The following is a 71914-nucleotide window of genomic DNA, read 5'->3' as shown; positions in this document are numbered from 1 at the left end:
ATCATGTGAAGGATTTGAATAGTTTAAAAGGCTTCCAGATGATGTCTCCTTATGTAAAGTCATTCTGCAGGAAAACAAAAAAGAAACTGCTAGAACCTTGCAAATATGTGTTACCTATATCATGGGGAGAAGGAAACCTCACTTGTACGTTTTGGTATTGCCTGTCTTCGGAACTATCTTCATAATAACGATGGAGCTGCTGACATGCATTAGAAGTGGGGCCAAATCAACTATTCAGGAGCTCAAAATGGAGGATGGTATGGAAATGGTGGATTCAATCCTCATGGTGGTTCATTTGACTTCAAAAAAATGAGACAATATTTAGAGGGATATACCCCAGACTTACTTCTATTCTGTCCATGCAAAGAGAGATTCTTGCATGTGCCTTGAACAAAATGCCTAACGAGGACTTGGCATGAACTGGTTCAACTAAAATTGGACCCTTGATTTGTAGGCTGATTTAGCTTGGCTTGTGACTAGGTGTATCATATGCATGCGCCTTGACTCCTCATCACCATGTTCTAGTTTTCTGATGGAACCTTATTGCTTCTCCAAAAAAGAAAAAAGAAAAAAAGAACAGAAGTTTAATAAAGAAGGGGTATAATCTATGTCACATGGGTGCGGGTATGGGTACGACACGGGTGCGGAGCAATTTCAAAAATTTTGGACACGGGGACACGGCTATATATATATATATATGTTAAAATATATATATATATAACAATAATAAGATTGTAAATTTTAAAGCAAAAATAAAAAAGTAATTCTATTGAAGTAACAACACAAACTTACCAAAACAAATGGACAAAAATAGACTCAGTCAAAGTTGTCCGAGTCCAAAATGTGGACTGACTCGGCCCTGATGCGTTGACCGAGTCCGACACTTAGTTGACTGTGTCCGCCTCGTGCCCGAAGCCGCACCCAATGTTGGGGTGTATCGACGCAGATGCGTCGACCTTTTAACCGAGTCCGTGTGACTTAGGGTATAATGATCTTCTGTCACCATAAATATCTGTTTGATTTATTGAGAGCAAACAACATTCTGGCGAGCTTACCTGCCCATCCCAGCTGTCCTAAATAGAAGACTGAGATTTGATGAAAGAATTGGGGGCTAAGTGTTGGAATACTGCAATACGTTGAAATTCATAATATACCAGATATTCCATCTTGTCATGCACCAACAGGAGTTGGACTCTTGGAGGCTGCTGAGGGTCAATACTGGAGTCTTTAAAAAAGGGTAATGACCACTTTTTTTTTTTGGTATTTGAGGACATAAGCTTTCTGGAATCATTCTTGGATGCAGTTTCTGTGTTTTTCTACTTTGCTTTCATTAGAGTCTACCACTATAGCATTCTTTACTTGATGTCGGCAGCTCACATATTTCATGTTGATCATGATCTGGTTCTGTATATTGATCAAGTTGCATGACTCATGACCTATAACCTTGAGATGTAAACACATATTTGTGTACATGTATTCTTATCTTTTTTTTTAACCTGAGTTTCAACTTAGTTTGTAATGCGGCAAGTTTGAGTTTTGATTGGACATGTGAGAAACGTACTTAGCTCTTTGTGCATATGGGGTCCTCAAACATTAAGACCAGGTGGCAGATAATGTATATTATTTTTTGCAGAATTCTGTTATGGAGAAGGGATTATTAGAAACTGGATGATTATGGATTTTTGGAATGATTCAAATAGTTTCTGTTCATGATTTAGTGGATCCAAATTTGTGGTTGGGGGTAACAAAGCTTTTACTTTTGTTGATGTTGGAAGGAATTGGTTTTTAAATGAAATGCTGAGAAAATACCACAAATGAGGTGGAGAATTGGGATTGGGAAATAATTAGTTTGAACTCCCCCCCCCCCCCTTTTCTTTTTGTGGTGAGAAAGGTGAGAGAGCATCAATGGAACTTTATCTTAGCCATATTTGTAATAAAACAGCCTCATTAACTCTTAATTGTAACTATTGCCTTCAGCTGCATGAAATGTTTGACCTTGCATTTTACTTGTTTTATTGCTCTTATGCGATGAATTGCTTTAGTTTATGCATAGATATGCTAATATGTTAACATTTTGAGCTACAATATGATAACTCTTTTGTGTGCAGTGAAAACACAAAAAATGCATTGATTTGTCCCATCTACATACATTTGAAGCGCAAGGAATTCGCAAAATTTACTACAGATCTTCCTACTGTTAGTCCAAGAGTTTTGTTATCTGGCCCTTCAGGTACTCGTCCTATACTCGGAAATTTGTGGGGGTTACAAGCGGCAGCCAGTTTCATCCGTAAATGCTGCTGACATATGCCTTCTGTCACCTCCCTACAGGATCTGAGATATATCAGGAAACATTGACAAAGGCACTTGCAGGCCATTTTGGTGCCAAATTACTTATAGTTGATACTAATTCATTGTCTAGCGTAAGTTCTCATTTTATTTTTATGCATGTGTGTACATGTTTATGTTGCACCGTGTACCACTAGAAGCTTTAAGGAGTCTAATGTATGGTCTCACTGCCTTTGTAATGTGTGTTATTCTCAGGGCTTATCTTCAAAAGATACAGATGTCATAAGAGACGGAGTAAGAGCTGAGAAATCATCTAGTGCCATCAAACATCGTTCTTCTCAGTCGGATGCTTTGCAGCAGAAGAAATCAACTGCCAGTGTTGAAGCTGATACTGTATGCTCTTCTGCCTTTAATTCCAAATCCCCATCGAAACAAGTGGGTTCAACTGCACCATCAAGGAATACATTCAGAAAAGGTAAGCTTCACTATTTTTATCTTACTGACTGAATTCTTATTAATCAGAAAAAGCCACCCAACTTTCAGTTGTTACATGCAAGCACCTGCCCAAGGTATTAAATTACCTTTGTGTCTTTTGGTGGTATTTTTTGTTGAAGAATTAATTGAGCACATTGTAGTTAGTTTGTTTGACTAAACAATTGTCAGGTAAGTGATTTGAGGACCAAATGTGTCTCTGATACAACAATAAAAAACACAGGCGCCTAAACACATGCCAATATTTTGAAAATATCATGATAATTTTGAAACAATATTATTTTTATATTATGTATTTTTTTCTGATTCTTTGTTTCTATTTTATTTACAACTTTCTAACTGTTTTTATTTTGTAATAACAATACTACTCAAACTTGTTATTTCTTATTTTGCATTATTCAATATATTTTTATTTTTTTTAAATGACAAGATTTTCCTGAAGCTTTCTTGAGAAAAATAACTTCTAATATCTCTCGTGAAAAGCCCTCACAAAGAAATAGCCGACAGAAATACTGACGACTATGCTTAAATATAATAATTGAGAAGTTGTGTCGATCTCTGTATATAGCTGATAAGCTTGGCATTCTGTTTTGTTATTTTTCGCATTATTATAAATTGTTTAGTTTCTTGAGTTATGATCTGTTAGCTGCTTATATAATTCAAATGGTAAACTTTCAGGTGATCGAGTAAAATATTTGGGTTCACTCCCTGTGTCGGCATATCCATCACTTCATACTCCTCTCAGGTATTCCTCTGCTGTTTTCTGTGTGAAGTTTGAATCCTATTTAGAGTATGAATTTGACACTTTCTTGGTTGCACATTTTCTCATATATTCAATATCACATGTTCACAACCGTGGACATAACTATGGATGTGAGACATATATCTGAGAAATTCTTGGATTTGATCATATCATCCTCAATAATAGTTCTCTAATAATTTAGAAAATCTCTCCTAATCAACAAGTTGCTGCTTGGAAGAGTTCTGCATCATTATAAAAATGACTAGAAACTTGATCCAGAAGCTATTGCTTTGTTAGTGTGTATATTATATGCCGGTGGCACTATTGGAACTTGGAAGCTACCATGGTATATGTAGTTTCAGATATCTGTGGTTTGGAAGGATACCAGACCATAATTCTAGATTATCCTCGAAATCCGTATATTCTTTGATTTCTTGTGTTGCAACCATATGCGTGCGTGTCTGTTTCATGTATTTTCAAGATTCATATCCTTTGGCCAGGCTTAACAAGTTCTTTGTATCTCTCTCTCTCTCTCTCTATATATATATATATATATAATGGTTGTGAACCATGATGGTATTTGATGTTACGTTCCCTTGTGTGGATCTAGCCACCAAATGTTAGATCTGTCTGTACTGATGTGTTTAACATGGTTTATGTACTATATTAGTGGGTTTAGTAATACCTAAAATATACTAAATAATTCAATTTTCAAGATGCTAAAAAATTGATTTGCGGGTCACAGGAAGATAAAGGTGGCTTGAAATGACCTAAAATAGCATGCTGGAATCAACTTTAAGACATGAAAATAGTAAAACTTGCTAAACATGATCAAAAGTTTTTTTTTTTTGGAAGATCAGATCTATGTAAATCAAGAGTGTACCACTATGAGTTAGGGTGGTTCGATACTACAATACACACCTCACATACATATGTACATATATACATATATATGTATGTATGTATGCATGTATGAAAGCCAGTGTGCACCTTTTTGGCCTTTTGGCTAAGATCAAGTATGTATATATGTCATTATTATCATCATCATTGTCATCATCAAACCTTATCCTAGTTGCATGAGGTTGGCTTATGAGTCTTGTTTCTTTGCTCCTCCTTGTGTATAGATACGGCCTCAATTACCTTACAAATTTCCATATCTCCTCTTACTACTTGCCAAGACACACACTTGCTTTTTTTTTCAATTGGGGCAGGGTCGAGAGAAAGGGGTGTGTGTGTAGGTGTTGCCTGTCTTTTTTGGCTTCTGCAGCCTTTAGTGGATGTTAACAAGTTTACTACTGGGTTTCATCAACTTTGACAACTTTTTTATGGACGTTATCTATGTCACACGGACTCGGCTAAGGAGGTGCCGCACCCGAGTCGACACGCCCCGACACGGGTGCGGACTCGGGTGCGGCTTCGGACTCGGCCCGGACTCGGTCAACGCCGAGTCAGACTCGGTCAACGAGTCCAGGCCGAGTCCGTCCACATTTTGGACTCGGTCAACTTTGACCGAGTCCAAAAATGTCCCTAAAAAACCAATTTTTTATATTTTTTATTTAAAAATATATATATAAAAACTGTGACTGTGCTGCAGTCACAGACTGTGATGTGCTGCAGTCACAGACTGTGACTGTGCACAGTCACAGTGCTGTGGCATTTTAAAAATAAAATAAAATTATATATATATATATATATATATATATATATATATATATATATATATATATATATATATATATATATATATATATATATATATATATATATATATATATATATATATATTGCCGAGTCCTCGTGTCCAAAAATTTTAAAATTGTGCCGCACCCGCACCCGCACCCATGTGACATAGGACGTTATCAACTTGACCCCAGTTTTTTTTTCACCCTAACAAATTTAGAAATGCCATTATGGTTTCATAAATTTGTCAATTCAAATTTGTTCAAGTAATGTGTAAAAAGTATGATATATTTACTTGTTATATTTGGGAGTGCACATGTTTTAATGTATTCTCTCTAAATTTGCTACAACTCACTTGGTTGCGACGATTGATAATTGTTGTGGTTGTCTTGAATCCTGGACCTGCTTTGATGATCTATGTGGTGGTTGCGGAGGGCTTGGGCGATTGGCTCAAGCCTGGAGGCCACCACAAACCTCTTCCGAGGGTGCGGGGTCTACTCGCCCAGAGGTATGGAGCCATCTAGTTTTGTAATTTTCCTATGTACTTGCTAGGGTTTTGTGCTCTTCTTCATATGCAATGCCACCTCCTTTTGGAGTTGGGTATGCGAGTTTTCGGGTGTATTGGGGATTAGGGTTGTGAGATCTTTGTATCTCGCCATTTCCTCACATCTTGCTAGTGGATTTTTCGCTTCTTCTTTGCCCATGGACATAGGCCTGAGTGCGGAACGATGTAAATCTTGTGCCCTCTCTTGTTTTCTTCTTCTCTTTATCTTGTGGTTTGCTTCGTTCCCATTGTGGTTTTAGATAACAAAAATTAATGAATGAAACCATTATGGAATTTCTAAAAGTATATAGGGTAGGAAAATGTGGTGAACTTTTAACACATACTAAATGTTGTTGATGTTCAAACACTCACAACACATTTTTCTGCTACACGTCTAACATTATGTGCTGCTTTGTAAATTTTAAGGGGTCCATCCTATGGTAGTAAAGGCAAGGTGCTTCTTGCTTTTGAAGAAAATGGATGCTCAAAGGTAGGTGTTAGATTTGATAAACCAGTTCTGGAGGGAAATGACCTTGGTGGTCGTTGTGAGCAAAATCATGGTTTCTTCTGCAGTGGTGGGTTTCTCTTTTAATGAACATTATTTATCTGGTTATTTTATCATTTTGCTCATCTCTCTCTCTCTCTCTCTCTTCTCAATGTTATATTACGATTGGTGACTAAATTGATTAGAATCACTTCTGTCTTGCAGCTGACTATCTATATCTAGAAAATTCTTGTGGTGAAGAAATCGACAAGATTGCAGTCAACGCTATGTTTGAGGTGTCCTTGCTGTCCTAGATCGAATTGCTCTTTCAAATATCTTTTTTCAGATGCTCATTGCTGTCATCTAATCTAATATTCATTTTACAGGTTGTCTCCAGCGAAAGTAAAAATGGTCCCCTGATATTATTCTTGAAAGACATCGAGAAATCTTTGGTTGTGAATTCAGATTCGTGTGCATGTCTCAAAAGCAGGCTTGAAAAGTTGACTGAAAATGTTGTTGTGATTGGGTCACACATTCAAATGGACAATCGTAAGGAGAAGGTAAGGAGAAGGTCGTGTATTAAAATTTGTATTCTTCATCTTTATTTGCCTACAGCAGCTAAGATAGTGGCATTATGAATGACTAGTAAGAAATTTATTTTAGATACAGATGGTGCTTGTAATATTTTGATTTTTTGTGGCTAGGATGGGTTACGTTGAGCATGAACTGTTGTGTTTTTTGTCATTACCTCATTTCTCTTTTTCTGATTCAGTCACAACCTGGTGGTCTTCTTTTCACAAAATTTGGAGGCAGTCAAACGGCTCTGATTGACCTCGCTTTTCCGGTAGGTAATTCATAATGTCTTCTTTTTAAGTGTCATTATTCTCATATCAGGTATATTTTCTTTTTATATTTGTCTCCTTTTATGTGAACCCTAGCTTTGGTAATTGCCTGGTAGTTCCATAGTCTGTTCGATTGTTGCAGAACAGAGAGGCTGATAAAGTGCTTTTTGTGTGCTTGGTTTTTCCATTTTTAAGATAAGTCATGTTGTATTATTAACTCCATTTATGAGAAACTTTCACATGGGTGCGGGTGCGGGGGTGCGGCACTTTCAAAAAACTTGGGTGCGGGGGTGCGGCAAAAATATAAAAAATTATATATATATATATATATATATATATATATATATATATATATAAAGTCCAAAAGTTGGACATAAATGACCCTGGGCGCATTGACCACACTCAGGGTCAGGTTGACTGCACCGAGTGCCGCACGCGCACCCGCGTCGCGTCGATGCGGGTGCAGCACCTAGTTGGCCGAGTCCCTGTGACATAGATGAGAAACTAAATTGCTATATTTATAGTCTTATTATTAGTTGTTACGTGGATATGCTTGCTGGTTCTCTCTCTCTCTCTCTTGTCTTTTTTTTTCACTAAAAAATGATTGTTGGGAACTATGCTAGTTGTCATGACATTTTTTTTCTTTTTTCCTTTTTGAACAGTCCAAGCTTCTATTGGATAGTTCCTTTTATCATATGCTTTGTAATTATTTTAACTTATTCATATTGAAAAAGTTTATATTGATATCAAGCCAATATGCCCATAAGCTGCCATATTGATTATTTATTTGCTTTGAGTTGTGTAATCTGTTTAAGATTTGGATTGTCGTGTACTCCCATTTTGTTTATCCTTTATGTGCGTCTTCCAGTAGTATCTGTTATTCAATGCTCAACTTGGTACCAGGATAAATGATGTTCCATATCATATGATAATTATGCTCTCCTTGGGAATATGGATATGTTGCTTTCCCAGTTCCACTTGTTTAAACATATAAATGGATGGGGCCTTTTCCGTCATCTATTTTACCTGTTTCCTCTTCTTCAAATGATGGTGCCAGTGGGGAGGAAAAAACTTAATTTTTTTTATCAGAAATTATCCTGGGTTGTTCAAGAATTCTAGGATGCTTTAATATATAAAGGAATCTTGGTGATTTGCTGCCATTCATGAGTTTGTCATCATGTCTTATCTATGTTTATTTGGGATATGGCCTTCCATGGTCATAGGTAAAGGATGTCATTTGTGCTCACTGTGTCATCTGTTGTCAATTCATATAAGTTCTTGTTACTTACATTTATAGTTGTTTTTAATCTAGTTTTGCTTTGTATTCAGGATAGTTTTAGCAGACTACATGAGAGAGGAAAGGAAATTACGAAGGCTATGAAGTTATTATCTAAACTTTTTCCGAATAAAGTGACTATCCAAAGTCCACAGGTATGTGCATGTAAAGCAGTGCTGCCTCTGTGATCTTCACTTTGTGCTTAGCTTTTAGTTGATTAGTTAAGGTTTTGGCAGGATGAAAATCTGCTCTCAGATTGGAAGCAACAGTTGGAGAGGGATGTTGAAACTCTAAAAGCAAAGTCAAATATTTCAAATATTCGTTCCGTAAGTAGATTTTCATATTGGTGTGCACATGGTGTCTATTTTGCTGCTTGAATTATGGAAATTTGTTCTTTTTGGTGGTTAGTTATAGATTTTTGCATGGTGTGGACTGCATTAGCAATAAACTCTAGATTTATTTTACCGGACGTGTCAAAGTATTATTTCCTGTTAATCTCATATTAAAAATGGTTGGTTTAATAGTTCAGGATTATCATGAGATTACCAACACTTATTGCATTCTCATATCTTCATTTGAACTGGTGGTTGTATATCAAAATGTGGTGTCTTGCACAGTTCATATCTTCTTGGGTTTACTGTTTCATTTTTATTTTGTTTGTTTTTATTGTTAAAAATATAAAAATGTAACTCTATATAATATAATAATATAATATATTATTCATTTATTTTTTCTTTTTTTCTTTTATTTTCTTTTTTCTTTTTATTTTTGTCTAGTTCGTATTGAACTAGACTTTTAAACTAGTCAAGATCCAACTAGATCTTGACTAGTTGAATAGCTGTTGGAGCTAGTCCAACGACTATAAATAGAGTCGTTGGACTAGCTCCAACGACTCTTTGAGAAGAGCTCTTCCCTCTCACACTCTCATTTTGTATAAACAGGGATGATCCCCTCCTTTGTAATTTCTATGCTTATTAAGCATTTTTCATATGAATAAAGATTATTATTTTTTATCTTTGTGTTATTCCTTTTATACCCTTTTGTGGGTTATGGTTGTAGTGTCTTTGATAGACACCGATTGCAAGTATTTGCGCTTTCGTGGAAGATTCTCATTTCATTACATGGTGCATAACATGACTAAACCTGTCGTATCATGCTTTTGGTGCATGTTTAAGATCATAAAGAGCTTTTTCTAAACGAAGAGCTTTACCCTTAGGGATATTAATACCGGGTGGTGCTTCCATATAAACTTCTTCAACTAGGTTTTCATTGAGAAAAGCATTCTTGATGTCCATTTGAAATATGTACCATTTTCGAATAGAGGCTAAGGCTATTAGTATCCTGACGATGGTCATCCGAGCAACTGGAGCAAAGGTTTTTTCGTAGTCGATGCCATATTCTTGGGAAGACTTCTTGGCCACTAATCTAGCGTTATACCTTTCAAAAGTCCTGTCACTTTTGGTTTTAACTTTATAAACCCACCTACAACTTATAGGTTTCTTTCTTAAAAAAATATCTTGAATAATCCAAGTGTTAGTCCTTTCTAATGCTTTCAACTCTGCCTTCGTGGTTTTAACCCACTCTATATGGTTTTTGGCTTGAGAATAGGATGAAGGTTCTACATATGAGTATATTAATGCAATAAATGCCATATATATGGGTAAAAACGATTCGCAGGACACACATTCTTCGTGAGGTTTAGAAATTCTAGATGATCTTTTGGTTTGTGCTTCAAAGTATTTTTCCAATGCACATGGGAGATTGGATTCTTTACGTCTTGAGTATTGTAAATTGGTGTCCCTATGGGTTTGCTCCATGGTTGCCAGTTGAGGAAGCGGGAGCGAGAAGCGAGGCACTTTCAAAATTTTAGGAAGCGGGAAGTGTGGGACCACTTAGGAGCGAATCATGAATCGTCTCGGAAGCGACCTAGGAAGCAAGGGGGAAGCGAAAATAAAAATAAAAATAAAAAAAATGGAGGAAGTGAGGAGGAAGCGCGATGAGAAGCGTGCTTCCCATAAAAGGGAAGCGTGCTTCCCATAAAAGGGAAGCGTGCTTCCCATAAAAGGGAAGCGTGCTTCCCATAAAAGGGAAGTGTGTTTCTCATTAAAGGGAAGCACACTTCCCATAAAAGGGAAGCGCAATTCTCATTAAAAAATGGCGCTTCCCCGCACGTTTCGAAAGCACGACATTTCGCACTTTCGAAGCGCACTTCTCCACTTACCTGGGCGCTTCTGGTAACTCTGGTTTGCTCTTCATTAGCAACATTATGTTTATAATCAATAGTACCTTGTCCATCATCTAAATCGTATTCATGGACACATCCATCAGATTTCGAAGTTAGATCCATTGAAAAGGAATATTCGGTTGCTTCCTTGGTTTTTTAAAAATAAAAAAAACTTTTCTTTTTCAAAAAGGATACATTTCTTGATAGATACAATTTTCATTTTTAAAATCAAAACATCTATAGCCTTTTTTATTATCTGCATAACCTAAGAAGGTACAAAGAATGACACAGGGGGAGAGTTCATCATTCTTGTTGGTGAAAACAAAACATTTGCATGCAAAAACTCTCATTCTAGAGTAATCAAGAGATGATGACAAGTTTCTTAATTGGAATTATATTTTTTAAAGGAGAAGATGACATTCAATTAATGAGATAGGTAGCAGTTAGAGCTGCTTCTGGCCAAAATTCTTTTGGAACTTGATTTGCTATTAATAAGGTCCTAGTGGTTTCCATAATGTGGTAATGTTTTCGTTCAACCAGACCATTTTGTTGTGGTGTGTGTGGGCAAAATCTTTGATGTGTGATGCCATGTAAGTTAAGATAGTTTTTAAATTCTTTTGACATAAATTCTCTTCTTGAATCAGTGCGAAAAATGAAATTATTTTGAAATTTGCTTTTAGCTATTTTGTGAAATGATTTAAAATGTGAAAAAACCTCAGATTTATTCTTAAGTAAATCTAAGTACGCCTAGAGAAGTCATCAACAAAAATTATATATGTATATCTGCCTTTTGAAATGTGCAGTGCGGAACCCCAAACATCCGAATGTATTAATTCAGGTGATCTAGATGAAACAAAAGTTCTATCATGAAATGATAATCTTTTCATTTTATGTGAACAGTTTTGCGTATTGTTAGATGCATTAAGTCCTTCCCCTCACGAGGCCTCTTTTTATTTGCTTCCTCTTCGTTAGATTTAATTGCTTATACTGATGTTGATTAGTGTGGTGATCTTAATAACAGGCACTCAACTACTGGTTTTTGTGGTTTCTTAGGTGAATCCTTGATTTCGTGGCGGTGCAAAAAACATCAGAAGGTCTCTCTTTCATTCACCGAAGCTGAATATCGAGCCATGACAACCACGATAATAGTAGTAGTTTGGCTCAGATGTCTGTTGGCTGACATGGGAGTTGAAGTGACACAAGCTTCACACATATGCTGTGACAACAAGAGTGCGATGTATATTGCCAGCAACTGAACATTTCATGAATGCACCAAATATATTGAAATTGATTGTCACTATGTCTGAGAGGAGTATCTACATTGGAACCATTAATCTGCCATATGTTACATCAGAATATCAATTAGCGGATTTTTCACCAAACCTTTCGCTGCTCCTAGATATCATTTTCTCTTAAACAAACTTTCGCTCATTGTACCGTAAGTTTGAGGGGGGTGTTAAAAATATAAAAATTTAACTATATATAATATAATAATATAATATATTATTTATTTATTTTTCTATTTATTTTTTGCTTTTTATTTTTGTCTAGTTCGTATTGAACTCGACTTTTAAATTAGTCAAGATCCTAGATCTTGACTAGTTGAATAGTCGTTGGACCTAGTCCAACGGCTATAAATAGAGTCGTTGGACTAGCTCCAACGACTCTTTGAGAAGAGCTCTTCCCTCTCACTCTCTCATTTTGTATAAATAGGGGTGATCCCCTCTCCCTTGTTATTTCAATGCTTCTTAAGCATTTTTCATATGAAATAAAGATTTTTTTTTATCTTTGTGCTATTCCTTTTATACTCTTTTGTGGGTTATGGTTGTAGTGTCTTTGATAGACACCGATTGCATGCATTTGCGCTTTCGTGTAAGGTTCTCATTTCATTACATTTATATCATGATTTATCTGGCCTCTGGCCTATTTCTCTACGAGTATCTAGTTGAGCTGTCATGTTAAAAATATCTTCTTATTTGGGTCACTCAGTTTGAAACAAGTTGACCATGCCATAGTAGTATATGTAAACACAGATACTTGCATGCATACATTGATGTCCTCTAAGAGTGAAAATCTTTATCATGAAAAAAACATGTAGGTATGGTTTTGTATATTGTTGTTTACTATACAATGTGATGGCACTCTTGTAGGAGGCTAGCAATGCCATTGGTAGTGTGGGGGAAGTGGGCAATTGGTTGTGTGAGCATGGGATTGGTTGTGTGAGCATGGGATGGGAGGGTCGCGGGTGGGTGGATAATGCACATGGGTATTGTTAAATATATATATATATATATATATATATATATATATATATATATATTTCAGTATTTGTACATTATTGTAACATGAAATACCTATTAGGGGTATTTCAATCTTTTCTCAGTGTTGTTATAGGCTGTGTCCATTAGGGGCACAATAGTTACTAGGGACAAAGGTCTTTTTTCAGAGTTACCGGAAACGCCTAGGTAAGTGGGAAGCGCCATTTTTTCTTTTGAAAGCGTGCTTCCCTCTTGCTTCTCCCATTTTTTTATTTTTATTTTTATTTTTATTTTTTTTTCTCTTTTTTTGCTTCCCCTCACTTCCTAGGTCGCTTCCGGTTCGCTTCCGAGACGATTCCTGATTCACTCCTAAGTCGTCTCACGCTTCCTGCTTCCTAAAATTTTGAAAGTGCCTCGCTTTTTGCTCCCGCTTCCTCGTATGGCAACCATGGTCTTTGTACTCTTTTATTTTATTGATTTTCTGTTTTTATTTTTATTTTTTGTAATCTCGGTTGTGGCTTGGCTTTTCTCTCTTTTGTAGGAAAGGAACTATGGCACTTGGTCATAAATAGGGCCATTTCTCCCTTTTGTATTATGAGTTTGTCTCAAGCACTTGCTGAAATATAAATTTGTATATTTTTTTCTTTCTCTTGCCCATTAATGGATTTATGCTTTTATTCTTGTATTGACCCATAAGAGTTCTTTGTGCTCTTGTGTTATATTGTGTTTTTGTAAGCCCATAAGTGGCATCTACTTGTGCTTTTGTATTTCATTATAAGGGTCACCGAGGTGTGTGACCTTGGTGGTATCAAGGTGCAGAGAGGTGGAAGATGGAAGGTATGGAACAACGGGGGGTGGGGTGGGGGGGGTTGCTTCATTTCAAGGGGAAGCACCTTCTAAATCCCAAGAGGGAAAATTTTGTTCATTTAATAGAGCTCATTATATAGGGCAAATATATATACATCCCTCTCAAACTAAATGGTTACGGTAGTTCTCACCTGACTGGTCCAAACTCAAGACCCCTAAACCGCTCAATAGAATTCTTTAAGACACCCCCTCCCCCACCCAAACCAATCGAGGCCTACTTTTGCCTTGTTATTACATGTGTTATCACTCCATTTAACCGATTCTTGGCTCATTGATTGAGCCTCTTGTGGCGCTATAGGAAGGGTACTATCAATACTCTCTCCTTCAAATGTGCCTTGTCCTCGAGGCGTCCGGGGTGTGACCATGCATGCCTAGCGCTCATGCCAGTGGTGACAAATATTGACAGAGCAACTGGAAGCGGCTTCTCGCAATCTTGATTTGTGGTTGCCATGCTTCTTGGTACAGAAGGATGATAGGAGAGTGTGAGCCTGCAACTGCCTTGGTTTTCCAAAAGTCTCATGTCTCTCGCAATCCTGGGTGTGCACCACTCACCACGCCACCCAACTTAACAAGTTGGGTGTAAGACAACATGATAATGCATAAGTAGGGGAGCCTTGGCATGGTTGGAATGCATGCACAGGTTCTGAATTACATGCTGCAGTAGGTGCACAGTGGTGCACTTTGTGTGATGCAAGGGCCATGTGCACAAGCTAGGGTTGCATAACACTGAAGCATAGTGTGTCACGATGCAATGGGGAGCAGGCAACAATAGTTTTTGTGCTCCACACGTAAAGCATACTGTATGCTGTGCACTTTTGGGCATAGTTGGCAAACTCATGACTCGGGCACGGATCGGACCCTTACTGGGTCACCGAGTCAGCGGGTTGACTCGGAAGAGCCGGGACTCCATATTTTATAGTGTAAGAACATGAATAAGATATGGAAATAACTAAACTTCAAGCTAATATTGTCAATAGCTAAGTTATAAAAACATATAATTATACATGATTATTAACTTTTTCATTGAACAATATTAGATTCTTCATAACAAGTGACTTTATATAAGAATTATGCATTAAAATAATAAAATACATGGTAAAAAAATTTATTTAATAGGTCAGATCAGCAGTCCTGAATCGTGACCCAGTTGGGGTCCAATCAGGGTCGACTTGGGTGATTCTCGAGTCGACTCGCCGGGTTTGCCAACTATGCTTTTGGGGACATGTGTCGACACGGGTACAAAGGGAAAAATGGAGTTTCCTTGTGATATAGTAACGTACCCGCAGTCAGCTAGGGCTTCCACCTGAACTAGGTATCTCAAATCCTCAATGAAACTTAACATGAACACCAAGATTCATGCAATAAATGCTTCTAACAGATACTGACACCAAAACGACCCAAATGCATCTATACAAAGCCAAAACAACCACTGATTTTATCTGTGTGAAAGATTTTCCAAATCTGGCCACAATTTCACTCTAAATCCATACAATCTTGAAAAATTCAATACTGCTCCGATTGACACGTTCTTTATTTATTTCTTGGACTTTTAAAATCGATTTCTATTGAGTCCCTCCCTCACGTGCACATCTGAACACTCGTTTTGATGTGCTGATGTCAGCACCTTTCGCGACATGAGTCTTGATGCATCACCCAGATTTTCGATGAATGGAGTCTCTTTCTCCTTCTAGTATCAATCTGAGTCCTCTCATTCAATATGATATAGCTTTTGTACCATATCAAAGCCAGAAGATGAACTCTAAATGAGAGAAGTTGAGAGGAAGCACAAATGGAAACTTCGTTAAGCAATAGAGAGTAGGATACAAAAATATAAGTAGTAGACCCAATTTCTCCAACAAACACTCTTAAAATGGACTGATATGAACTCCTATCACGACTTTACAACAAAATACAGAAAATTACAATACCTCTATAAATAATAGTACAAAGAAGGGTAGAACCGTAGAACACACTATAAGCAATACACTATATTACATCTATCAACACAGTTATTACCTTGGTTTGCTCCTTCATGAGAAAAGTTCAATGCAACAATTAAACAGCTGACAAATTCATGTGAGAAAATTAGGATTTTTATATTTCTTATGTTTTTATGCTCCAGTTAGAAGGATGGAGAAATGGGAAAATATATTAGTTAAAAGAGGTCGGGGTAGGCCTAGGAAGACATGGATGGAGGTGATAAGAAAGGATATGAATGCTCTGAACCTCACCGAGGACATGGCATTGGATAGAAATGATTGGAGGAGAAGGATTCATGTGGAAGACCCAGAATGATTTTCTTTTTTGGTTCATATCGCCGACCCCAATTGTTTTGGGATGAAGGCGTAGTTGTTGTTGTTGTTGTATATTTCTTATGTTTTTATTGGAAATATTGGTTGGTACAAAAAAATATAGTAAAATATGTGTAAAAAGGACTACAAATTTAGAATATATAAAAATATAGAAACTTGTATTTTCCAGTGTTTTCGCTTATAAAAGCACATAAAGTGATCATTTTCATATAAAAGAAACTTGTATCATGATATTTTGACGGTTTAAAATGGGTGACAAAAAAATCCTATAAGTTGCACATTTGACTTTATAGGGGTTAAATTCTTCAATCCTTGTAATTTAGAAGCGGCAAATCTTTCATTTGATCTAAATGGATTTTGCATATCTGCAGGTTCTAAATCGCAATAAGTTGGAGTGCAATGAGCTTGAATCATTATATACAAAGGATCAGACAATCACAAATGAAAGTGGGCATTCTTTTTCTCTTTCTTTCTTTTTTCTTTGGCTACTGTGAATATTTTGCCATATTGGGTGCTCTATGTGCTTGATCTTGCAGGTGCGGAGAAAATTGTTGGCTGGGCTTTGAGTCATAATCTTATGCAAAACAGTGATGCTTCTATCGAGGATGGCAAACTTATGATATCTAATGAGAGGTTATTGGATTTCATTGTTGTCCAGTTTTCTTAAGTTATTGACATTATAATATTTTATTCCTGCTCTTGCATATTCACCTTTTTTATTATGGACTGTGGCAGCATACAGTATGGGAATAGTATTTTACAGGGTTTCCAAAATGACTCCAAAAGCTTGAATAAATCACTCAAGGTAATCTCAATTTAAGTATAATGATCACTTTTCTTTCTTTACAAGAATGTGTTTTTGGGTTTTGGACTTTCAGTTTATTAAATGCATCACATGACCAATTTTTTACATGTTCTCCAATGAACATTTATAAGAAAAGGGAAAATATTTCTTCTAAAAAAAGATGTTAAGAATAAAGATTTGAATTACGCAAATGTAACATTTTTTGGATTTTATTGTGACAGAAGCACAATGAGCAAGTGGTAATGGGTTGTTCTATTTTCCTTTGTGCATTTCTTAAAATGGTGCAATGAGTACATTTTTTTCTTATTCAAGCAGATGCCAGAAGACCACACAGAAATAATATATGCAGTTGAATAACAGCAGATTGTAATAGCATTAGGAATTAGAACAAGAAAAATAAACACTGAAATTCTAAGCTGCTACTGTTTCTTTTTGTCACACTTAAATTACCAATTATTATGGGAAATATATTTTTTAGTATAAATTTGCAGTTCTGATTTGCAAGGTATACAAGAATGACCATGTGATTTAACATGAACATTTTCGTATATTTTACTGATTGATTCCCTAAAGGTCTGCGTGAATTAACTAGCCTTAACAAGTTCATATATGGTTACTGAGTTGTCTTTTAACTTGATCAGGATGTTGTCACTGAGAATGAATTTGAGAAGAGGTTATTGGCTGATGTCATTCCTCCAAGTGATATTGGTGTAACTTTTGATAACATTGGAGCCCTGGAAAATGTCAAAGATACACTGAAGGAATTGGTGATGCTTCCCTTGCAAAGGCCAGAACTCTTTTGCAAAGGACAACTGACAAAGGTTTATCAAATAATCTTGCTGTCTTTTTCAATTTAGTTTGATATGGTTTTATTTTTTTTCTGATAGACCATAGATGTACATAATTTTTTCCTGATCTTCATGTAAAGGGTTGTATTAAGTCGTTTTCAAGAAAAGAGACCAGGCTTTGTTACATTGTGTGTTTTGGATCTGTTCTTGGAACTTTTTATATTAACTGTGTTTAATTCCATCCCTTTCTTGGATCTCTGTGGGTTTTCCCCCCTCATTTATTGTGCCCTATGTGGATTGCCATGGAAATTGTGGTTATGATGTTCCTTTGCTTGCTGAACTATTAGACCTTGGGTTGGTTACTTTCACAGGGAGATAAAATTGGATTAGTTTGATGACTTATTCATTGTGAACAGACATCTGATTGTAATCATTCTGGAATATGTTGGTTTTATCTCTTGTTCTTGTTGGCCTGTCTGTAGACATAATTGTAGCCTGTCTCTTGATTTTGTGTTAGTAAATGGATGTCTTGCATAGAAAAGTATGATTTGTTTGCTTCCTGAAGATGTTGGAGATTTTTCAAGTTCAAGCTCATCTTTATTATTCAACATTGTGCAATTGAGTTTTTGCCAGGGAGGTTGATCAGTTTCTTTCTCCTCCCTCTCTTTTTTGTACAATCAAAGTTGGATCTTGGGGTTAAGGTGGTCTGAGGGCATTTCTACAAATGAAGGCTCTCAAATTCTCAAAAATTCTGAAGCACATGGACTTTGGATTCTAAATCCTAGATGAGTTTTGAGCTTCTTTTAGTTCAACTTTTTAAGATCCTCCTTGGTTTAAGATCTTATGTAATCAATGGCTACTACCTATGAGTTTCTTACTTTGGGCAAAGATGTTACCTATAAAACAGAGTTTAACTTTTGCCTTTCAAAATCAGCTTTTCTAAAGCATGTACAATACAACCATGGTGTTTGGTTTTGATTGCACAAAGTTTGATGGTTGAATTCTTGTTTTCCGCCATGAATTAAAATGGTAGAAACCGTGAAAGCGAAGGATGAGAGGGTAAGGTAAATACATTTTTTCTGGAAAACATATTTTATTTTATTAAGCAAAAAGCTGAGAATAAACCAATATTAGGGCTCTTATCACGTATTTTCTACATAAATTTAGAACTCTGCATGCCTATTTGACCACATGCATCTGCTAGATGCAAAAGTAGTCTTCAAAAACTGATCCTTACATTTAATTTGATCTGTGCATGTTACTTATACATCTTAATTTATGTCATGACTTATGAAATGACAACTAAGCTTTTCTTGTGTTTGTGGACGGATGTATGTTCACACATCAAGCCCTGGCATGCTGTTGTTTTGTAGATCTCAATAAATGGTGCATCTTTAAACATATGATTATTATACAATTAGGAGATGTTTTAAGGTTTAGATAATGATTTCATCTAATTGATGAAACATATGTGAGTGCATTGTCTTGGACATACTAAAATTCATGTTTTGCTAATGTCATTTAACCAGCCTTGCAAGGGAATACTCCTTTTTGGTCCGCCGGGAACAGGGAAGACAATGCTGGCTAAAGCTGTGGCGACAGAAGCTGGTGCAAACTTTATTAACATATCAATGTCAAGTATTGCATCCAAGGTATTTGATGCATCTGATGAGTTATGAACTTATGTGCATCTTTAGTTATTGTTTCTGTTTAAATTTATGTTTATTTTTGGTGGCAGTGGTTTGGTGAAGGTGAAAAGTATGTTAAAGCTGTTTTCTCCCTTGCTAGTAAAATTTCTCCCAGTATTATATTTGTTGATGAGGTGAGTTATGCACCAATAGAAGTGCCTAATTCTGACAGCACTATGTATTTTTGTATTTGATATGCTTATTCATGGCTGTTGCCCTTTTTATTGTTTATGAGTCATTTACATAGATTGGATAGTCTTCTGTGGATTGCCATGCTTTATGGTGTTCCAAACTTTCTGGCAGCACTTATTTGAATATTTTATGTTGTTCATTGGCTTCACTTTTTGATAGGTCGACAGTTTGTTGAGTAGGCGAGAAAATCCTGGAGAACATGAAGCCATGCGTAAGATGAAAAATGAGTTTATGGTTAACTGGGATGGTTTGCGAACTAAGGATAAAGAGCGTGTTTTAGTACTTGCTGCTACCAATAGACCTTTTGATCTTGATGAGGCAGTCATTAGGAGGCTTCCGCGGAGGTGTATATTTTGGCATTCTTATTGATAATTGTGTACGATTTCTCTGGATGATAAATACTGTTGTTCTAGTTGCTGATATCCTGGACTCGGTGATAAAAAAACCTACAGGTTAATGGTGAACTTACCAGATGCAGTAAACAGGGAGAAAATCCTCAAGGTGATATTAGGAAAAGAAGACATGGCACCCGATGTTGATTTAGGAGTAATTGCTAGTATGACTGATGGCTATTCTGGAAGCGATTTGAAGGTGATCCTTTTAGCCACTCATCTTAATTATCTTGGAACTTGAGGTTACTTTAATATCTCAGCTAATTTACCTTTTTGTTTCAGAACCTGTGTGTGACAGCTGCTCATTGTCCTATTAGAGAAATTCTGGAAAAGGAAAAAAAGGTCAGTGCATTTAAGTCCATGAATCATGAAAGATCACTTCAAGAACTTGGATAGTTTTGTTGCTGTTTTTTGGCTGTGTTATGATAGAAGTTGTATGTTTATGAAAATGCACAACATTACGCTGAATAATTAGGCTGGGCCCATTGGCACGATTACTAACTATTTATTCTTCAATTTCTCTTTGGTTTGTAGAGAATGCTTTTCCATTCAAAACCAAAGAGGGGAAGAATTCATATAATTCTTTCCCAACAGTGAATCTGTGCTAAAGAATAAAATACTATTCAAGCCCTTCTATCAATACTGATATTCCCACGGCATTAATTTCTTGGGAGAAAATGTTTGGTTCATGGTGTTTATTCTGCACTCTTTTTCTCGAGTTTTTTTTCAAATTGTTTTTGTTATCTTTTTTGCAGGAGAAGAGCTTAGCATTGGCAGAGGGTAGACCGCTGCCAGCACCTAGCGTTGGTGCAGATATCCGTCCCCTCAGCATGGATGACTTGAGATATGCACATGAACAGGTACACTACATCCCATGCTCTTTGTTACTGTTTTGAGCGTAGTTGAAATTGAATCATTTATTCCATTTGTTCAAAACAATTGGTGGAAATTTCATGATTTGTGGAAAAAAAATCTTTGCGCTTCTTGTCAGAGCATTGTTGTCATTGTACCGTTCCTTTGAAACTAAGGCTGGTGGCTTAACAATGGCAGGTATGTGCAAGCGTGTCGTCAGAATCTGCAAATATGAACGAGCTGCTCCAGTGGAACGATTTGTACGGCGAAGGTGGTTCCAGAAAGAGGAAAGCACTGAGCTACTTCATGTAGGTATCCATTTGTACAGCCCCAATTTTTTTCGACCTCTTCCTTTTTTTGTAATTTCTTTTTCCCCCATGTTAAAGCGCAAGAGAAAGCATTGGTTACCATATACATGGCCTTTCTCCTGTAACCTTCATGTATGGAACTCTGCTATTTTAATATCAATGTAATAATTGTTACTCCCTTCTGTGTAGTCTGTTCTGAGTTGAAAAACAATAAGGTCCCATGGCTTTCTGTTGCCACATGTTCCTAAAAGTCTCCATTCTTATAGTTTCACTCAGTACCCATAACATTGGCTTTCTGTTGCCACATGTTCCTAAAAGTCTCCATTCTTATAGTTTCACTCAGTACCCATAACATTGACATTCATGGCCGGATCAGTTTTTGGTCTACAGTGGCAAGAGTTGAAATCGACACTGTGATCGACCATGAAATTTATGGATGATTTTCAATGTTTTGGGGGGTTTTGTTGAGAGAATCTCATGGAAAAAAAAACGTAGTGGGGGAAAGAATATCAAGAAATATAAGTAAAAAAAAATTTGTAAGTGTTCATATACGAATTCAAATGCATTTTGAACGAAGTGCAGTAATATTGATTGCTTTCAATGAGGTAGAGTTTCTTCTATATCCTTGAAAATATGTGGTGTATCACCTTTTCTAAATCTTGGCTATGCGTGTGCACATGGGCGCATGGACGCTCATGCAATAGAGAGAGAGAGAGAGGCTATTTATAAAATTTCACTGAGCTTAGATAATCATACATTGCCAAATAACTTTGGTGTTGGCAAGTCCAAGTCAATACAAGACCAAGACCAAGACGAAGACCAAGACCAAGACCAAAGACAATCCTATAGTCAAAGTGCCCAAGGGAAGAACCATACTCAGTGAAAGAAGGCACAAAAAACAAACATGCATAAGAGAAAATTATCTAGACTTGAGGATTAAACTAGATAGACTTTGAAAATGGGATGAACAGCTTTTAACATGAACTGTGTTGGCTTTTGTTGATGTTTGAAAAATGTGAGCATCGGCATCCTTTTTCTAGTTGAAGCCCAAGCGGGCATATTTAATGGAATCAGCAGGTGTCTTGTGGGCTATTTGTTCACTGCCCTCAAGATAACAATATTAAAGAAAACAAATAAAAACAAAAGAATAATTCATGCCGTCTTAATTACGGGTGTAAATGGTTCGGATATAGATGGATACCGATCTGAATCCACATTTTATTTCAGGATTCAGATCCTTGAAATAAGATCTGAATATACATTCAGACTTGGATTTGAATTAGCTGGGATCGTTTTGGACTGAGATCAGTTGTTCTTGGTTAGATCTAATTCGGCTTTGGAAACAAATCTGATCTTGATTTTTTGTTTTGGTTTACATATAAGTTCTTTTTTTTTCTGTATCTAGTATTACCTTGTATCTTCTGAATCTGAATTCAACCCACCTCATCGGATATTCAGATCCAGATCTAGCATGATTTGAGCCCATCCAATCTGTTTGCACCAATGTTGTCAGTATTGATGTGAATCAGCCGATTCAACCGTGATTCACCTCAATTCTGGCAGAATCAGCACTATTCAGCTGAATCGGGCTTGAATCAGCCCTTATTTTAATCTTTTATTGCATTTTAGTTCTTGATGATTTTTTAAATAAAAAGGAGTAAAGGTGACTGATTCAGCTTGATGGATCTACTCTGAATCGTTCAGGTCTGAAACCCATATTAACAACATTGGTTTGCACCCTTAATCGTAATCTTAATGAAAGGGTTCTTGGATCCAAACTCTCCAGCTGGTATTATTCAGCTTAATTGGATGCGTGTGTGTGTGTGTGTGTGGGCATGTCGTTAGTACAAAACTTTAGTGAGAGATATAGGTGTGAATTTGTTTCCTCAATTTGATCCCCACAGATTTATTCAACATGGTTTGTTTAGTCAGAAACAGAATTTGGATAAACCCGTCTGCTTTCAACTGCTCTTGCAGCAATAAAACGCTAGTTGGACTATTTAATGAGGGTTCATTGTATGTGCAACCAACCTGTCATTGAGTCTGTTCCTTTGCATCAAAATCAAAATAAAAGTCACATTTGATATTTATTTATTCGATTCTACACCACTACGGCTACTGAGCGAGAAGAGTCCACGCACACCAATTGCTCTTTTCAACATTAATTTTTTAGGCAAACCCACTGATGTAGAAGCAATGCATCAAGAATTCAGTCCATACCTACTAACAAGAATAGTTTGGAGACCACACTCAGGACTAGGTCCGTCAAAGGGTCTTCTTTGTATCGGATACCCGACTCAATCTGAACCTGAATTTTGGGGTATGGGTATGAAAATTGCCAACCTGAATAATATTCAGGCCGACCCAAATATGACCTGAGCACTGTGCGGTTTGGATCATAATTCTTGCTGGGTACCCTTCCCGACCTGGCTTTTTATGTCAGGTACCCGATCCGACTTGATTATTATTGTTATTATTAGTAGTAGTAGTTTCTTAAATTATGCAGGTCTGGGTTTGGGATTCTTTTTTTGTGACCCAACAAAACTCGAACCCAACCCGGTTATTAGTTATATGGGTGGGTCTGGGTCATCTCTGACCTGACCCGTTGACAGCCTCACTCAGGACTGAAGATCTAGCCGCACTGGTTTTAGCCTGTTGTACTTATGGTCGTCCTTTTGACAATCTAAAACTTAGTGGGTGCCCCCTTCGACACCTAGGGACTAGGAAGCCTTCTACTTCACCCTATGGAAGGGGGCACTCACAGAGGGATGCGAACTCATGGTTGGAGGAGACCTCTACAACAACGAGCTCAAGACCCTACGGTGATCCCATGAGGTCAACCAAGAGGATAGTTTGTTATATCTTTATGGAGGAAAGCGTTCTATGATGTGTTTTTGAGGAGAAATATAAACAGTCTATGTTTGAGTCAGATATCAAAAACCAAGATTGTACTAATTGGACTCCAATTCAGTTTTAGCATATTCACATTCAAATCTGAATTCAAATCTAAGTCGTTGCTAGCTGACAAGAAAGGGGAAGGGAATGACAACCAAAACCAACCTCTTCCATTGCAACGAGTTACCAATCCCTATTTGTATCAGCATCTACATGTATCTGATCCAAGTCCACAAGGGCTCCACTCATCTGGCAGAGGTGACTTGTGAATATTTATCAAGTTGACGGGACCTCACAAATTTGAAACCCAATGGATGGCATCCCTTGTCGCAGGGTCGAAGCTGAGAAATGGAAATATGTTTATCAACAAAACATGTTTGCTGGTTTGAACCAACAGTGGCTGTCCAATCTTGGGTTCAGACGGTTAGGTTCTTTCTCTTTTCCACCCAACGCAAACCCCTCTCCCTCTCACCCCAGCCCAACTACCTCTCTTTCCCCCTACCCCCCTCTCTCATTTATCTGCGTAGCACAACCACTGCCGATCCACCACCATCACCGGCGAAGTTCCTCCTCCCTTCTTTTTTAGGACCACCACCACCACCTTCTTCACCCGATCTCCCTCCTCTGCTCGCCTTTCTTCCTCTCTTCTTTGTCACCCGATCTCCCTCCGCTGCGTGATGGTTATCGGAGATGGTGCTCTTCGGAAGCACAATGCAGAGAGGGAGAAGGGAGTTAGGCTAGCAGGAAGGGGAGGGGGGGCGAAGCAGGTTATATGTCCCCCCCCCCCCCCCCCCCCGAACAGGGCAGTTAGCTACATCTCATGATCGGGGGTCCCAAAGAGCACCACGTATGTAAGCATGTGCGTCTCGTATCCCCATGTTTGTCAGCATTAATTAGCGTTGGAGTTTGATGCGATTGCAAAGACTTAAGTACCCTCTCCTCCATTGGTGCAAAAAAAATGACGGTTCTTGAAAAGGAGTGGTTGTAAAGACTTAAGTGCCCCGAAGATGATTATTTAAGACCCAGTCTCTGCACTGCAGGATTATCCGAGAAAGAAATCTCCCCTGGAGGAGGCCATGAACATCAACCCTCTTACTCTCTCTCTCTCCCTTCTATTTCTGCTTCTGTGCACATCCATTAGAAGATCATACATTGCTCCATCAAGCACCGACTGACCTGCACATTTACTGTTGTGGAGCCTGATTCAAAGTTTTTACCCTTACAGGAGGAGGGTCGTTGAATAGCGATCTGTGGTTATCGTTGAATAGCGATCTGTGGCATCGCAGCACAATGATTGACAGTCCTACGCTGCGATGCCACACATCGCAGCACACTTGAACAATCCTTCGCATCACGCTAAGATTGACAGTCCAACAATAATCAACAACGTTCTACGCTGCGATGCTACATATCGCTATTCAACGATAACCACAAATCGCCATACAGTGATGTCATCATTCGCTTTCCTGCAGAAGCAAACACCCGCTATCTATCGATTTGAACAAATTCAACCACGAACCGCAAGTCGTCAATGAAAAACGACTATAAACTCTCAAAAAATCCGGCATTGTGGAGATCGGGTCATGCAAAGAGGCATGACAACTAAGTTAATAGCCCACACGAGATTCCTGTGTCCCAAACCTATCTGTCGACTACATCATAGCCTGTCATGAAAGAGAAAATATTAGACACTGAATTAAGTTTCACAAGAAATGCATACCTCCTCGCAACATCGATTACATACCAAAAGCCTTGTAAAACTGTAGCGATCGTTGCCAGAAATCTGGTCGGGAGGAATGCAGGTTTGAACGTTTGCCGGTACTTCTGCAGGGTATTGTTGCATGATGGACATTACACGAGTTAGCTATTTGACAAGCTTCACGCAATGGGAAGAAATATAATGTTTTACATACCTGTTCATTCGAAGAGCTTTGTTGTTTTTTATTACAGGTTGGTTGTTTCTTAGTCCTTTTCTTGCCAACCAATTCTAGTGCACCCTTTGCCCTCCGACGACTGCGATCAGAGGCAAGTTTTCTTTTGATACCCTGCGCTTCATGAATATGTCCATCATAATCAACAACGTTCACTACTGACTTGTTGAAGATAATGTTTACGCTTCGGCGCAACTTCTCGGGAGTGTCAAGCGAGACATGATTTTGACCTACGTTGTTCGATCCCATTATCTTCGGCTGGTATTCATTCGCTGCAACAGACTTAATGTGAATTAACTCCACGTTTTCAAGTAACTCTGTTGCAGCTTTTCTCACACATGCATAGCCTTCTTCGCTTCTCGATGCCAAATCAGCAACATGCATGAATGACCTACACAGTTGTTGGTAACGGGAGGCTATGTGGCACTTCTCGTCAACACCAGATTTACTCGCATTGTCCATAATGAGCATTTCAATCTTCGTGCGTCTCGTCCATCTTCGCATTACGTAAGACTCAGGTATTTCTTGTATCTTCTCTTGATTGAGTGCCTTTAATGCATGACAGCATAGGATACCTTTGAATTCATACATTTTGCACGAACATTCTACCCTTCCGTTGTCGACATTGTACGTGACATGCGCTTCTTGCCTTTCCTGATGCTTTTCGCCCTGACAAAAAATATGGTATTTGTGCATATTCTCGGTTTGCACCAGTTCTTCTATTTTACAATTCATGACATGCAACACCTCTTTCTTGATCCATTCAAATACAGTTAGTGTATACAGAGCTGCAGGTCGCATCAATATTTTCATGCCAAAAGTTAGAGGTCGTGTATTGAAGCATTTCACGTCTTGTTCAAGCTCATTCTGTCTTAGACCGTCTACAAATAATTCATATTGTTCCATGAAACGAAACATTGTTAAACATGAATACAGGGTTTTCTTCAGCGTGGCATGCATAGATTCGGCTCTTTGTGTGCTTATCATACCTGCACAAAAGTATTGTCTTCCATATGCCAATGCCCACTTCTCTTTTTCTGCATATAAATTTTGTAACCACAGACAATCAGCAAGGTCGTATGTCTTAATCATTTTGTCCCAATCTGACTTAAAGGTGACCTCGTCTACGCTATGAAGTACACACCTTGTAAAATGTTTGTCAAACCCTGTATTCTGATTAAATATGTGTCCTATGTTCTTTGCTGCATTTTGAAAGATATGCCACAAACACAGGCGATAATGTGCATCTGGCCACACATGAAGCACTGCAGCCGCAATTGCGTGATCACCATCTGTAAGTACAGTTTCAGGATGCTTCCCGTTCATTGCCTGTGTAAATACTCTGAACAACCACTCAAAGGTTTCCTTGGTCTGGTCATACACAAAAGCACCGCCTAATATACAACTCTGTGCGTGATGGTTCACTCCCACAAACTGCGCAAATGACCACTGTTCAGTGTCAATCTTTACTGTAGTATCAAACACAAGCACATCATTGAAGCATTCATAATCTAATCTAGACCTTGAATCTGACCAAAACATATTCACAACATATCCATCTGCGTCCACTTGCATTGCACTAAAGAAACCATGTTCATTGCTTGATTTATTCTGTAAGTAACGAACTAAACAACATATTTCTCCGTTCTTCATGTTATCTGTCCTCTTCCTGCTCAAGTGGTTTCTAAGATCCAAATGTGTGAATGGCACATTTTCGCGACCACCATCTATGCGGGTAAACAAATTGTATGTCTTCCTTGGTGCAATGCCGACGCTATCGGCTATTTCAGCTATTGCAGCATGAGCTACAATTACTTTACGATGTGACCTTAGCATAGGAGTCATAAATGATGCAGATAAATCATGATTATGATCACTGATTAAAGTACGCACGACAAATTTCCCATTCGGATGTCTTCTCAAAACCAATATCGCCTGACATCCACATCTTGATTCTAGCGTGCTCCTAGTTGGATTTCCCATTGATTTCTTCCAACCTTGCTTGGAACAGACATATGTCTTTCTAACCAAGACACCTTGTGCATTTTTTGACCAAGAAAACCTTCTCACACTGAAGCCAATTTTTAAGGCATAATCATTGTAAACTTTATATGCATCTTATTCGTTATTAAAATGCATTCCTTCTACAGGAACATAGTCAAGTGCAATTCCATGTACATTCCCAGTTCCTACGGTTTTATTAAGTGTATTGACATCAAAATCAGGATCATTATTGAATTGCATTTCTTCTCCTGGAACATTGAAGTCAGGTGTACTTCCGTGTACATTCCCGGTGCATACACTTTTATTATGTGCGCTGTCATGGTAGTCTACCTCATCATTGAATTGCATTTCTTCCACTGGAACATTCAAGTCAATAGTGGGTCTAATGCCTGCACCCTTCTTTTCATGTGCATCGTTAGTGCCGATGTTCAATTCTTCAGTTGGGTCATAAGTATAGATATTCAATTCTCCAGATCTTTCTATTGATTGAGCTACATCATCTTTATTACAACCTGATGATAAGCTCAATAATGTTTTAAGCAATATATCAATTTGTGTTTGCAGCAACATGGCAAACAAGTCGATATTATCTCACAAAAACGAGAGTCTGTTACTAATACAGCGGTTTGAGATACAATGCATATGATGAGTGAATGTAGGATACCTGATGGGGTAGAGGCCCTTCCTAGCATCTGCAAACAAGCATTCTTGTCAACAGGTCTCAGCGTCTTACAAATATCGATAAGTTTCCAACCTTCGTAAGAACAAGATCTACCTGCAATAACCAAACAAAGCCTTAATGACACACAAGACGACATGCCTTCTTCATCGATAGCATGATGCTGGGAAGCTACTCACGCCGCCTTGATGGAACTGGTTGGAATGTTTGTGCATCATTGCTTTCTTCCTTAATGCCTAACAACAACGACAAATAAAAGAAGACAGTGGAATGTTTTGTAAGCAATATATCAATTTCCGTTAGCAAGCGGCATAGGTTTACTACGATTTAATCAGGATGCATATAAGAACGGATACCACTAGGGTTACGCAAGTCAAAGCAACGATTTAATGAATGAAAGTATCAAAGCAAGTGCGGTTTGATGTTGGCTTATGCTGAGCATCGACGTGTCGCTTACCATGCCAATAAAATAAACATGTCGTACATGTGTTTTGACGATAACGCTCTCATAATATCCACGAGGATCTAAAGCGAGTTCAATAGAAGTCGCTGAGAGAGCAACGATATGCATGCGAAAATCGCCCCGCCATGCGTGTCAAGATGTGTTTCTGCACCCAAATGTTTTCAAAGTCTGTGTACAAATATCTTACAAATACATATTACAAAACATATAATATCTTACAAAACGATATGTATAGCGATTTGTCAGATATTGAAAATCGATACGGCAGTTCAGTATTTATAACTTACAACTCGACGATACAAAAACATACTATCTAAAAGGTCGATAAATATATCGCACAATAAATTACAAATCGATAAGGAAGAACTTGAACATAATAGCAAACAAATCGATATTAACTAACAAAAATGTATCTCACAAAAATGAGAGTCTGTTACTAATACAGCGGTTTGAGATACAATGCATATGATGAGTGACTGTAGGATACCTGATGGGATAGAGGCCCTTCCTAGCATCTGCAAACAAGCGTTCTTGTCAACAGGTCCCAGCGCCTTACAAATATCGATAACTTTCCAACCTTCGTAATAACAAGATCTACCTGCAATAACCAAACAATGCCTTAATGGCACACAAGACGACATGCCTTCTTCATCGATAGCATGATGAGATGAAAAGCTACTCATGGTGCCTTAATGGCACTGGTTGGAATGTTTGTGAATCATTGCTTTCTTCCATGATGCCTAACGACAGCATAAATGAAGAGAAGACACTGGAATGTTTTGTAACACAAGGCAGGCAAGAGAAGGCGACAGTGTGTTGTACAACAGGATAAAAAACAAGGCGGAAAGCTCGACTGGAGACGAAGGCAAAGTTTGCGTTGATAATGGGAGCAACTGTTACAGCAGATGGCGCAGGCGAACGTCTCCACTTTAAATGGTTAACATCAAACTTTCTGGATGGAGGACTTTTTTGTCCTTTTCCCCACCCGTCGTTTCACAACTTTTGAATGGAGGATATTTTTGTCATTTCCTCGAACCGTCATTTCAGGGCAAGAAAAGCAAGTAAGGGTGATTAAGTCTTTGCAACAGCACCAGAGTCCGATGCAAAGTTATGTCAACATACACGGGAATACGAGCCCCATGTGCATGAATACGTGGCGCTCATTCGATCCCCCGAACACGGACCTGGGATTCAGTGAATCATCGGGGGCGAACATACACAACCCTCTCGGGAAAGGGGGGGTTGAAAATGAAAAAAAAAACGTGATTTTGTTGTAAACATATTTTACTTTTCATCTAGATTCTGTGTAGCTTCTCTCCATCCAAATTTGTGGTTGATTACGAATCTTATTACCTTAAATTAAATAGCCAACTTTGTTAAGACCTTTTTACCTTTTTGCACGTTTGAAACTCACAAAATTCGTGTGATATATCACTCATCGGATAGTGTAAACTCTCACTTAAACAGAAGTCCACATATTTTATCCTAAACATTAGGAAGTTCGCATAATAATATTTAAAAACAGCCTTTTATATCTAAACCTCAAAACTTCACAAATATCTAACAAAGTGGGCATATATATCCTCCTAATATGCGAAGTTCTTATATATACGAAGTTTCTCTCAAATATATAAATTTTCTCTTAAATATATAAATTTTCTTTCAAGAGATTCATAAATACATATCGATCTGCACAAATTATTGGCATGCGAACTAGAGTAAGTTCATATGATTTGCTAAATCACATATAAAATCATTTTTTTAAAATTTTGTTTCTGAAAAGAACCATAACTCTTTTCCCTCTAAAACCCTAAACATTTTTTTCTTGCGGCGGGTTTCGTGAAAAATTTTTGTTGCATTTTGATGAGGTTGCAATATCATCTTTCTCATCAACTTTTTTGGTTAGGTCGAAAGCTGAGTTTCATATGAATAATATATATATACATATTGTTATATTTCATTCTAAACTTTTTTTGTAGATATGAACATTTAATAGCCCTATGCATATTTGTGTTTTGTTGTTGTTGTGAATGTTTTTGTATATTTTCTATGTTTTATTTAATATTTGTCATCGTATTTACCGTTTATGGTTTACTATGTTTAAGTTTTTTTTCATATATATATTTGTTTATGTTGTGATTGATTTATATTTATTTGCTTGTCCTTTAATTAATATTTGATGTTTTTGTATTGGTGTAATGGAGTTAGGGTTTAAAATGCATAACCATATGGGTTAAGGGGTTATTGTGAGTAGTTGGTTTTAAAAGTGATAGTTATGTTAATTACATTTATGAAGTGTGTATGGATGATCTTTTCTCACATGCTATTTTTATTAGATGGATGATATGTTGTGTGGTTGGTGTAGGCAGATAATGATGGTCTCTAAAATGATTAGAGTATATTATCGTAACATTTATTACCCTGCTTGAAGATCTATAATCATCCTCAAAAACAATAGTTACAAAAAATGTATAGCTTTGATGTCTCGTAAAATCGGATATGTGAAAGAGTCAATGAACCTCCGATACAATTTTTCTTCAAACATAAATAGCCAACATATATAGATGAATGTGTTGGATGATGATGTGAAATCAATGTTATTTCGTGATAATATTTACTTAGTTGCTCGCAAAGTTAAAGAATAAGTAGAGAATATGCATCTATATGAGACACCATCTATCGAACTTAGTCCTTTGACAACCATCCAATTGTCCAAAATAGTGAACGATATTGACGCCTCAAATATTCAGCTTTAGCACACAGAGGGCATGTAGTTGCCTGAACCGATTAGAAATATAGATGTTCGATGTGCAGGCACATAAAGAATGAATAATTGATGTTGTATATGATCAAAGAATCACTACAAAGGATGTGAAACTACTTGGGAAAACCAATGTCAATGATCTTTATCGTTGTAATTTGAATGACATCCAGGCATATGACAAAGCTAGTTACAAGTTAATCTTGAATGTTGAAAATCCTAGAATGTTGAATGTATGAAAGCAACAAAAGTGATAAATACAATGAATTTTGATTTTGTTTGTATAATCAAATAGTTAATTAGTGGTAGCAACTATCATGTCGATTGTAAAAAATAAGATAATATCGATGATGATGATGAATATATCATGTTAATGGGAGAGAAAAACAATGATGATATGGGACAAAAGACATTTGAGAAGTCAAACCCTTGGTATGTTGTATAACCTATATGAACATTTGTTAGACAATATAACTGGTTTATGTTATTACGCTAATGAGATGTGATTGAATAGGTTGTTGTTCGATAAATTCTCCTACAATGAAGATTAATTGAAAATCATTGAAACAAAGACATCTCATTTATATGATGACTTGCATAACGAATAACTTAATGATTGTAAACAATTTCAGTGGCTAAGAACATATTCAAATGATCAATAAATTGTTATCGGCAAACGGTTTATGATCTCCAGTATTGTCATAAGTTTTTAAAAGATTATGTGATCAAGAATAACTATAAAGCAAAATTCTTAAAGAGCTACAATAATAGAGTCACTATTGTATGCAGGAGAAAGAACCCACATATGACAGTTGATTGCCCCTTGAAGATCTATTTTGTATGAGGGCAAACTACCAAAAGATTACAGTGACATGTTCTTTACAGTTGAATTGTATCGAGCTGTATATAATGCATATCCATTCATTTTGATGACAGATAATGTCTCACATATCGCTCTATTGACTCTTATACATGTTTATCCATCAAAAGTGATTCATAAAGCAAAGCGACCTAAGGTGAAGAGACAAAGAACAAAACATATAGATGTTGTGTCATACAAGTGCAATGAGGTTGAGCACAACAAGCAGAAACATGAATAACAATATGTTAGAATATGTATGCTTTGTAAACTGTAGGATTTGTTAAGAGTTCTTTAATGGATTGCTTCAATGACTCTTATATCTTTTATGTATATGTTAGGTATGTCTTGACTTGATATATGATGGTTCAAGGTACGATTGTAGTATATTTGTCCCACTATACATGTAGTACTGGGACAGAAAATGGAAATTGAACTTCATACAAGTATGTTTGACAAGTCAGAGTTTGATCATATGGTATGAGTGAGATATGAAAGCAATGAACAATTAACAATTGCAATTGATTAATTAGTACTTGCAATTGCTCACAAAAAAGACCAATAATGTGAATCTCCGTCTATGGATTCACACAAGGATGACTAACAATGTATGAGCATGTTCACTTTTTTTGAATGAATGAGATGAATGCAATGTATGAGTATGCTCATTTTTTTGAAAGATGGGATGAATACAATGTATAAGTAGATTTAATTTTGAATGAATGAATGAAATGTATTAGTAAATTTATTTTTATAAATGAATGGAATGAATGCAATGTATGAGCAAATTCAGTTTTGAATGAATGAATGCAATGTATGAGCATGTTTATTTTTTTAATGAATAAAATAAATGCAATGTATAAGCAAATCCAGTTTTGAATGAATGTATGCAATGTATGAGTAAATTCATTTTTTTGAATGAATGAAGTTCAGTTTTGAATGAATAGATGCAATATATAAGGTGATTCATTTTTTAATGAATGAATGCAATGTATGAGCAAGTTTATTTTTTTAACAAATAGAATGAATGCAATGTATTAGCAAATCCAGTTTTTAATGAATGGGTGCAATATATGAGTAAATTTATTTTTTTAAATAGATGAAATGATCAAAATATATGAGTAGGTTTTTTTTTTTAAATGAACGAAATCAATGCAATATATGGTTGTAATTATGTTTTCTAGGTGAAGGATTTTTCTTAAACAATTACATTTTTAACTTGCAAGGATGAGAAAGTTTGTTTAAAATATAGGCGAACAATGACAAATATTTGTGAGGATGAGAAAGTTCACATAAAATATCCATGAACAATGATAAATATTTGTGAGAATGAAAAAGTTCACATAAAATATTAGCGAATAATAACCAATATTTGCGAGGATGAGGAAGTTCACATAAAATGTAGGCAAATATTGACTAATATTTGCGAGGATGAGAAAGTTCACATAAAATGTAGGCAAATATTGACTAATATTTGCGAGGATGAGGAAATCCATGAGGTATATGTGAACTTAGTCTAGTATTTGCATAAAATATATGCAAACTTTGTCCACTATTTACAAAGCTACATGGTTAAATTTAACTTTACATATATTTATGTAGTTTAGTTTAACTTCATATATATTTTCACAAAATTTGCATATATAAAACGAAGTTCGCACAAATGTATATGTGAACTTCCTTTAATTGAAATATATTGAAACTTTGTAAGTAGTGCACAAGAGATTTTTAAATTTATTGAAGACTTAAATGCAAACCTCTCTATATTTTTGTGAAAGTCCCTACTAGCATTAATTGTGACACTTCAATTTTTACGATGCTTTGATAGTAAAAAAGTGACAATTCACATTTTAGGGTTTGTTTTCGCCTTTAAAAAACAACGATAGAGAAAATTTTGGAACAAGGGGAGGATGCCATAGTTGAGGTGGATAATTTTTTTTGGAGAAGATAGGAGATGGAGATGCTGAGAAGGTAAATAATGTTGATGGTCCTCAACAAAAGGAGTAGACCCGATTATAGAGAGTGCACGGAGGAGGCAGTTTCACCCCAATCATTTGCTCAAGAGAGTAGATGGTTTTTAGACAAAAATAGTAATTTGACTGGCATTAAGAAGCCAAAGATCAAACCTAAAATATTATGTGGAGCTATGTTTGACTAGAAATGAGTCCTTAAAGGAATTGGTGTATGCTCCAGGTCAAATTAAAGGATTCGTAGGCTCAAGAGTCATATTGTATAAGAGATGATTTGGCCTCAATCATTTGAGTGAGAGAAGAGAGGGTGCACACAAAAATAGTAACTCGACTGGCATTAAGAAGCCAAAGAATGACCCCCTAATGTTAAGCCTTTCCTCATTTCATCAATTAATGACTCTGTGCTACGTAGTCTACCCAACCCTCTAATGTTGAACATGTACTGTGAATGTTTGTAACATGTTCATTTTTTAATGAATGTAATGAATATATATATATACACACACACACGGTCGGGTTCAATTTTAAATGAATAAAATAAATATAATGAACATATGTATGACCACATTTAATATAAATAAATTGAATCAAGTTGTATCACACTCTCTGACTAAAAAATAGATTCACATATTTATTTATTTTTGCGAATCTCATGAAGTCTATATAAAATATAGGCAAAAAATGACCAATATTTGTGAGGATAAGGAAGTTTGGATATATTTTATGTGAACTTCCTCATTCTCGCAAATATTGATATTTTTTTGCGGGAATAAGGATTTTGTGAAGTCTTCCTGATAAAATATACACAAACTTTCTCATCTTCATATAAAATATGTGTGGACTTGTTTGCATTCATTACATTCTTTTACAAAATAAAGGCGCTCATACATTGCATTTGTTTTATTCTTTCACAAAATGAAGTCGCGCATACATTGCATTCATTCTATTATTTCACAAAATGAAGTTGTTGATACATTGCAATTACTCCATTCATTCACAAAATAAAGTTGTTTATACATTGTATTAATTTCGTTCTTTAACAAAATGAAGTTGTTTATACATTGCATTCATGTCATTCTTTTACAAAATAAAGTCGCTTATGTATTGCATTTATTTTATTATTTCACAAGAATGTTGTTTCTCACTGCCTCTTTGATGAGTGAGAAAACATAGTATGTACAGAGGTACCTCAATCTCTTGGGCCTAATGTTGCATATCATAACATCTTGATGATAATGAGTTTTCAATTAATCAATTGCATCCTTCATGAACAACTTGCAAAAACATTGTTTCCTATCTCACCCTACCATAAGATGCGCTTACCAAAAAAACTTGTCATTGATGAAGTATCGTTGATCTTCTTACCGCTGATACTTGGCCCTGAGAAAATGAGCATAATTTATCACTGGTTGGAGACCACAAAAACTCTAATTTCTGTGAAACCTTAGCTTTGAATTTATGCTATGCTCATACGAAAATCCACATATTTTATAAGATCGCATATTTAATAATGTGAAAAACACAAATACGTCACATATCAAAGTTTTTTATGTTCACAACACAAAATCAGTGTTTTTTATGAAAATTACATTTTATAGGTACCAAATATATGTAATTTTACTAAGGTATTTGCAAAGTTACGATCATAAGAAGATTCACAAAACTTGTTTTTGCGTACTTCATGAAGACCACAAAGAATATGTGCGAATATACATTTAAGTTAGGGTTAAAGAGAGGAGAAAGGAGGTTTGCACACTTTTTTATAACTTTGATATAAAATATTTGATTTTACAAAGGTATTTATGATGAAACAAAGGAGACTGCATAAATAACATAATTTTTTGTGCACTTTTTGAGGTCCACAAAAAAAAAACATGTAAACCTTCTTTTAAGTGAAAATTTGCAATACCCGATGAGCGAAACAATATATTACGCGGACTTTGTGAGTTTCATGCATGTGAAGAGTAAAAAGGTCCTAAAAAAGTTGAGGTTTTGGTTGTAGGGAAAATTTTAATAAATTATGTGATTTAAAAAAAAAAAACACATCATTTTTACCATTCAATGTGGTCACTTTCCGTTGTTTGCAATCCTTTTCCGTCCTTATTAATTTTGTAAAGATAGGTGGGACACAAGACAATGTATGCGACTGCTACACCTACCCCTAACCAACTGCCAACTGCCAACTGCCAACTGCCAACCACGTACCATGATCAGTTTTTCAAAAAGTAGCAACCAAAACGGTATACAAAGCGTACAAGGAGCGAATTCATGAGTAAATTACCTAGACGGCCTCCTAACCAATGTTCAGTATTGGAATCGGACCTGTATCATTTGGCCTAACGATTCAGGTGAATAGGCGGATTCTCAAGTGAAGCCAAAAATAATTAAAAATATTTCAGGTCAATCAGAAAGTGACACGTATTAAATCCATTAAAATAATATTGAAAATTAATTTTAAACTATTCTTTATATTTTTTTTAAAAATAACCGATTAAGGTCAGTATCATATTGATTTTCTGGTGATATGACTAGTATCGGGCCAATAAACACCCATGCTGACAACACTGCTCCTAACTGTGACCCTACAATGGACAATCACAGTGACAAATATCGTGAGATTTATGAAAAATATTGCGATAATATCGTGAGAAATTGCCTAAAAGTTTAAAACGGTAATTTCTGGCAAGATTTTCAAAAATATCACGAGATTTATGAAAAGACATAAATACCACAATTTAAACGCGATATTTACGTTTTAAACGGCTATTTATCATGAAAAAACCAAGTATTTTTTTAGATAAATTTTATTAAAAATATTTTTTTTATATTTTTTAATTTGTTTTTTTATTGCCAAGATTTTGCCCAAAAATGTGAGATTTAAGAAAATTTATCAATTTTTCGCAAGTTTTTGAAAAACAAGATTTTGCGGATAAAAACATTTGTCACTACGTGGACAATCAACAGTTTGGATCTGAAACAGCTAAATACATGAGGATTCAAATCAAAATCTGATCCAATCCAAAACAGCCAAAAATTCCTAAACCTTCACCCTCGATCCAACTCATTTGCATCGCTAATCACGCCCTTCATTCTCTGTTGAAAAAACAAAGCACAAGAGAGCAAAGACCATGCTCTCTCTCTCTCTCACACACACACACAGTAACGAAGCAACAGTTTGCATCTCTTCAATGCACTGGTCCACTACATTAACTGCAGACAGAATGGTGGACAAGTACCACCATTACTGCACAATTGGTCTATTACTAGGGGCGGACACCAGGCCAGAGTCAGCACCGGGTCCATGGGCCTGACTAAGCTCTTGTGGGGTTAGGGTTATTTCAGGTCCAGTCGGGCCGGACACTTTTAAATCTTTCTGTATATGTTTGGGCTTTATTTCTAATTTTGACCCTACCCAATGTGATCCCACTTGGGCAGAGTTCGGCCCAAGACTTACCAGGCTTCAGTCTGCACAAGCGCAGCCTAAACCTGACTCATCTTGGGTCGGACACCTGACTAATCATTGGGTACCCAACCCGATGTCCACCCCTATCCAAAAAAGAGGCTCCAGGACCACAGGATCCATCAAGCTTGTAGGATCCGTATTGGATTAGAGTAGGATGTGGAATAAATCTAGTTCATAAATTGTGAAACCAGTCCTGGGTCCAACCCGAGTTCTGATCTTTATCAACTATTCTTAACCTAAAAAGAAAAATGTAAATAGCTAGGCGTCTCGTTTGTGATATCCATACCTATCTCTGTGTATGGTTATGACTAAGCCAGGGCCAATCGAGTCCGCGGACCATCAACTCAAAGTTGGACATGATCCGGACTTGCACGGCTAACCCACCTGGTCCTAGTGCATGTGCTACCCGGCCCTTTCATGGCTCTACTTGACAAGTTCTATGGTAAGAGTGCAAATGGATTTGGTTTGATCACATATTTAATACACATCAGACACATTATTTCTTTTCATATAAGATCTGTGCATTCGAACCAAATTTGAATCTGCTTAATCAGATTATTCTTTGGACTTGGATAAAGTTCATAATTAATATATATATGATGTTGTATCAACATTTAGATTCCGATCAAAATCCAATCAATTTTGCATTTTGATACCTAAAAGGCTTGTTTTAAAAATTGACTATATATACTGTCTTTGTGAAATGATGTGATTTAGAAAAACGCTTCACAATTTGCCGAAATCCTCTCCATGCTCAAAATTTTGATTCCGAAATCGTGGCATTTATGAAAACAGTACAGTAATTTTCCATTAAATTTTCTTCTACAGATCCAATATATATATATATATATATATATATTTTTCAAATCCAAATAAATTCTACCTCGTCAGATGCAGCACATCTGGCCTATTGCATTTAGGACGAATTGGAAGGTTGTAGCATGCATGATCCAAGAAGCATCTCGCATGGTAAGAGGGCATTGCTTGTGGATAAAAATATGGTGGTTTTATGCTACAATACCATGCAGTAGTACGTACTCTTGTTTGCTTGTGTGCATGCTTCTAACAATCCAACGTTATAAATCTAGCGATACTCTGTGTTTAACATGGCTTATTTACTACGATAAGAGATCGGTTTTATCATACTTTTTTAGTAAAAAATCAAAATTTACTAGGATATAAATACCAACGGGCTCCGCTTGTCCAGTTAGTGCACGTCACCTAGGGGTCTGCCTAACCTCAGTTTTCTATGTGGAAAAAAGAAATTATTAGGATTAAAATTGTTTAAAAATAGTCTAAATCATTATAATAGAGTTAACTTGTAACACCTTTTTTCATAAAAAAAAAAAAAACTAGTAAATACTGATTGGGGTGAGTAACGTATAAGAACTTGCCCTTGGGAAAGAAACTGCAAACGATTGCTGAGGTGAAAAAAGAAGAACTCGCCCAAAGAGGGGGTTTGTGTATGATTAGTTAGTTGGTGAGACAATAGCTTACCAGCGCGGATAAGATGCTGGAATTGAGACATAACTATGAGAAGCTGTATTAGAAGATTTTTGGCAATGAGAGAAAGCTTGAGTGAGCAATGTCATGTACTTTAACTCATCGTATTTTAAAAAAGAAAAAGAAAAAGAAATGATGGTATTTGAGAAATAAGCATCGATGAGTCGATGACAACCAAAACCAGGTTAGAAACCTGGTTTTTGAGTGAAAACTTAGCTCGCAATGAAAAAACCACTTCCTCCTAGGTTAAGGAAACCTAGTTTATCAGTGGAGGGGTTATGCCAACCGCCAGCAACCCCACCACGAGTGTAGTCCAGTCATTTTCGGACGGGCATCTTTAAAAAAAAAAAAACCATGGTAATCCGGTCAGCCACTGGCTGGGATTGTCTCACCCATGTCGGGCAACGGCTGGTGGCTGGCTGGGAAATGACCGGTGATTTTTTGTTTTTTTTTTAAACTTCACCAATTATTTTTTCTTTTTCTTTTTTTTCTAAAAAGTGATGGCTGGGGTGACCGTGACACTGGCCAGGCTATTTGTTAGCCGATGACTGGCTGAAAAATGGCTAACCTTGCTTTATTTTTTTGAGTTACCAAAAACCTAAAAAACAAAGTTTTTTTCACCCAAACAGCCATATAAGGTTAAGGTTGGTTTTTGGCAAATGTGGTTTGTAAAAAATCACTCAAATCTACTCCCCAAGGGGGGTTGGTGTAATGGGGTGAGGGCTTCTGTTAGACGGACAGTCAAGGTTCGATTCACATGGGCGTCATCCCATTGCACCAGCCAATGCATAACATAGCCCCTAAGAGAAGAGATCTTATCCTTGGAGTTCTAGGCTGCCGGCACACGACAATCATAGGTATAACAGGCTCAGCCAGCATGACCAGGTCTTAGTGCTGGGGTGCGCGGTTTATTGGGAATAATAAATAAAAACAAACTCAAATCTACATTAGAGTGCACAACATTGTTACCTCTTTTTTTGTGGAATTCCAACTATTTAATTGGCAAATGTAATATTGTGAATTATTAATTTTTGTGCATTTTCTAATCAAAATGTATATGCAAAGCTTCTCTTCTCGGCTGTGAAATCATGCTCAAGATTTTTTTCTTTTTCCTTTTTTTTTTGGATAGACAAGATGACATTTTATGTTTTTTTTTGTTTTTTTTTTTATGTTTTTTGATATTCTATTTATGAAAATCTATTTTTTTTTTGTATTTGTTATTGCTTTTTTCACAGTATGAGCCTTTAACCTTTAAAAAAAAAAATCATATTTTCATACATGTTTGAAAACTAGTAACTGAAGAAGCAACTACTAAATCCACACACTCTCAAACAACTTCAAAAATATATTGGGGAAGTGCTTGCCATTCTCAAAGAAACAGGTAGGAAGTGCCAAATCCACTGAATCTGTGGATTTCATCCTTCATCCCCCAATTACCATGGAGGCGGAGATTTCAAAAAGCCCTTGTATTCGTCCGCTATTACGACATTGTTACGCTGGAAGTAGTGATGATGTACACAGTAGATACCAGTGTTTGTTCCACAGTAGACAAAGATGAGGACATTTTGGTAATTGAAGAGGGATTCAGAGGCGTTCATGCGCGGACTGGCGAGGCCCGCTTAACTGTCAAACTCCTCCCACCACGTGACGCGCACTTTAGGTTTGTTGCTCATCATCTGTACCAACACCCTCTGCCCCGTCTCGGGTGTGGATGGTAGATCTATGTAATGTACGAGCCCTCCTCCTACTCTTTCCTCCGTCCCCCTCTCCCTATAAATACCCGCCACCCTTCCCCCTCTTACTCCCTCTTTCGTCTTCATCGCTCCCTCCGTTAGGCTTCCTTCTCGTCCTCTGCAGCGAATCTGAGATCATAAATCCTGAAGTTGAGGTTAGTTTCCCGGTTTGTCCTGATTCATCAAGTTTTCGTTGCTCTTTGCCTGATATGTTTCTTCTACGATCCCAGAGTGTTGATTTTTGTTTTTAGAATGACGCTTGAGTCTAAGTTTTTTCCTCGTTCGTTTTTCTGTTTTTTTGTTTCTTTTTCTTTTCGTCTGTTCTTGCCGAGGATTGAAGGGAGAGATCTTGGAATTTTTGTTAAAATTTCCATTTTCTGCCAAGTTAATCACCGCTTTGAAGAGTGTATGTTCCAAATCGGAATGTGGAGAATTGATTTGAGTTTTCTGGGAGCTAGGATCTGAAAATTTTTCTTTTTTTCTTTTTTTTATGAATTTCGTGAGATTTTGCTCTCTAGGGGCTTGCATTTTGTTTTCTGTTGATTAGGGATGGGTAGAGTTGCGGAATTTGAGTTTATGGTCTTTGTTAGAAACTTTTAGAAATTTTGCTTTCGCATTTTGTGTTTTTTTTTTCTTCATTTTTGAAATGGAATCTTTTGTTGGAAATGATTCTTTCTTTTCTTATCAAATGCTATTTCGGAGTTGAAATTTATTTGATTTGTTGCGAAATGGTGGGTTTTGTAGCATCTTATATTTTACTGGGTTGAACCGTTGAAGTTAGTAGACTTTTTTATGGACGTTCTTGGATTTTGTTGAAGTATAAGGATTCTTATATTAACAAAAAAAAATTCCCCTTTTTCACCTTCTTTTTTGGCGCCAAATCGTGTGATTTATTGATCTAAACTCTATTTATCATTCTCTCTCCCGAAACTTCTGCATTTTGGTATTTCTTTTGTTACGCTGGGATCTCGGCTTCTCCTTCTTTCCCCACCCTCTTCTGGAGGTAAGGTTAAATGGTCCTTTGATTGAAAGAGCAAGTGTGTAGAATTTCACGCATTTGTTTTTGTTTTCCTCCTTGGGTTGTTTCTGGATCATTTTGAAGCGCACAATTTAGTATCATATTGGTTTTTTACTTCTTCCCAATTCGGGTGCTTTAGTTTTAGGATATAGTTTTCATAGCAGTATTATGTGAATAGGTGGGAGAAATTATCAGTTGTGTTGGGGAAGGAACAATAATATCCCTTTTTATTTTATGGATAACAAGTTTTAATAACTTTAAGGTTTTTTGAAATAACCAGATTCCATATTTTTTTATTTGTGTAGCATTTTGTGGTGCTCCCTATCTCGAGAACATTAATTTTATTTGTTCTTTTCATAGCTCCCACCTATTCAGATGATAAGGCTAGCGTTAGTTTAATAGGCTATTAAACTGTTGTTTAGAGGGAGCAAAACCTTTGAAAGGCGCTTTAAACTGGCACATATCGTTGTACTTATACCATTGGACATCTTTCATTGGATCAACATCTATTTTAGCTTCAGCGCTTTTTGACTTGTGCATTATCGTTTCTGCGAACAAATTTTCATTATGTTCAGAAGTCCAATAAATCCATTATCTCCTGCAGGTCGTTTATGCTGAAGGCCATTCGACAACATGGCGACTGGGCAACTATTCTCCCAAAATACGCAAGCTTTATTTTACAACTATAAACAGCTTCCTATTCAGCGCATGCTTGATTTTGACTTTCTATGCGGTTCGTCTTTCTCCATATTGAAAATGCCAATATATACATTATAATTTCAATTCCATAATTTATGGTTCATGTTGAGTTGCTAACCCTATGTGCTGGTGTATCTAGGAAGGGAGACTCCATCTGTTGCTGGCATAATAAATCCTGGTTCTGAGGGATTTCAGAAACTATTTTTTGGTCAGGAGGAAATTGCCATCCCTGTCCACGGAAGGTGATCAAGTTTCCTAATTACAATTGTTATAACTCTGATCTATAAACAAACGTTCCAGGAATCAGAAAAATCTTCCTAACAAGCCTCCGGTTTTTCTTTCTCCAGCATCGAAGCAGCATGTAGTGCACACCCAATTGCTGACGTTTTTATCAACTTTGCATCCTTTAGAAGGTTAGTGACAGGCTCATGCAGAAGTTAGAAACATTATACAGGCATTCAGTAGGACGTTGTTCTAGTGATGCCTGGCTGAATTAGTGTTTTTGCTGTATTTGCAGTGCAGCTGCTTCCTCCTTGGCTGCTCTTAAACAGCCTACTGTCAGGGTTGTGGCTATAATTGCTGAAGGTGTTCCAGAATCTGATACTAAGCAGTTGATTGCTTATGCCAAGGCTAACAATAAGGTGGAGTTATTGACTTCCTTTGGCAATTCAAGTCTGTATTTTTCTGGAAAAGAAATTTCTTGTTCATGTCACATTTAACCTGACTAGCTGATCTCAATGACAGGTGGTTATCGGTCCTGCTACTGTTGGTGGTATTCAAGCAGGTGCATTTAAGATAGGGGACACTGCAGGAACAATTGACAATATAATTCATTGCAAGCTTTATCGGCCTGGATCTGTTGGATTTGTGTCCAAATCTGTATGCACTTTTCCAATTTCTCACTTGGTGTTTAACTTTGATTTCTTCGCCAGGCTTTTTATTCTTTGTTTGTTTTCATAGGGCAAAATTTGTGCTCTTGATATTGTTTATTCTGCCAGCATGTCTGTTATGGATGAATTGCTGTCTTAAGAGCTGCACTTATAACAGACTGAACATGAACGCCTTCTGCAGTGAAACTTTCCAACCTCTAGATTGCATGCATCTGTAGAAGTAGAACCTTAAAAAACTAATGTTAGCAGTGTACTGTCCTCGCTACACTTGCTTGATGAAGTCATTCTGAACTGGTGATGCAGCATATTATTGTGTAACACAATAGATTTTATGGAAATAACATAAATGCACAGCACTAATTACCCAATAAACAACAGTGGAAAAGATTGAAGCATCATATGGTAATCTATCTGTAGATGCAACTTATGTATTATCATTCCCTTTTCACTTAAGCAGTTTGTGTTTGTATGGATGCATGCCTCTGGCAGTGTTAGTTTCAGTCATCTTTGTTGAGTCAATGAAAAAAGGTGAATCTCTTTGTTCTTCGCTATAAATGCAGGGTGGGATGTCAAACGAAATGTACAACACGATTGCACGTGTCACAGATGGCATTTATGAAGGTATACACAGCTGTCACATATTGCTACTGGAGCATCCATATTCAAGGATTTCTGTTTAATATTCATTTTTTCAGGCATAGCAATTGGAGGAGACGTCTTCCCGGGCTCAACACTTTCTGATCATATCTTGCGGTTCAATAATATTCCTCAGGTAGTTCATAAATTCATTGTCTGCTATTGTCTTTTGATGGTTCTTGTACAGATTTTTACCTGCTACATCTGTTCCGCATTTTCGTTTTTTGTCCAAATGAATACTGAAATTGATGGCAATGCTGGCATATTTCCTAATCCTGTAAGGTTTTCACTTGAAGAGATTAAATTCTAGTTCTTCTTACACACAGTTTCATAAGCCCGGTCATATCACCAAATATTGATCTGAATGATAAAAGTTCTTTATGTAGAAACCACACCATTGGAGGCTCCTGTTGTTGATTCTTCGAACTGCAGAAACCAAGTCACTTCATTGATTCTTCGAACCTTGGTCTTAAATGACTCTGAGTTCAATGCTTGTCCCTAAGTCATTAGCATGATACTTCTAAAATTTAAGCTATGTGCTGTGTTGGGCTCGACCAGCTTGCTATAAACATGTCGATTCTGTAGGTTTTTTATAAACACAAGCTCTTTTACAGAGCTCTACAAAACAAAAAATTTAGTTGAATGGAAGCATTTGGAATAATACCTTTCATTTGAAATTTTATATGAAAACATTCCCTTTTGTTTCTTCTTTGCAGACCTTCAAGTGACCTAAAATTTGTGTTGGCTTTATTAATTGATATTATAGGTTAAAATGATGGTGGTTCTGGGGGAGCTTGGTGGGCGAGATGAATATTCCTTAGTTGAGGCCCTAAAACATGGAAAAATTCATAAGCCAGTTGTAGCTTGGGTCAGTGGAACCTGTGCGACACTCTTCAAATCAGAAGTGCAATTTGGTCACGCTGTAAGACTTTGATCAGTTTTTTCACTGTTCTGCTGAAAGACCATTTCTCTCATTTAATCTCTCTTAAAATCTTCAAACTCAGGGTGCTAAAAGTGGGGGAGAATTGGAATCTGCTCAAGCAAAGAATCAAGCATTAAGGGAAGCAGGTGCAGTGGTTCCAACTTCCTATGAAGCATTTGAGGATGTTATTAAAGAAACATTCCAGAAACTTGTATGTTATCATTGTCTCTCCACATACAGCTATATTATAGTTTCAATATTTGAAGCCTGCCGTTGGTCAATTAGCCATGTGTATGAAACCTACTGTGGAGACTTGTCCCACATTGTATTGCTTTCTTTATTTAGGTTGAAGAAGGAAGGATATCTCCTATACCTGAAGTCAAACCACCTCCTATTCCGGAGGATCTTAATACAGCTATTAAAAGTGGAAAAGTTCGTGCACCAACTCATATTATCTCCACAATCTCTGATGACAGAGGTTCGACTCTTGGATTACCTTAGGATTTGCTTAATTTTGTAGTGTTACATGGTCTCAAAGGCTTGGTTGACTCTTTCCTAAGTTTTCCATTCTGTATGCAGGTGAGGAGCCATGCTATGCTGGTGTGCCAATGTCAACTATTGTGGAACGAGGTTATGGTGTTGGTGATGTTATCTCGCTTCTTTGGTTTAAGCGTAGTCTTCCCAGATACTGCACACAGTTCATTGAGGTGAGGTTGCTGTGTACCACCTGCAAACGTACAGACCTATCTCTTTTTATTTTGTGACACAATTTTGAGAATGGCTTCCATGCAGTCGGCTTATCCTGTCTTCACTTTGTCAGATTTGCATCATGCTATGTGCTGACCATGGTCCTTGTGTCTCTGGAGCTCACAACACGATTGTTACTGCACGGGCTGGAAAAGATCTCGTGTCAAGTCTTGTTTCTGGTAAGACATAATTTGTTTGCTGCTTGTGGCATAAGTGTAATTATAGTTGGATGTGTTGAACCTATTTTAGGGTTTCCCTGTAATGCACTAAGTAGGAGCGTAATGTGCTATTCTTTCAAACATTTAAGAGCTGGTCTAGTCCCTTTGAAGGGATGTTAAATCCTTCTATATTCCAAACAGGGCTGCTCACTGTTGGTCCACGATTTGGTGGTGCCATTGATGATGCTGCTCGGTATTTTAAGGATGCCTATGATAAGGTAAGTTTGGACAAAGGATCTTGTAGTATCCATAGGCTTTAGGTTGTTTTGTAACTTTACCAGATTAGATCAACTGAAGAAATTTGTTTGTTGCTCCACCTCAGGGCCTTTCTCCTTATGAATTTGTTGAAGGAATGAAAAAGAAAGGCATTCGAGTTCCTGGCATTGGTCACAGGTATAGGAAATTGCATAATTGACCAGTCATCTTACATATTGTCATCTTGGTCCTGATTTCACATGTAATGCATTCGAGTTCCTGGCATTGATCATGGGTATAGGAAATTGCATAATTGATCAGTCATCCTACATGATCAGCATGTTAGTCCTGATTCCACATGTATCACATTTTATATCACAGAGTGTTGTATAAAATAAATAGTTGAACTGTTTTGCTTGCAAGCAATAGGTTTAGAGTTCAAATCCTATTGCTTCTAGCATTAACAGAAATGTATTTTCTCTGCAAACAAGTCCGCTTGAGTTTGGCTCAATAGAGTTCAAATCCCATTACTTCCTGCTTTGTAAGATTTTGTTTTTTCTCTTTTTCTGTAAAAAAAACCAGGGTTACTCAGCTCTTTTAGCTTGTGCTCATCATGAGCTTAAGCTCAGCTCAACTGGCCACAAAAATGAGCTGAGCTTGAACACCTCCAATTCAGTTCATTCAGCTTGTTTACCAGCCGTAACCCCTACCCCACCTCCAATAAGAAAAGAACAAAAATACATGGGGCTGCTTCTCTAGAAAGACACAGAGATTGACTTGATGTGGTGTGGTCATGTAGTTCCGTGTCCATACCAATTTCTGAGAATCTAGCACATACTACATTAGTAAATATTGTCCTTTCCTAGTTGTGTTATGTAGTTATTGTTTGGCTAGATATCAAATTACTTGGTATACTTAAATCTTAATTGTTTGATGCTTTATTATAAGATCTAGAAACAACCTCTAAAACCAATTCTTTTTGGTGAAAGAATCAAGAGAGGAGACAACAGAGATAAAAGAGTGGAGCTGCTGCAAAAATATGCACATACATATTTTCCTTCTGTGAAATATATGGAATATGCGGTGCAAGTAGAGAAGTACACCCTCTCAAAGGCAAACAACCTGGTACTGAATGTCGATGGAGCTATTGGGTCACTTTTCCTGGATCTCCTTTCTGGTAGTGGAATGTTCACCAAGATAGAAATTGATGAGATCGTTGAGATTGGTTATCTTAATGGACTGTTTGTGCTGGCACGCTCAATCGGTCTGATTGGGTAAGTTTTTCTGAACATCATGAATCATTAGATTTCATATTTTTACCCTGCTTTTCTGCCGGATGCATGCTTCTTAGGGGCATACATATTATCTAAGTACTTGGGTCTTAATTTCTCACGTTACTATTGAAGGGCCATTTCTCAATAATTGATGCAATTTTGGTCCCTTTAGCTTATAATAGTGTTTTCAAGTACGACTCAGAATCATGCAAGGTTTTGCTGGTCATTTTGGAAAACCAACGCATGCATGCAAAAAATATGATGTACCATGCGCATGCACACACTGACACACAGACTATTCCAGCCTGTTTGTTGTATCTCATCTCGACGCAACCATCTCGAGTCATTAGCGCTCCAGTTGTAATTTCTGTTCGACCTGGATTTGAACATTGAGTTTGCACCTTGTTCACTTTCCAGTCACCAGTGCGAACGAATTTTCACCATCAAGAAAAATCAAAGTATTTGATTCCTTGTCTAAGAGAATGCAACTCGAACCAATCCAGCTCTCATCATCAATTGCCTGTATGATTAGCCCTTGTTCGCTACTATATTTTGACTGCTGTTTTGGAAATGCACAGGCATACCTTCGACCAGAAGAGGCTAAAACAGCCACTGTACCGACACCCCTGGGAAGATGTTCTTTACACAAAGTAAGAATGGAGTTTTGCTGGCTTTTGCCGTTGATGCTGTTGCTGATTACTTTGCTCACCTTTCTTTCTCGTCTTTGGGTTTCTGTTGTTCCTATTGCATATGAAGCATGTCAAGGAGGGAACAGTTTTTTCACTGCTAATGTATTAGGCTGCTGTATTGAGATGAATTATAATTTAACATGTGCGGCAGTTTATTCTGGTATGCGGCTACCTGTTATAGTGTTATTGATTAATAACTTCCTCTAATTATCAATCCTGAAATTCTTGTAGCCAAGGCTAGCAATTGTTTCCAGTGGCTGGAAAGGGCCACCTTTAGAAAATTGTGTGAAAAATAGAGCAGACCATTGAGCATTTTGTATTCAAGAGATTTTGATTCTTGTCAAAAAAATTTCTGAATCATAAATATCTCAACTAAGAATGCTATTACATTCTCGTTATTTGGACCTGTTAACCAGGCCTCCCAAGCTCCAGCACAAGATCCAGACCTAGTGGAAAGGAAAACCTCTATCCCATACTCAAGACCCCACCACTTGCAAAGGGAGAAAGGGAGCTTCCCGACCACAATTTTTCCAGAAGCATGAAAGAAATGCATAGTTTCAAGTTTCTTGGAAAAAGGATTCTGCTAAGTTTAGGGATGTAAACTATTCGGATCCAGAACAGTAAAAAATTGCAAAGTGCCTACGCTAAGAAAAATAAGAGCCGAAGGCATACAACAAGAAGGAGACGGGCCTTTGACCTTAATCTGCAAGAACAAAAGGTTACCAAACCGACCATTGGAAGGTTCCAACTAAGCCGAGTTACTACTTAATTTGTACCCTCTAACTTGAGCTAAAAAAACTTGTGTGTGAGACATATCACCATCTAAAGTGCAACCTAAACAAGCTGAATTTAGCAATACACACTGTGCAGCACTATCACTTTGTCAACTTGAGTTGAAATCTTTTCAGTAATGCATCATCTTTTGACATGCAGCCTAAAAACTGTGTTTAGCAATACCACCATCAACAATTTTAACCAACGGGAGCTCCACTTGTCTGGTAGGTGCAGCTCACCTTGTGTTGGGACGTTGCAGGTTCAAAACCCAATGGTTGTATAACTGGTAGGGGGTCTGCCTAACCCCAGCTTGCCTCAAAAAAAAAAAAACATCAACAATTTTATACATGCAAGCCAGATCTCTTCAATTTAACTCGTTCGTTCAGTCGCTTGTTATCGTTTCCCTTTATTACCAGGAAAGTTGGCATAAGGATATCAGTGATTGTCTCCTTTCTGAACAGGAAAGTATGCATAAGGATATCCCAGCTCGAAAGGCATTTCCGTATAAAAAAACCATTTTTTTAATAAGGTATTTCAGTCTCTGGCTATCAGAGGTATAGCAGGGGCACGTTTAGCTTACTAGGAAAAGCACCTTATCCTGGGTCTTCAACTCAATACCTTCATAACCCCGCACCCGCTGGCCATGCAGGCAACCCCAGCGGTGGTCCTGGGGCCCCACCAGGGTTTCCTATAGCTTCTGCGAGGGTTCCTCATCGTTAAAAAAAAACAATTTTATACATGAAGATAACAGTAATAACAGTTTCCCACCATAAACATGTCGCTTTGCATACATCAAACATCCAACCCACATCTACACCGAAATAGTCGTATTGTGGTAACAATCTTAAATGACACATAAGCTGCATAGGACACCTGCCAGGGATGTGAAAAATGCACAGCTCTCTCTCTCTCTCTCTCTCACACACACACACACACTGTTCAGAACTACCAGTTGACCTGTTCCATCCCTGAGATCGGAACTCACAGCGATTCTATTTTGCAAACGTCTAACAATTCAGCACTCTTTGATACGCTCTTGCAATGACCAAAACAAATGCAGTGAATGAAAAGTGGCCTACATTCAAACTGAGGAGCTAAGTATAAGTTTAAATGTTTTACTTTACGAAAACCAAATGGTGTTTAAATAGACATGGAATACACCGGATAAAAGTCTAAACTGGTGAAAAGAAATAAAAGCCAAACAAATCCAAGTCAGCAAGAAACTTTAGGACCTCAACAGGCAAAAAACTTGTGAAAAATTTGCTCCTACTGCCGAATTTCTGCCTTCTTCTTTTGCCACAAACGGTCCAGAGCACTGTCTGCATCCCCCTGAAAAAAAAAACTCAGCATAACAACCAAATGAACTTTTTTATAATTGCATTCCTTCAGTTTTACAACACAATTTCCAAGGATACAAATATAATTATATAAATTATAAAACTTCAGCACAAGAAAGACGACATTGTTTCGCTCTGGTATGCTGAGTCCTTTCTCTTCCAGAAGAATTGTAATCCCAACTAATTTTTTTTCACAGGACAGGACAAAACACAAAATTCAGGAACTAAGACACATCATGTCCTCTCACTGGCTGATATATTAGTTTTGTTTCTTTTCTTTTTGGTTCCTTCTGTTATTATTGTCGAATCAGAAAGTTCTAAGATTTTATTTATGAAGACCAGATACAAGAGTCAGCTCACTGCAAAATAAAACCAAGTTGCACCAACTCCAGATATCATGTATATTGTTTCTAAAAAGATGCTCCTAAACTAGCTTAGATGATAGAAATGTTAGAACAAGTTAAAACCAAACGAGAACATATTTTTAACTTTATGTTCTTAATCACACCCAGAATCGTTAAGAATTCATATCCTGGGCAAAAAGGGCATCTCAAACCAATACCTGGTATCCCCCTCAAAAGTAAAGAATAAAAGGAAAACAGAAACATGGATAACTCCAACGTAGGCACAAAGACAAAAGGACGTGCAAACTTCTATAGGAAAAGCAATTTATCACATCTACTCAAGGTGCAGGTGTGGAGGTAAACCTGTGCTCGGACGAAACCACAAAGCGCAAAAGTGGTGAATTGACCAGTGTAAATGCCATTCTCATCAAGATGTCCAATGTTTATCTGAACAGAGGCATGATCCTTTGAAGTAATGAGACGATTTGTTGCAGAACTGCACAACAAGATACACGTGAAAAAAGAGACAAAATCTAATCACCTTTATGTATGTACAAAGATCAATAGGAATAATAATCAGAATATGAATCAACTTGATAGAAGTATAGCTTGAAAGAGAAAAAATATTCCAATCATAGAAAAGAGTACATATGTGTTTTCTTTTATTGTAGACTATAAAAGAGTTTGTATGTATTTCTAATTTTCGGATAAATTTTATTACCATTTCCTTGGGATGTAAAGATCCATGTATTGACCCTCTTCGTTCTGCATCTTTTCAGAGATTTAAGAAGTGCAACACAAGTTCAATTCAATCTAGCTGCAACAAGATACCACAACTAAATGTTAGATAAACCCCAACTTTGAGGACCTACGTTACATCCAAAGAATTCATTTCCACACAACAATTTTCGGCCCAACTTACAGAAACTACGAAAGAAGCTGTAACCGAATTTTAGTTTTAAAGGATTGAAATATATATTAGCTCAGCTGATCGAAGAATAGTTTTTTATACCTTTTTTCAAACAATACAGAACCAGAAGTACCTGGTCTTACTTATGCAAATAGGCAATTATGTAATCAGAAATCAAAATTTTATCAGTTAACATAGTTAATTCTTAATTTCTTGTCCATGTATTAGTTGCAATAACAACTTCTATCACAAACTGACAATGTTGCCGACTCAATAATCCATTAGGAATGATGACATAGCTATCAAATGTCAGTCATCATACTCCCTGTCCAGGAGAAGCCAACCTATTCATTTTGTGTGTCGTAGTTCATAGCATTCAACAAGAGGAACTAACATGATGAAAGGCGTTGCAGGACATACTTATAATACAAAATTTAATACAAGACCAAAAGCAACAACTAGTTCACAGACAGAGCAATGAGAAATTGATTAAGACGCCCATCGAAAAAGAATTTCCCACATAAATTACAAAACCCAAAGGATAAACTTGATATACTAATGCAATTGATTGCGACCATTCATGGCTGATTTGGGATATTGAATTACCCATCCTGACAGCAGACCAGGTATTTAGGTGCATCGAAAAGGTTCAACACACCACAGTTATCTATATAAATGGGATAACTTGAGATATTGTATTGTGCAACACAACACAATACCCTAAATCATAATAGGTTTCTCGACAAGCAAATGCAATCAATCACTGGAGAGAACTGCATGAAAAAATCACGGGTACTTGCCCTAAAAAGAAACAGGAAGGGCTAACCAGACAAAGAAGGCCGACCCAGAACTAAATATGAAAAGCCTTGAATCAACAAACCGATGACACACTACACCATGATGACTTATACAAGCCTATACAAATTGAGTCCTAGCATTAACATGGACTGCGTGGAACCGAATTTAGTCAGTAATTCATTACAGGTTCTAGTGATGGAGCAGAATTACTAGCAGTCATTCGTACCCAATCGACCCAGTTGATTAAGCCGTATTCCCTAAGGATTCAACCCAACACCATAAATCTAATATCAATTCAATCTGAGCCACATAATTCAAAGATGGGGTTCCGATAAACCAACTAAACAACTGACGATACCATCACAAGGTAACATTGCAACCACCTGAGAGATCAAGGTGGCCTCATTTAGTTCCCAAAACCTCAATTGATACTAAGGATGCAAAACAAATGCCTATTGCACGTAAAGATCTCCGTTTTATCCAATCTCCCACAGATCAAAAGATACCTAAAAAATCAACTCGATCCTTACGTTTTCAAAAGCCGAAGAAGATCAGACCGTGACCGGAATAATTTCGCAAAAAATAAATAAATAAAACAAGCAAGCGTCCACCATTAACAACCAGATAATCGACTAAAGAACGAAACAAATATCCTTCGGAGATTCGACCTCTAGAACAAAAGAAAACACATAAACACAAAAAAAATTGTCCATAAGTATAAGCAAATACTATGAAAAAAAACACAATCGTTCAGATGCAATGGTCACATCCACCATGAAACCCAGAAATCTAATTGACTAGGGCAACTCACAAGCACTACAGAGAGAGAGAGAGAGAGAGAGAGAGAGAGAAGCTCTTACGGAGTCGCACCACAAAAACCCAAGATTTTCCTTAGCGATGAGGCGAGGCCGCTAGGGTTTTATTGGCTTTCTAATAGACGTGTGATGTCCGCGGGTTGGATATAAAAACCAACTTAGATCCATACCCGCGATTCTTGGGTGGGTCCACGGTAGGGGTGCGGTCAGATTCGATCCGGATCCTACCAGATACTAATCCCGATCAGAAGAGGTAAGGTTGAATCCGAATCCCACATACATCTTGTAATACTAATACTGGATCTGGAAAAAATAGAAGGAAAAAAAAAACTATTCACATGTAAAAAATCCAATCTAATCAGATTTTAATTCGGATCAATTCCAGATCCAACTTAATTGCTGATCGGAATCTAAAAGTAATTCAATTGAACAGATCCGAATGCACATTCGGATTTTACTTAAAAGATCCATATTTAAAAATACCATGTTAGACTCGGATTGAATATCCAACCTGTTTTCAGCCCTAGTCCACGATAGGGCTGTCAAAGGGTCGAGTATCTGATGGTCTGACCCATCAGAGTGTACCCAAACCAGCCCGAATAACTAGTTGCCAGATTCATGATTTGTCAGATCAAGAAAATGAAAACCCAAACCGTGATTGCGTAATTTAAAGAGCTTACATTCACTGAAAATGCATGGGTAAACCTAGGTTGGGTTGGATATCCAATAAAACTCATAATGCAAACCCAACCTGAGAAACAATACGAGTTGGGTCTGAGTAGACCCAAATAATATCCGTGTCAGCATTTTTTATGCTCATACTTGCATATTCGGGTTTAGGTCCGATAAAGTACCCAATACAAACCTGACCTCTGTAGGTTTGGAGATGGGATGTAATTATTCAAGAGTAGGATCTAAAAGTCTGATGAGCCAACTCAAAGTTGGTTTAAGTTTGCCACAAGGTGGTTCAAACTAGAGCTTATATTTTCTGAGGGCAAGGAGTAAGCTCTCTTAATTATTCTAGGGGTGGTTTTTCCATGTAAAAAAAAAAAACTTATATTTGAACTTGTGAAATTGAAGCTTGCCACTTCCTAAATTGTTTACCAGCTTTATGCTCGACTTTAAAACCTTTTAAATTATATTACTCTCTATGATCGACAACAAAAAAATAAACTTAGAACTTTTAGGGTGTGTTTGATTACCTCAGATCCCTGAAGAGAATCTCAACTGCAATAAACCATTCTTATACTAAAAATGCTCAAAATTTCAGCAGCTTGGGAGCTTTAAGCTTGCTGGGACGATGGCTATTGGTAAACCATATACGTGATCCTTTTTCTTAGGGCATTTTTAATGTGCAAACTAAAAATAGTCAAGAAAACCCAGCTGCCTGTCATTTTGATCTCAAGAAAATTATAAGCTTGACCTCAAGCCCTACAGATAGACTTAATTATCCTACTCAACTAGGGACGTCAATGAAGATTTTATAGGATATCCAGATTTGAGTTGCGTTTGGTAAACCAAACCGTATCACATCATAACTGCATGTGGATATATAGGGTTTTGATTTTTAGCTACCGAATCCAACAAATATTTGCATTTGACAGATATCTCTCAATCAGTTTACACGTAAAAAAGCAGATCTGGTATAAGCATTTCACCATAGGAAAAGAATCGGAGTCTGAATGCTAATCCGTTTAGTCAACATCCATTAGTTGAATATGGTAGTGGCCACATCCAAACCGTTCACATCCCTATAGTCAGCATCCTAGAACAAAGCTAACTTGCTTCATTTAGAATATATTACACAGATTTCCGAGAAAAAAAATGGATCAAAGTTTTGAAAATTTGAAAGCGTGTAATTTCGCACTTCTGATGCAAGTTTACAAGGTTTTAGGAAGCTTTCAATGATTATGACTCGTACAATAGGGCAAGTAAAATAATTTTCTCAAGCAAAGAAACTTATGGTCACCCTAAAGCCTTCAGGCCTACGTTGACAACTACATATAAGGCATGCCCAACTAAATCAACATGAATTGAAGCTAGCAGTTCAAGCGCATACTGGGAAGCCACTAGGATGGCTAAAATGATCCAAGATCATATTACCTAATGTCCCAAGCAGCCATTTAAGTTTGAGACAACGGTCTGAGAGTCTCAGACAAATGGCCAACATAGCCTATAGCATACTTTCTTGTTCACTACTGGATCCTGAGTTTTCTACTCGTTCTCTTCGTTCATGATGTGCAATCACATTTGAAGAGAGAGAGAGAGAGAGAGAGAGGGCATTACAAAGATTGCGTGGAACCACCATCATGATCCTTGACATGTAAATAGACATCATTCACAAGGAACTCTTACTATGATTTTATCGCTCTCAAACAAAAACAAGGTTGAAAGGAGCGCCTTTTCATTTCTTTGGTGTGTCCAGATTGATCGTTTGGAGGTTCAGCAACAGATCTTCTGAGCTCAAAAATACCCTATTGGCAGAATTAGAGATCGTCTGTGCTATCTCCCTTGCAGCTTCAATTTTTCTTAATGTAATTATTGCAGGATTGTTAGAAATGGCTTGACTCAATTTTTCTTAATGTAATTATTGCAGGATTGTTAGATATGGCTTGACTCAATTTTTCTTATTGTAATTATTGCAGGATTGTTAGATATGGCTTGACCAATCAGCTGGGCACTCTTGGCCTCACCCTGGACATAAACACAAACTAAACAGATTAAACAAACTAGTTGCAGGAAGGTTATATGCAATGAAACATGGAGGTCAATGCAGCATAAAACCAGGATAACTTTGAGTAGATGCCCAAAAAATAAAACCACACATGCAGCAATGGAATGATGATCTTGATGAGAGAAACAACGGTGAGTTCTCACCTGTGCTCTGATAATAGCACTCCTTTTGTCTTGCTCTGCCTTCTCCACAATGAACTTCGCTCGCTCTGCTTCTTGTGCAGCAATCTGATTAGCTTCAATTGCAGCAGTAAACTACTTCCCAAACGTTAGACTAGTGATGGAAACATCATCCAGTGCTATGTTGAAATATGCTGCTCTATCTGTCAGTATCTTCCTTATCTCCCTACTAACAGTCTGCAAAGTTGACAGTTATTTATCAAGCATCGACCAAAAAGAGTAAAGGGACTAATACTTGTACATAATGCGACCAGCATCTTCAGCTCTGTTTAAACCAGTGCATGAAGTTAGTTTCAAAATGTAAACTTGATTTGTTGGTTGTTTAATTGAAATGCCCAAATGTTATTGAGAGCAGTTAACCATAACTTGTGACCATGATGGCAGCCACTACCTTAAATCTATAAAAGTTACAAGCTCGTACCTCTCGCTAACTGATCAGCTGGCTGGCATTGTATTGTGAAACCACTGCTTTTAGAGTTTCATGAATTATTGAAGGCAGGACTCTCTCATTGTAATTTTCACCAAGCGCTTGGTAGATTGTTGGTAATTGATCTGGTATGGGTCGAGTAAGAACTCGAAGAGCAATTCTGACCTGAGGAGACACATGATATTGTAATGAAATGGTGGTCTTCAACAAATGCACGAATAACTCACAAACAAGTGTCTATTGGAGACACTACAAGCATGACCCTTGAAAGGGTATAAAAGGAAGAACACTTGAAAAATAAATAATACTTTATTCATGAACAAAATGCTTAAGAAACATAGTTATATACATTGAAGGGGTTCACCCCTATATATACAAAAAAGTGGAAGAGAGAGGAGAGCTCATTTTGAGCTCTCCAAAAGAAACGTTGGACTGTAGTCCAACGTCTCTTATTATAACTACAGTCCAACAGCATTTATTATAGTTGTTGGACTACAGTCCAACAGCTATTTGCACTTGACTGGATCAAATATCTAGTTTCTATTGAACTAGATGCTAAAAAAGAAAATAAAGAAAAATAGAAAAAGAAAATAATAAAAAGAAAATATAATAATATATATATTACAGTTTACATTTTAACACTCCCCCTCAAACTTACGGTACAATGAGCGAAAGTTTGTCTAAGAGGAAGTGAAATCTGGGAGCAGCGAGAGGCTTGGTGAATAAGTCTGCTAATTGATATTCTGATGTAACATATGGCAGATCAATGGTTCCATGTAAGTATTCATCTATGACATAGTGACAGTCCATCTCAATGTGTTTAGTGCGCTCATGGAATGTCCGGTTGCTTGCAATGTAGATCACACTTTTATTGTCACAGCATATCTTTGAAGCTTGCGTTGCTTTAGCTCCCATATCCGCTAGCAATCGTCTAAGCCAAACAACCTCCATAGTGGTGGTTGTCATGGCTCTGTATTCAGCTTCGGTGGAGGAAAGAGAGACTTTCTGCTGCTTATTGCACCTCCACAAAATTAAGGCTTCACCTAGGAACACACAAAAACCAGTAGTTGAATGTCTATTGTTGGGATCACCTCCCCAGTCAGCATCAGTATATGCAATTAAATTTAATGAAGATGAAGCATACAAGAAGAGTCCTCGTGAAAGAGACGATTTTAAGTATCTAATAATACGCAAAATTGCTCCCATATGCACGGAGGTGGGAGCATGCTGAAACTGACTGGTTGTATGAACCGCATGAGTTATATCTGACCTAGTAATGGAAAGATAAGAAAGAGCTCCAACAAGCTGTCTATAAGAAGTAGGATCATCAAGAAGTTCTCCATCATCAATTTTCATTTTAACATTGACAACTTCTGGAGTGTCTACTTTCTTATCATCTGTAATTCCAGACCTGGAAACGATATCAAGAGCAAATTTAGATTGAGATATCAAATACCCCCGAGGGGAATAAGCAACTTCAATGCCTAAAAAATATCTTAATAAACCTAAGTCAGTCATTTCAAAGTGAGTTTTAAGAAGAGATTTTATATTTGCAACTCACTGTTTGTCGCCTCCGGTGATGATCATATCGTCCACATAGAGAAGAAGAATAATGATGTCTGCATCAGATTTCTTAATAAACAAAGCAGTGTCAGTTAAACAAGGTTGAAAACCAATATCAAGCATAACATGACTAAATCGGTCATACCAGGCTTTTGGAGCCTGTTTAAGACCATAAAGAGTTTTTTCTAGACGAAGAGCTTTACCCTTAGGGATACTAATACCAGGTGGGGTTTTCATGTATACTTCTTCAACGAGATTCTCATTCAGAAAAGCATTTTTGACATCTAATTGAAAGATAGACCATGTTCTAATGGAGGCCAAGGCTATTAAAGTTCTAACTGTGGTCATACGTGCCACCGGAGCAAATGTTTTTTCATAATCGATGTCATACTCTTGGGCATATTCTTTTGCTACTAAACAGGCCTTATATCTTTCCAGGGTCCCATCACTTTTGGTTTTGACTTTGTATACCCACCTACAACCTATAGGTTTCTTACCTAGAGAGATATCTTGGATCGTCCAAGTATTGGCCTTTTCTAGTGCATCCAATTCTATTTTCATGGCTTCTATCCATTCTATATGATTTTTGGCTTGAGAATAGGATGATGGTTCAACATATGATTGTATTAATGTAATGGCGGCCCTATACGTGGGTGAAAAAGATTCATAAGACACAAATTTTTCTGGAGGTCTAGAGATTCTAGACGTTCTTCTAGGTGAGACTTCAGAGTATTTTTGTAATGCACATGGAAGATTTTGCTCTATACGTCTTGAATATTGTAGACTAACATCCCTATGGATTTGCTCTTCATTATCATCATTTTCAACAACAATAGGACTTTGATCATTGTCAAGGTCACATCCAACATCACATTCATTAGATTTTGAAGTTGGATCAATTAAAAACGAGTATTCAGTGGCATCCTTGGATTTTTCAAATTCAAAGAAGCTTTCTTTTTCTAAAAAAGATACATTTCTTGACACATATAATTTGTCATTTTGAAAATCGAAACACTTGTAGCCTTTTTTATTATCAACATATCCTAAAAAGGCACATGTGATTGCACGAGGAGAGAGTTTGTCATTTTTGTTGGTGAAAACAAAACATTTGCATCCAAAGACTCTTAATCTATAATAATCTGGAGTTAAATTAACAAGCTTTTCTATTGGAGTTGTATTCTTTAATGAGGAAGATGACATCCTATTAATGAGGTAGGTGGCAGTTAGGACCGCTTCAACCCAAAAACTTTTTGGAACTTGATTTGCAATTAGCAATGTCCTAGTAGTTTCCATAATGTGCCGATGTTTGCGTTCGGCTAGGTCATTCTACTGTAGAGTGTGTGGACATGATCTTTGATGTGTAATACCATGTAAATTGAGATAGTCTTTAAATTCGTTGGACATAACGAAAAATGGAAATATCATTTTGAAATTTATTTTTAACCATTTTATGAAATATTTGGAAGTTAGCAAAGACATCAGATTTATGTTTAAGAAAATAAATCCAAGTATGTCTAGAAAAGTCATCAACAAAAATGGCATAATATGTATAACCACCTTTGGAAATAACTGGTGCGGGGCCCTAAACATCCGAATATATTAACTCAAGTGGTCGTGAGGAAACAAAAGTTCTACTAAGAAATGGCAACCTTTTCATTTTGCCAAGAATGCAGTCTTTACAAGAAAAAATTTCAGAATTACAAAATTTTTCCAAACTTGAAAAATATTGAATTTTAGACCTATGAGGATGGCCAAGTCTTTTGTGTCATAAATCCAATTCTAATTTTTGAATATTATAACAAAATGCATTCTTGGGTAATTCCAAAAAGTCCATATAATAGAGTCCTCCTTCTCTATGGCCTTCCCCAATCAGCTTCCCTGACTGGCGATCATGTACCCAACAAGCATGAGAAGAGAATGATATATTGCATCCATAATCAGATATTTGCGAGACAGATAAGAGATTCAAATTAAGTTTAGGGATATATCTAACTTCTGGGATAAAAAAAAATTGGATTTTTGAAGATTTTCAAAACATCCTATTCCTTTTACTTCAAGAGATGTGTCATCGGCTGTAAAAACCTTTGACACACTTGAGTTATTTTTAAGACATTTGGATAGACTATTAACATTTGGGGTCATGTGAAAAGAAGCACCAGAATCTAAAAGCCAAGGAAAGTTACCTGGACCGGAGAAAGATGCAACTGCCACTCCAGTTGAGGCTTCGGTTGAGAAGGATACCCCTTTGAGAAGCGGTTGAAAGATTTCCATCAGTTGAGCCATAGACACAGGTGCATCTTGATCTTTTGACTCGGATTCAACAGATGCAACTCTTTTTTCTTCTCTTCTTTTTAACTTTGGACATTGAGGCCTATAGTGCCCCGGTTCATGAGAATGATGACAAATAACTTTTCTTTTATCAAAGTAGTCGTTTTGCCTTCCAAAATGAGGCGGCTTGTAAGTACGAGTATGATTCCCTGGTCTAGATACAGCTAAAACTGAGTCATCATCAACTTTTGGAGTACTTTTTCTAAGTATATTTTCTTCCATAGTGAGCTCTTCTATAGTATCAACAATAGAAGGAATTTTTCCACTATGTAATAGGGCCGATTTGGTGGATTCAAACTCCGGCCTTAGACCATTCACAAATTAATAAAAATGTTCTATATCGAGTTGCTTTTGGCGAAGCTCGATATCTTCGGCACAATGCCATTTGGGCTCAAGAAGAGCCAACTCTTCCCAAAGTTTGGACAACTCATTATAATATTCTCGAATAGTTTTATCTTTTTGAGTCATTGTCCGAACTTTGTCTTGTAAATTGCATACATGTGCAATATCTTTAAGGGAATACATGTTTTTGAGGTATTCTCAAGCCTTATCGGCATGCTCAAACTTAGCTAGACTAGTGCATTTTTCAATGTCTATGCTATTGATGAGCCATGACATAATTTTTGCATGCCCTATCCTCCACTCTTTCTATTTCTTTTCATAAGTGGCTAACACCTTACTCTTCTCTTCTTCCGTTAAAAGAACCTCTTTATCACCCTCTTTTTTTGTAAGAGATAGTTTAGGTTCCAAATCGGAACCATCCACTATACCCCATAAACCTTTTCCCCAAATGTGGTGCTTCATAATCGAAGCCCACATTACATAGTTAATATCATTTAGCTTCATAGGAATGATGGTGATCTTATCATTGTCATTCATCTTTTACAAGGGTAAGAGAGGAATAAATAGGAGGAGAGAGAAAAAAATAAAAAGAAAAGAAAAATAGTAGACAAGGGAATAAGAGAGGATACAAAACCAATTTTTTTTGTAGCACAAGTTCGCCTTTCTTCAAACAAATCTTCTTGAGCCAAGAACAAGGTGATGAAACACCTTTTGTAAATGTGGCACGGAAATCAAGGCAGACGCACTTCAAGATCTAAGGATTTCGTAGCTCTGATACCGTGTAATGAAATGGTGGTCTTCAACAAATGCACGAATAACTCACAAACAAGTGTCTATTGGAGACACTACAAGCATGACCCTTGAAAGGGTATAAAAGGAAAAACACTTGAAAAATAAATAATACTTTATTTATGAACAAAATGCTTAAGAAGCATAGTTATATACATTGAAGGGGTTCACCCCTATATATACAAAAGAATGGAAGAGAGAGGAGAGCTCATTTTGAGCTCTCCAAAAGAGACGTTGGACTGTAGTCCAACATCTCTTATTATAGTTGTTGGACTACAGTCCAACAACATTTATTATAGCTGTTGGACTACAGTCCAACAACTATTTGCACAGTCAAGTTCCAACAGGAACTTGACTGAATCAAATATCTAGTTTCTATTGAACTAGATGCTAAAAAAGAAAATAAAGAAAAATAGAAAAAGAAAATAATAAAAAAATATAATAATAATAAATAATATATATATATATATTACAGTTTACATTCTAACAAATATCACGTGATTCAAAATTTTAAATTGTACAAAAAATTGAACAGGCAAAATACCACAGGAAAGATACAAATTAAAAAAAAAAACTAAAATCTCTCTCTCTCTCTCTCTCTCTCTCTTGGCACGAAACGACGCTCATTTTCGTCATATTCCAGTTAACACTCATAACCTGGTGCATAAAAATCTTGGTAGATGTTTATGCAATCTTGCGTTTGCATCTTAGTGATCTTTCGCTCCCTCCTGCTGACGCTACATTTCCTTTGCCACAATCTGGGCAAGCGGCTTCGACGTGAGCCCGTTTTATCTGTCTGATGTTCTTTTCTCTTGTGCTTTCTTTATTTGTTTTTAGCTTTTGCTCTTGTTCAGTTCATGGGTTCAAACAGTTTGTTGATCTTCATGAGTGGTAATGTTGAATTACTTTGGGCTCTCTCTCTCTCTCTCTCTCTCTCTCTCTCTCTCTCTCTCAGCCCTTCCCATGTACCCATGTTACTTAGACCCAAAAGTTTTAGCCCCAAGCTCAATGGTCCTGTCCACCAAGCTTGAAAGACCCTTGAACCCTGTCCAAACTCAAACTGACGAAAAAACCAACATGATCAGGTCTTTTGTTAGATGATCCTACATTCATGTACCAAGGTCTTTGGGCATTACAGCTAACCATAAAATTGTGTCCTCATTCTTATTTCTATAAGCCTTTTATTTTTTTTCTTTAAAGCACATGCTGCTACTGAACTCTTGACCAGATCATGGACAACCATCAGAATCACCAGTTTTACCAACAGAATAACTCCAGTCCAAATCATGGTCAGTCCTGTTACTAACACAAGAACACATCATCTGGATCCACACATGCACGTAACTGACAAACCTTCTCATCACAGCCACCACATTGTTGAAAAACACATGCACGCACACAACACAGCATCCTTATGAATGCTGAAACGATAGGTAAAGCAACATGAGAACTAATTTGTGACCCATTATGGACTCATAGTTTGCAGATCATGATACATTGTTGAAAACACACACACAACATTCTTATGAGTGCTGAATCGATAGGTAAAGCAACATGAGCACTAATTTGTGGCCCGTTATGGACTCACAGTTCGCAGATCACGACTTCCAGAAGTGCTCTCCACAAGATGAGGGCGTGCACGAACATCATAAATGATTGGTCTGTCAAACCATGGTATCATTAGATGTGTTCCTTCAGGACAAACCTACAAATAAAGGCAAATCATCAGACAAAGAATCCATCTTTCATCATGAAACTTGAAAACTGAAAGCAATAATTAAGCAATATTATGTAGGTACAATTAGTAGTAAGCTCATAGTTACAAAATTTAGGTTTACATATCAAAGTGGCTCCTGTTGGGATTGAATTCCAATGTGACAACGGTATCATCAAAATCAGACATTCAATGATTAAAGCATCAAGAGATACACAAAAAAAAAGTACACAAAAATGACTAGCATGGTGAACTTTGGCAGCATCAATGCTTATCTTAAAACATGCAAAACTTGAAGAGGAAATGAAAGGCATCATGATTTACAAAAGATAAATCCAAATTGGAAATTGAAATTAACATAATCAATGTCAATTAAAAGGATGAAGACCATAGAAAACAAAAGGAAGACAGGAGATAGTATTTACTATGTCCAACACAGGTTTCACTGTGTCAAGTGCTGTGTGCCTGGTGTCCATATCAGGGTCGTCAAGTCAACACAAGAGCCACACACTAAGTGGAGTGTCCATGTGACATGAATATAATTTATTGTTTTATTTATATATTTATGCATGGTAATATATGATGTTAATATTAAGGCTGATGCATGCATTGTTTAAAAATCAAAGAATGAATGATGTACAATCGCTATATAATGATATTGATCATGGCATCATGCAATTGACACCACATTCGTCAATGTGAAAACATTAGAGCTATTCCAAAATCCTTCCAACTGTTAATGAGCATTCCTACTGGTTTAAGATAGATGTTAGCCACCAATGTGGTACAACACAAACAAGCCAAGATAGCTGGCTGGTCTATTTACAGAGAATCTCGGAGAGGTGCAATCATGATCACCGATATCAGCCGAGTCCGGATCGGGTGCAATATGATTGCACAAATATTTGTGCATTAAGCACCTGATTCCCTCCATCAGGCCTTGGGCCCCACAACTGACAGGCCTGTCCCCAAGATGGACGGTGATCAGGTGCTTAATGCACAAATATTTGTGCAATCATACTGCACCTGATCTTTTCACATATAAGCCTTGGCAATATCTCTGTAGGCCAATTCCCTTTCTATAAATCTCAGGAGAACAAGAAAATATTGGTATTTTTAAAAAAATAAATAATCTAAAGCAATACGAAGTATAGGAAAGAATAGACTATATACAAGGCATCATACGTCGAATACCACACTGCTGGAATTCATAAATGCAACAACACAAGCTTAAACGAAGCATACATTTTGGTGGGCACTAGCGCGAATGCGCAAAGGGTGAGAAAAAATCACATACCTTGTGTCTAATGCCAACAACTCTGTTAAAGACGATGGCTCGATGGCCACCTTCAACATTGTAGAGGCTATTCGCTGCTGCGTACAACCCAAGCCCGCCAAGGACTGCCAACTTCGCCTCCACCCTGTACCTTTGGGATTCGAACATTGTTGAAATTCATCTTGAAAAAACCCACTACCAACTTATCGCACGCAAACACTCCCACGAAATAGCATTGCTTGTATAAAATAGCCATGAAGAAAAGAGGAAAAAGAAAGTTTTTTGCGGGCATTTGCAACGAAAATCACAAGGGAATTGATAATGGAGATGAGAGGGAGCATTAAGAATACAACGAATGAAGAGATATAGCAGCAAAACAAATAAAGGCAAAGAAACGTGGTGCTTTTGAAAGAGGGGAAAAAACTTCTGAGATAAAAACCAGAACATAATCACCGGAGAACCGAGAAATGGGTTCTATTTAAAATCGAAAAAATGAAGGAAATGTTTGGAGGGCCTGCGCACAGAAACATCGAATACAGATGCAGTTGGAGAGCATACCTGAGGCTGCCATCGAACTATCGAATGATGACTGGTGGTTGGCGGACGAGCTTCGCTCCTCAACGGGATTGCTGCTCTCCAATGAGCACATGCTCTCTTTAACAGTCGGCGAGCAGGATCACTCTTCCCTCTGAACGAAAATATACCGGATGGAAAGGTAAAGTCTCTCAACGTTTTCCTTTCTGTTTTTCCTCTGATTTTTTACTTGTAGAGGGTTGCTCATGGATACCCTCTTTCATAGGCGCAGCAGGAGATCAGTTTGCGTAACAGTTCTCTCCCACGATTCTGCACATGTTTAAACCACTTAAGGTCTACTGTGATAATGAAGTTGCAGTGTCTTTTTCGAACAACAATAAAAGTACTACGTCATGCAAGCATATGAAGCTAAAGTATTTTGTTGTTAAAGAAAAGACAAATAATCATTTAGTGCATATTGTTAATATTGGTATCAAAGAGATGACTGATGATCTTCTTAATAAAAAGCTAACATCGAAATTATATTCCGAACATGTATTGAGGATGGGTTTGTTGAACTCTTTTTGACATATACATATAAATAAAGTTATCACATTCAATTCATTGATTCTCGTTATTATTTGCTTGTTGTCAATCTCATAAGGATTAGATATTCAACTAAGGATTTATAGAATAGATTGTAAAAGTCAATCTATTCAACTAAAGATATATAGAATATATTGTAAATGCCAATCTATTATTCTCATAAAGTTTTTTGGTTAAGGGTTTATCGTCGAAACAAGTGAGAGAATATTGGTATAAGCCCCAGTGTCAACCAACCACTCAGTTGGCTCATAAACGTGATAGATTTGCTGGTTAACAGGAACGTACCCAGTACTGATCCCAACGACCTCAATCACCATATTGACTTGAGGCATTCCATCTGTGGTCCCATGAGCTTTGGCCTTCTTGAAAGGACATTCTTTAGCCTAGTGCCCAACATGCCCATAGTTCCAGCACAGTTTGTTCTTTGCCTTTTTCTGGATTTTAGCTTTACGTTTAAACTGGTTTTTCATTGCAGATTTTGGTTTTTATCCCTTGCCCTTAAAAGATCCGGTCATCATGTTCACCTTAGGTTGTTCAGTTGACATCAGGACCTGTTTCTGGTTCCTATGCTCTTCTTCAATAGCAATGGTTACCATAAGATCATCCAAGGAGATTTTCCCTCTACGGTGCTTGAGAGACATACCAAAGTCTACCCAAGACTTAGAAAATTTCTCCACAATGGTCATAACTTGAAACTTCTCAGGAAGTTTCATATCAGCCTCAACCAAACTGTGGAGCAACAGCAGAAACTCGTGTGCCTGCTCAGTGACCGACTTGCCCTCTACCATCTGATATTTCAGAAACTTGGCAACCGAGTACTTCTCAAGACCTTGGTCTTCGGTATTGTATTTTTTGTCAAGTTGATCCCATAAGGCTTTAACAGTGGTAGACGATGAACAATATACGTCGAACAACGTGTTAGACAGAGCCAACAGTATGCAACCATGACATATATTGTCCTTCTCTTTCCACTCTACCATAGCACTAACCGCAGCAGGATCAGAGTCAGTTTTAGAAACTGAAGGGCAGTCGAGTTTCATAACAGATAACAACCCTATCGTAGTGAATCGGATTTTCATGCGTTGTTGCCAACGCTTGAAATTCTGACCGGCAAACTTTTCCGGCATACCGGACATGTCCACTTTTGGTACAAAAGCAGAAGAAGTCGACATGCTTTGAATCTTCTCTAAGACTGTTGGATCATATTTCAGATCATGCAGTTTCACAATCAACATTATGATATAAAACATGATATAAATCAAGATATACAGCAGTATACGAATCATTATTAACAGTAGATCGAAACAGGAACAAAGAGCAAACATGTCAGTTTTCGCATCATACCACAATCCAGACAAAAGCAAATCACGAAACAATTGCATAGAACACCATAAAAACAACAAGAATATGTTTAGATTATGTAATAGGATAAGGCATATAAAAGTACTCTCCTTAAAGAAGATTCGCCCCACATACAGTGCAAACATGGTCCGATGTCCTTCATCCAGGATACAATAGCCTCGACGATCAGAACCGGTGCACTTTGACGGATCATCCTTCGAAGATAACCTCTATGAACCGATGTTGTAGAAAACCCCTTTAGGAAAAACTCAGGAGAGAGAGAGAGAGAGAGAGAGAGAACATAGAGCCTTCTTCCTCAGAATTTTGTGTTACAGTATCCTCGTAACCCTAACCACGTTTTATAACTCACGAACGGTTACAAAAACGTGGAAGGGACCCGTTACGGAATCCAAGGCACCGAGACCCGTTAACGGACTCCGAAGAATCGAGATCCGTTAACGGAATCCGAAGAGACAGGACCCATTAACGAGCATGGACTACGAGGAGTCGTGACCCGTTATCATTTCTCATAACCCATTAAAGCATCCAAATAAACACAAAAACTTTGGGCAAAATGGTACATTGGTCTTGACTCGAACCTGAGCCTGAGCCCGACTCAACTCGACACGACAGGTGCATGCACACATGTGTGTGGTAGTCATCCCATCTTTTTGTTCTTAGGAACAAGTGTAAGAGTTTACATGTAGGTTATAAAGCCCACAACAAACTCAAACTTCTTCAATATGAGACTATTCCACATATCATCAAGTCCAACTTTTTCCAAAAAAAAAAAACAGCCCACGTTTTCTTCATTTCAATTCTCTCTCACCTCCTCTTCTTGCACCCAACAACTCCTATTATCCAGGTGTGCTTCCTATTATTTAGGTAGAAGGGATTCTCTGTATACAGGCAATGAACGTAGGGCGCTATTGAAAAAAAAAACATGTTTTTGAATTTATAATCTGAAGAAATTGCACCCGCACTAAGACCTGATGGCGCTGGCTCAGCCTGCCGAAACATGTTTGCACCACTCTTTTGACGCATAATCATGATTAGCTGGTCAAGCAAATGACCAAAATATCTCTTTCTTTCCTTGTCAACTGACTCCCCATTTTTTCGGTGTCTCAATTACCTTCCCTCTCTATCAACGTGTCACACCAGCATCTCTCCCAACTAACTCTCTCCCTCCCTCTCATCTTATTTCTGTCTCTCATATGTCAAAAGCGTCAGAAAAAGAAAGCGAGAATCCCACTGAAGACGAAGGCTTCAATTTTTTGCTCTCTTTTTTTTTTGTTACTATCTTCTACTTTTTGTATTTTCAGGGTTTGATGCATTTTTTTATTGATTTAGGGTTTCATGCAATTTCTTCTTAATATCTTGACTGTTTGAACTTTTCATATTTTGGTATCTTTATTTTTATATACTTTATTTTTGAATTTTACTTATTTTGAAGCTAACACCCATTTAGTTTGTGCTAATTTATGAATTTTATGTCATTTCTTTTCAAATTGCTCAATTTTTAATTTGGATTTTTTTCTATCTTAGATGCTTAAATTACTAATCCTTTTTTAATATGTAAATTTCTTGATTTTTTTGGATCTGATGAATTTTGAATCCCTGAAAAACTTTTTAATGTTTTCGATTTTGGACCAATTTTTTTTATTTTTTCCCCATTCCAACATTTTGCATTTTGAATTTTCCTTTTTTGTTTTACATTTAGCGATGCTAAAATTTTCAGATATTTGTAATATGTACTCTCATCTTTTTGCATATTGACCCAGACGTCCCTGATTCTTATGTCTGACCCACCGTCCTTCACTAATTTTTTAGAAAGACGTCCTTCAATGAGGGTATAATGGTAACTTTATGGGCGACCGACGACTATAGTATTGACCCTAGGGATCACTTTGTAAGGGTGAAGTAAAAGACGGGGGACGAATTTGCAAAACTACATAAGGAAGGCACAATTTTGCAAATCAGCCATAAGGAAGGGTCTAATTTTCCAAAAAAAAACAAAAAACTTTAAAATAACAAGAATATCCCTTCGTCTTTTCGTTGGGCCGATTCCCTCTCCCGCGCACGAGAGAGAGGGAGAGGGAGAGAGAGAGCGCTCAGGTGATCGAGAATTCCGATGGATTTTCCGGCGACGAAACTGGCCTACTTCGACGATATGTGGGTTCTGCACTCGACAGCCTCCATCATCTCCTTTTTCAAGGTCTCTCTCTCTCTCTCAAACCTCAAAAAATAATACAAATCCTCCATTTTTTCTTTTCCCGTTTTTGCTTACGCGAGGATTTTGAGCACAAAAACGATGTTTGAAGGATGAAGATCGGTATGTCGTGGTCTTGGATGCAACCATTTTCTACCCGCAAGGAGGTGGGCAGCCCTCCGATACGGGATTCATCGCAGACGAGAGTGGCGAGTTCAAATTCATCGTGCAAGACGTCAGAGCGAAGAACGGAGTGGTAACGATTTCCGATCCACTCGCTTTTTCTCTCTTCCCACCATGGCCAACGGTGTTCAGTGTTCGTTTTCTTCGCCGAAATTCGTGTTCCTACTTTGAATTTTCTTGCAATTTGTGCGTGCCCCACCGGTGGTCATTGGGTCGTCTTGATTTCTTCCTCTTCCATTTGTGTTGTTATGGTTCCACGATGATTCCTGAAGCCTGGGGTTCAAATGAATATCTTGTATGTTCGTCGTTAAGTCCTTTCTAGAGTTTTTAAATAACTTATATTCCCTATTCTCTTCTTCCTATAGGTTCTTCATTTTGGCCTTTTCAATCCTCCGCATGCTGAAAATACGCTGGTTCTTGACAAGGGACGGGAAGTTACTTTGAATGTTGATCGCGAGCCACGCGAGCTCAATTCCAGGTGATAGTTGAAGATGGTTGTTGTGAAGCAAATTTTAAGTTTGATAACAATTTTTTTTAATAGCGTGTGTGAGTATCAACTGAATATGGAATGACTCCCTGGAGTTTTTTTAGCAAGATTTAGCATTGGATTTTTAGCATTTGGTCAGACTTTATGGACCCTTATTAGTTAATCTGTTCCCTTTGTACACAAGTTAACTTGATTATGATGACGTGCATGTATTATTTTAGTAACATGTTTTCTTCCAATATATTGCAAATATCTATACATTTTCTTTTAGAGTATGGGAGAAACTAATCATAAAGTTTGTTATGTAATCTTGATAACTTTATTCCATAATTAGCTTTGTTGTGTGCATTTTTTAGCTGTACACTCTTGTTGAAGATTAGGGATGTCAAATTTTATACGATATCCGACCAAATTCGATTCAGTTTACTTGCATTTGGTAAGCCAAAACAATATCTGGTTATAATCGGAAGCAGATATGGTTTTGATCTTTTTTACAACCTAATCTGAGAAATATCCAAATTTGACGGATATCCGAATCCGTTTACATGTAAAAAAACGGATCTGGTATGAGCTTGTCACCATCCGAGTTCGAATCCGTTTAGCCAACATCTGATTAGTTGAATATGGTATTGGTGACATTCGATCTGAATCCGAACCGTTTACATCTCTATTGAAGATCCAGATTATACAAGTCTGTTTTTCCTTTTTTGCTTTTGCTTTCTTGTCCTGAATCTTTATCGCAAGATAAATATCTTTTATACTGCTTATCAACCTGCTTCTTTGAAGCATATGCTTCCATTGAAATAGCAAAATGACTTGTTAGAAGCCCAACTTGGTTATGTACAACTGTGAGATAGCAAAGTCAACTTTATGTTAGCTTATGGTCTTGGGCTTGAATACCATGGGGTCTCTCCCTCACCTGGACTATGATAACTTCAATCAGTGTTCATTTTTTTGGTTATTTCTGCACATAAACAGACACATGCACACACAAACACCAGGAACCTACTTATCTGGGTCATGTTAGTTCATCATTCAGAAGCATGCTCCATTATTTTCTATATGGGGATGATGTTATGAAAATTACCTCAGAAGGTCAGTTTTAATTATTTGTCATTTCTTTCTGGACTCCTACTTCAGACAACAATTAGATCACTGGAAACTTGGGCAGCATTTGTTTCCTAGTTGGATTATGTATTTGTAACACTCTATGGTACAATTTGTGGCTGTGATTACAGTGTTGTTTGACTTCCTTTATCTGTTTTCACATTTATCTGTGGCTCGCACTTTAATTTTTTTTTCTAACATGATTTGTGTAAAATCCAAAAAAAAAAAACTTGAATTCGGGTCGGATCCAGACCCGGACTCATCTGGAGGCACCGCCTCCCTCTCGTCTTCTAAAGACAGCGAGGCAGGGTTTTTTTTTAATGAAACCCCTCTCATACTCTCTCGTTCTCTCTGCACTCTCCCCTCACCGCCTCCGAGCGAGCGCCGACGACCAAAGCCGCCTGCCACCACCTTCTCCGTCTCTCGCTCTCTCAGCCTCCCCCGACTCTCTCTCGTCGGCTAGCTGGAGACCCCCGCCGCCGCCGCCTGCCTTTGTTCCCTCCGACGCCGCCGTCGTTGACTTCCAGGTACGCTCTTTCTCTCCTCTTCTTCTCCGT

General features: G+C 37.2%; 4 protein-coding genes and 1 pseudogene across 9 annotated transcripts in view; 3 read left to right on the top strand and 2 right to left on the bottom strand.

Moving 5' to 3' along the window:
* LOC149833615 (uncharacterized) overlaps positions 1 to 21210 on the top strand; it is a 33666-nt gene extending 12456 nt beyond the window's left edge. For all 3 annotated transcript variants that reach the window (XM_090010908.1, XM_090010909.1, XM_090010907.1), the window contains 21 exons: positions 2109 to 2230; positions 2329 to 2420; positions 2542 to 2761; positions 3457 to 3523; positions 6171 to 6319; positions 6454 to 6524; positions 6615 to 6788; positions 7001 to 7072; positions 8400 to 8501; positions 8583 to 8672; positions 16379 to 16454; positions 16544 to 16640; positions 16743 to 16812; positions 17454 to 17633; positions 19130 to 19252; positions 19339 to 19422; positions 19640 to 19824; positions 19933 to 20071; positions 20155 to 20214; positions 20628 to 20732; positions 20923 to 21210. In XM_090010908.1, the coding sequence (XP_089867034.1) occupies positions 2109 to 2230; positions 2329 to 2420; positions 2542 to 2761; positions 3457 to 3523; positions 6171 to 6319; positions 6454 to 6524; positions 6615 to 6788; positions 7001 to 7072; positions 8400 to 8501; positions 8583 to 8672; positions 16379 to 16454; positions 16544 to 16640; positions 16743 to 16812; positions 17454 to 17633; positions 19130 to 19252; positions 19339 to 19422; positions 19640 to 19824; positions 19933 to 20071; positions 20155 to 20214; positions 20628 to 20732; positions 20923 to 21036 (2392 nt within the window). In that variant the 3' untranslated portion in view covers positions 21037 to 21210. The remainder of the gene's footprint in view (positions 1 to 2108; positions 2231 to 2328; positions 2421 to 2541; positions 2762 to 3456; positions 3524 to 6170; positions 6320 to 6453; positions 6525 to 6614; positions 6789 to 7000; positions 7073 to 8399; positions 8502 to 8582; positions 8673 to 16378; positions 16455 to 16543; positions 16641 to 16742; positions 16813 to 17453; positions 17634 to 19129; positions 19253 to 19338; positions 19423 to 19639; positions 19825 to 19932; positions 20072 to 20154; positions 20215 to 20627; positions 20733 to 20922) is intronic.
* A 19697-nt stretch (positions 21211 to 40907) lies between these two features.
* Positions 40908 to 48795, top strand: LOC149833614 (ATP-citrate synthase beta chain protein 1-like). Of its 2 annotated transcripts, none has more exons than XM_090010905.1 (17): positions 40908 to 41448; positions 42916 to 43044; positions 43150 to 43252; positions 43358 to 43423; positions 43528 to 43651; positions 43755 to 43889; positions 44461 to 44521; positions 44596 to 44672; positions 45303 to 45458; positions 45541 to 45669; positions 45804 to 45936; positions 46038 to 46165; positions 46279 to 46384; positions 46565 to 46641; positions 46746 to 46816; positions 47608 to 47892; positions 48471 to 48795. In XM_090010905.1, exons 2-17 carry the CDS (start codon positions 42945 to 42947, stop codon positions 48544 to 48546), a joined length of 1827 nt encoding a protein of 608 aa, XP_089867031.1. In that variant the 5' UTR covers positions 40908 to 41448; positions 42916 to 42944; the 3' UTR covers positions 48547 to 48795. The 2 variants fall into 2 exon arrangements, with proteins under 2 accessions (XP_089867031.1, XP_089867032.1); XM_090010906.1 differs by having other exon boundaries at positions 41101 to 41220.
* A 1655-nt stretch (positions 48796 to 50450) lies between these two features.
* LOC149833613 (small ribosomal subunit protein eS21y) lies at positions 50451 to 53652 on the bottom strand. Its single transcript, XM_090010904.1, has 4 exons — positions 53605 to 53652; positions 51758 to 51853; positions 51400 to 51532; positions 50451 to 50684 (listed from the first exon to the last, which is right to left on the bottom strand). The coding sequence occupies exons 2-4, from the start codon at positions 51805 to 51807 to the stop codon at positions 50622 to 50624; spliced, it is 246 nt and encodes an 81-aa protein (XP_089867030.1). The 5' UTR covers positions 51808 to 51853; positions 53605 to 53652; the 3' UTR covers positions 50451 to 50621.
* A 2299-nt stretch (positions 53653 to 55951) lies between these two features.
* On the bottom strand, positions 55952 to 65092 carry LOC149833612 (prohibitin-1, mitochondrial-like; annotated as a pseudogene).
* A 4328-nt stretch (positions 65093 to 69420) lies between these two features.
* Positions 69421 to 71914, top strand: part of LOC149833611 (threonyl and alanyl tRNA synthetase second additional domain-containing protein) — an 18726-nt gene continuing 16232 nt past the window's right edge. For 2 of the 3 annotated variants that reach the window (XM_090010902.1, XM_090010901.1), the window contains exons 1-3: positions 69421 to 69586; positions 69693 to 69836; positions 70129 to 70241. In XM_090010902.1, the coding sequence (XP_089867028.1) occupies positions 69503 to 69586; positions 69693 to 69836; positions 70129 to 70241 (341 nt within the window). In that variant the 5' untranslated portion in view covers positions 69421 to 69502. The remainder of the gene's footprint in view (positions 69587 to 69692; positions 69837 to 70128; positions 70242 to 71914) is intronic. The other variant, XM_090010903.1, reaches the window with a different exon arrangement.

Source organism: Nuphar pumila, chromosome 6 (genome assembly GCF_984573655.1).
Source record: "Nuphar pumila chromosome 6, dmNupPumi1.hap1.1, whole genome shotgun sequence".
Lineage (NCBI taxonomy): Eukaryota > Viridiplantae > Streptophyta > Magnoliopsida > Nymphaeales > Nymphaeaceae > Nuphar > Nuphar pumila.
The sequence above is the reverse complement of the archived record's forward strand: the minus strand, read 5'-3'. Positions and strand labels throughout refer to the sequence as shown.

Bases quoted from the DNA above. Each gene is read 5' to 3' on its own strand.
- LOC149833614 (XM_090010905.1), top strand. From the start codon at position 42,945: ATGGCGACTGGGCAACTATTCTCCCAAAATACGCAAGCTTTATTTTAC. The intron at 43,424-43,527 runs GTTAGTGACAGG...CTGTATTTGCAG, and splicing joins AACTTTGCATCCTTTAGAAG to TGCAGCTGCTTCCTCCTTGG. The intron at 46,385-46,564 runs GTAAGACATAAT...TATTCCAAACAG, and splicing joins CGTGTCAAGTCTTGTTTCTG to GGCTGCTCACTGTTGGTCCA.
- LOC149833613 (XM_090010904.1), bottom strand. From the start codon at position 51,807: ATGCAGAACGAAGAGGGTCAATACATGGATCTTTACATCCCAAGGAAA. The intron at 51,533-51,757 runs GTAATAAAATTT...CTTGTTGTGCAG, and splicing joins CTTTACATCCCAAGGAAATG to TTCTGCAACAAATCGTCTCA. The intron at 50,685-51,399 runs GTTTACCTCCAC...TTTTTTTTTCAG, and splicing joins GTGGTTTCGTCCGAGCACAG to GGGGATGCAGACAGTGCTCT.